A 60,948-nucleotide genomic window follows, 5' to 3' on the forward strand; every position below is an offset into this window, starting at 1 on the left:
TAGGTAGGTACATTGTTATTAACATAATTAGGGTACTCCTAAGGCTTAGGAAGAGCCACACTGAAGGGGACAAATAGCCACAGGTGGCTTGCGAGCCGCAGTTTGCCAACCATGGGGTTAGTGCAGGGTGGGCAATCTTTTTGACTCAAGGGCCACAATGGGTTCTTAAACTGGACCGGAGGCCGGAACAAAAGCATGGATGGAGTGTTTGTGTGAACTAATATAAATTCAAAGTAAACATCATTACATAAAAGGGTACGGTCTTTTTTTTTTTTTAGTTTTATTCATTTCAAACGGGCCGGATCCGGCGCGCGGGCCATAGTTTGCCGATGGCTGGGTTAGTGGATGCTGTGGAGCTCAGTCCCTGTTCCAGGTGTAGCTGCTTTAGACCCGAGAGTCAGGGCCCACAGGGGGACTCCCTGTGCCCTTGGCTGGTGGCCGGGGTGGCCCAGAAGGAGTGAGAGGAGTACCTTGTTGTTGGGAAGGAGCAGAAGCCTGGACCAGCCCTGGTTCTCAGCCGGCCCCTCCCCACAGCTCCGCTGCCCCGCCCTACCAGCTGCAGGAGGTGATGGTTCCCATTGTAGGGAACAGGATCTGTAACCAGCGCTACCAGAACTCTTCCACCAACACTGGCCAGATCATCAGGGATGACATGCTGTGCGCTGGGAGTGAGGGCCAGGACTCCTGCCAGGTGAGCCCCCCCTGCCCCGTCCTCTGTCCTCCGTGCCCTCCTGGCCCCGGGAATCGGGACTCAGAAGCTCCATGCAGTGGCCCGTGTGGAGATGTTCACTGAGTCCTGCCTCTCCCCACAGGGTGACTCCGGGGCCCCCTGGTGTGCAGCTGGGAAGGCACCTGGGTCCAGGTAGGGATCGTGAGCTGGGGATACAGCTGTGGTCATCGCGACTTCCCTGGGGTGTATGCCCGGGTGATGAGCTTCATTTCTTGGATCCGGAAGTATGTCCCCCTGCCCCCTGGATCCTAGATGAGCCCAGGCAGGCAGGGTTCCCATGATGGGGAGACCCTCAATCTTCCTTGTTGGCACCCCTGTTCTTTCCCAAATCCAGCCTCATCCTCCCACCTCCTCACCCTTCGTCTCACCCTCCACTGTGTCAAGAGCCTCCTGTCCTGACTTTAGGGTGGTAGACACAGGAGATGCTCCGCAGGCTGGTGTCTCTCACAGTAGGGGGGCCAGGAAAGGGGCCTGGGCCCATGGCCTCCTGCTCACCCTCTGATTCCCATTAAACTAGTACGAGCCAGCTCCAACCCGTTGCTGAGATGGTGGCATGGACTCATCCTGACGGTGACGGAGGGCGCAGTGGGAGCCTCCCTGCGAGTGCCCGGGTCCCAGGTCTCTGCGTTCGGGTGTGATGGGGTTTCCAGGGCTCAGTTCCCTGTGATGGCATTTCTGGGAGCTCATGCGGGTTATGCTTGTCCCAGTGTCCCTCCCTCCACCCCTCCACTTCCTCTTCCTGTCTTCCTCCCCCACCTCCTTCCCCTGCTTCTTATTTTCCTTTGCTGCTCTTCTATGTTCTTCTCTCTCTCTTACTTCATACGTGTTACTTCCATCCTCCCCTCCCTCCCTTAATTATCCTTGATCGCATGTGCCCAGCCTGGACAAGGTCTCCGGGGCAAGGAGTCACTGAGTGGGTTCCTGGGCCCCTGGATCCCACAGGGAGGTGAGGACAGACATAACCACAGCACCGCAGTGAGTGTGGGACACGGTGTGGAGGTGAGTGCTGAACACAGAGCTGGGGTGACACTGTCGTGCTCCAGCCTGGACCTGCCAGGAGGGTTTGACGGGTCTGAGCTGCCAGGCCCAGCTCATGAAGCACAAGTAAGGGTGGGCATTAGGGGGAAGGGGGGCACTGGGCAGAGGGACAGAGGAGGTGGGGACAGAGGTGGTGGGGACAGAGGAGGTGGGGACAGAGTTGGTGGGGACTGACGCATGAGCTGGGAAGGGAATTGAGGGGGTGGAAGGCCAGTCTCAGAGTGAACTTGAATGTCAGCTTGTTTGGTTTTCACCATCAGCATATCAGAAACAGGAATCTTAAAAAACCCATAAAACATGAAAGAGCATCTTGGTAGATGGTTTAAGAGCCTCCAACTTCAGAGGCTTGTTCGGAACTTTAAAAAACGGCTTGGAAAAACTAAAACGTTGTATTGGTATAGAAGTATCAAGAATGTTTTAGAATCAAGGAGAAATTTTGAACCATCAGTGGAACATGCCCTGTGAAAATTCAGCAGAATAAACACAAATAACTTCTACACCTAAACCCATTTAAGTGAAACTGCACAATGTCCACATGAAAAGCCCGCAGAGACAAGTGAGAGTTTAACCTAAAGGAAATGACGTCAGAAGCAGGGGATTTCTGATGAGCAACAGGAGGTGGAAGGAGACCCTGGAGCAATTCCTTGGAAGTGGTGAGGAAACATCACCATCAACATACAATTTTACTCCCACACTTGAGGCCTCCTGCAGCAAAAGATTCCTGCAATAGGCTTTCTCTTCCCCTGGCTGTCGGCACCGGTTTTCCTCCAGGACCCAGGCCTTTGCTCCAGTGGGAGCTGCCTTCAAGCCTTCGCTGCTCCGGCTGGAACCTGCTTCAGTCTTCGCTCTGCCACTTCATGTCTACGTATGCAAATTAACCGCCATCTTTGTTGGCTGTTAGTTTGCATATCGCTCTGATTAGCAGGTGGTGGGTGTAGCAAAGGAACGGTCAATTTGCATCTTTCTCTATTATTAGATAGGATAAACTGTCACACAATATTGAGGGAAAAATAGTGACATTACAAAACAGAAGACATGGTCAGTGTCTTATCACCCGCAGGCACTCATTAACAGAACTACTTAAGGATTTATTCCGGGAAGAAGAAATGCTAACTCGGAGGAATGGTGTGGGACACAGGAAACAGGCACTAATGGGAAACACACCGCATGCCATTCTCAGACGCCCCTGAGCGGCCACCAGCACTGACGGGCTCCTCCACAGTCAGAGGAAATCTGAGGGAAGGAACGGACAGGCAGTGCCACCCTCATCAGGGAGGAGAAAATGAAAAAGTGCAACAAAACCACATGTTTGCAAAGATGTTGAGAAATGAGCAGCTCATATGTGGAATCTAAAACAGAACAAAGCAAAGGAACAAAGAAAACAGAAACTGACCCAGAGGTACAGAGAACAAGTGGGTGGTGCCCAAGGGGAGAGGGATAAGGGGTGGAGATAAAATTAAAAAGGAAAAAAGCGCAAAGCTGACATGATCTCTATAGTTATGATGAGGTGTGGATCTGCAAATAATTTTAAAAGAAGAGGGGGCCCTGGCTGGTTTGGCTCAGTGGTTGAGGTGTCGGACCGCAGAGCGAAGAGGCCTGGGTTTGATTCCCAGTCAAGGGCATGTGCTTGGGTTGCAGGTTTGATCCCCAGCCCCGAGTTGGGGTGCCTGCAGGAGGTAACCAATATATATGCCTCTCACACTGATGCTTTTCTCTCTCCTCTCTCTCCACTTCCCTTCCACTCTCTCCAAAAATCAATCGAAAAAATTATCCTCCGGTGCGGATTAACAAAAAGGATAAGAAGAGGGGATGCTGAGATAAGGTGCATGTGGGCATTCAGGCCGGCAACTGTGTGTGGGAGGGAGGGGGGCAGTGCCCTGCACTCCTGCTCTGAACAGGAGTCCTTTGGGCCTCAGGCCGCCATTGGGGGTCCCAGGGTGCTGGGTGTGAGAGACAGGAATGGATGCACAGGGTGAGGGTCGGGCTGCGTGGGCATCTGGGTCAGGATCAAAGCCAGGGCTGTGATGAGGATGTCTGAGCCCTGATAGGGGAAGGCTGAGGGCAGGTGGGTAAAGGGCACAGCTTCTGTTACCTAACAGTCCATTTTGCAACACTGCAGTGGAGGCTGGGCCAGCGAGGGTGGGGTGGGGGTGCTGAGGGGGCAGCAATGTGCCAGCGTCCACAGGTCCTCACGGGTCACAATGGAGGTATTGGATCCGGGGCAGGGATGGCTCCTGGAGGCCCTCATTCATGGCACGGGCTGTCCCATTCGGGCCCCACCAACCACGGGACACCTGTGACCACACTGACAATGACACTGACCTCACTCACTCTGCCCGACGGCTCAGAGGGACACAGGCCAGAGCGCAGCTCTGTGTCCACAGGACGGCCTTGCTCCTCACCGAGGGCAGCGCTTTTGACTGGCTTCCAGGCAGCGCCCACTCCGCAGTGCCCGCCGGGGCTCTGACGAAGGCCCCCGAGTTCTGTGTGCTGCTCCTTGGCACCTCTCCTGGTGGCTGTCCTCCCACAGCCAGGCCCTCTGTCCTAGACCTGGGGTGCCAGCCTGTGACACCCAGAATGTCGGGGCTCCATCTCCACCCTCCCCTCCTGCCTCCTGCTTGCTCTCCACTCTCCACTCTCCCTCCCCCGGGAGACCCAGGCCCCCTGGTCCCCACCGTGTTCTAATGGGTGGGCATCTTGACTGGCACCATCTGGGCTCCCTAGGCTTTGCCTGCTGGGCTCCTACTGCACAGGCCCCGCAGCTGGAGGTGCAGCCGCCTCTCTGTGGTTTCCCAAGGAGCAGCGTCCAGCAGAGCGAAGAGGCCTGGGTTTGATTCCCCGTCAAGGGCCTGTGCTTGGGGCCAGGCAGCCGCGTCCAGCTCCAAGGCCCCTCCCAGAGTGGCCTCCTCAGGTCACACCCGGCTCCAGCTGCTGTGGGCTGGGCACCCAGAAGCCACAGTCAGAGGCTGGGCAGCCTCCAGACAGGAATCAGGGGTCAGGAGCAGGAGGCCCCTGGGTCAGGGAGGGCCAGGCCTGCGTAACTTCCTGTCATCCACTCCAGGTGCGGACAGCTGGGAGGGGCATGGCCCTGGTGAGCTGGCCCCCAGCTGGCCCAGCAGCAGGGCTGGCCCCTCCTTCCTGAAGGGTCCCGAGGGAGGCTTGTCAGCATCTGCCAGGTGCCCGCTCTGAGGAAGTCACCGCTGAGGGCACATTGCATCCATGGCCAGGAAAGCGCGTCAGCTGCTGCCTTGTTTCTGTCCCTCCTGGCGGCCAAGCCTGGTTCCCACGGGGAAGGGATATGGTGAGGGGCACAGACTGAGGCGACCCGCAACGTGTCTCCGTGTGCCCGAGAAGAACGGAGGAGTGGGTTCCAGGAATGAGGGAGCAACAAGGGCACACCTGGAGGAGGGGCGCCAAGGAGAGGAGAGGTCATGGGGGGGTCATGGTCTCAGTGAAGGTGCTGTGCAGCCAGCGGGTGCAGGGGACCTCAGAAGAATGGATACCCAGGTCACTGCACTAGCAGTGGCACCCGTGTCCTAGCAGGGGCACTAGCTCCACCACCTCCAACCCCAGCACCCACCCCGCCCCTGGAGGACAGCAGGAGAGGAAGAAAAAGTACCAAGCAGAAGCCAGCCTTTGTGGCCTCCCCCCACTAGAGGGCGAGGGTGAGCCCCCAGAGAAGCCTGGGGGAGAGCGTGGGTCCCTCCTGCAGAGTCCTCAGCATCTCCCAGCACCTGTCACTGTCCAGGTGCCCACATACCATAGGCCGCCTGCAGGTGCAGCTCGGGGCCTACACCCCGGTGCCCACAGAGGGGTCCCCTGGCTCAGCGCTGAGCCCAGCCCTGAAGCTGCACTTTTGTCCCCCAGCTCCTCTCTAGCCATTTCCCCCAGAGCACCAGACGTCCTGGGAGCCCTTTGATAGCAGGGCCAAGACTCAGGTTCATCCCTGAACCCCAGGAACGTCGGGGAGGGGCTGGGAGCAGAGCGGGAACTTAGTTTTCACCCTCAAATGTCAACAAAAAAACTGCCTAAGAGAGGGCACCCGGCTGACAGGAAGCAGCCACCAAGGGACAGGGGGTGGCAGAGAGCAGAGGGTGGGCTCCTTGCAGCGTCCTGGCCCAGAGCCCCCACCAGAGGGCGGCAGAGAGCAGAGGCTGGGCTCCTGGCAGCGTCTTGGCCCAGAGCTCCCACCAGGGGGCGGCAGAGAGCAGAGGCTGGGCTCCTGGCAGCGTCTTGGCCCAGAGCTCCCACCAGGGGGCGGCAGAGAGCAGAGGCTGGGCTCCTGCTGGGTCCCCACCCAAAGCACACTGACCTTCCCCCAGTCCCTGCTCCATGTTTCCTCCTTAAATTTGATCAACTGTTGTACAAATTGTCAGTTATAAAAAGTCACAGGGATGTACAGTATAGCATAGGAAATATAATAATGTTGTAATAACTATGTATAGTGTCAGATGGGTACCAAACTTATGGGGGCGAGGTGGATGATCCCTTAAGTTATAGGTTATATGAATGTCTAATAACTATGCTGAAGACCTGAGACTAATATAATGTTGTATGTCCGCTGTGATTGAAGTATTTTAAATTATTATTTAAAAATAATAAATTTGATCAGATATTTAATAAAATCTGGAATTTCAAAAATTCTATTACTGTTAGAAATGAAATAAACAGAAAAAGTATGGAAAATAGAAACAATGTGCTATTTTGTGGTCCAGGTAGAGGCTGGGGCTGCCGGCTCCGCCATCCCAGGCAGCTCTGTGTCTGGCCTAGGAGACTGAAGAGAAACAGCCTCCGCTCCAGGGACAAACCCCCACCCACTCAGGCTCCAGCCTCCCGGCCCAGGTGTCCCCCATCAGAGACTGGCTGCTGTGGGGCCCTGAGCAAGGCTTTGACCTCTCTGAGCCTGGGTGTTTCTGACTCAGAGTGAGGGATGATGTCTGGCCCTTGTGCTGTGGGAGGTTGGGTGGGCAGCACAGGTCCAGCCTGGCCAGGGCTGGAGGGAGGGAGACCCGGCTGCCATGAAGGGAGAACGTCACGGCGGCCTCCAGGTTCGGCAGGGTGATGCGCACGCCCCCCCACAGCAGACAGGCTCTGCTTGAACTTGGAGCGGCAGGTGCTGGCCGTGATCATAGCCTCGGCTGCCTGACCTGGACCCTGTGTTTGGAAGCCCTGCCCCCATGAGGCGATGTCCTGCTGGGAGAATAGACAGATGATATGCTTTTGGAGCAGGTGAGTCTGGAGAAGTGCATCGGGATAATGGGGTACAGTGGGTGAATTTTGCTTCTCCGCTAACATTTGGAAACAGGAGGTAAGAACCTGCCACGGATGTTCCTACAACTGCCGGGGTCTGGAGCCCAGGGCCCAGGTGCCCATGGACCAAATGGCCCCGATGGTCCCCTCTACCTACAAAACCTGGGCCAAACCTCACATGGGCCAACGGCTGGGGGTTGAGAAAGGATAGGAGCCAGGGATGCTGGACACACAGGACCCCAGGCACACACAGACCCAAAAAGACCTCGTGTTCAGGGTGTCTGGTTGGCGACCCCAATCCTGCCTCTTGCTGCTTTTCTTTATGCTTTCCCAGCGGCACACATTGCTTCGGAGTCACGCAGTGGGTTTCCTTCTTGACTTGTGTCTGTGGAGTCTGCTGATGTTGGTGAGACCCACCCTGACGCTGGGGACTGCTGCTGGCACGCCCCCTTGTGGCTCCGTAGCCGTCATTCCCGTACATCTTCCAGCACTGATGCTGGCGGAGCTTGCGCTTGCCACCAAGAATGAGGGAGAATGAGCAACTGTGCCCAGATGCAATGGCGCCTGTGTCCTGGGGGCCCAGGCCGCAGCTTTCCCAGACCCTTGTCCATCCCACACTCAGCCCACATGGGATCCTGAGTCATGCCCGTGTCAGGCCGCTGGCCACACATCTGCTGACTCCTGGGCCAGGGACGCCCTGGAGACCAGCCACACAAAACTCTGGCGACTGCAGCAGGAAAGGGTTTTCAGGAAAGGGTGCTGGGTGCAGCTCCAACCCCCCAGGAAATGGGTCCATGTGGAGCCCTGCAGGTAGCTCAGCTGGTTAGAGCTGCGTCCCAATACACTAAGGGTGAGGGTTCAATTCCAGTCAGGGCACACGCAAGGATCAGCCAATGAGAGCGTCAGTAAGTGGAACAACAAATCCATTTTCTCTCTCTTCCCCCCCCCCCCCCACCCCCTTCCTCTCTTTCTCTAAAATTAAAAAATAAAAAATACTTTTTCAATAAATAGATCCATGTAGAGCCTGGCTCCCTTTCCCCGGCACAGAGAGTTGGCACAGTGTCCGTGCAGAAACATGCCCACCGTCTTTGCAGATGGAATGGAGTCAAGGTCATTCTGGATCAGGGTGAGTCCTGAAAGCCATGGCTGGTGTCCTGAGAAGAAAAGAAAGCGAGGAGACGGCCATGGGGGACAGAGGCAGAAACCGGAGCGATGGTCTACAGGCCAAAGGATGCCAAGAATTACCCGCCAGACGCCGGGAGAAGCACGAAACAGATCCTCCCTCAAAGCTTCTGGAAAGAACTCACCTGTTGGCACCTTGATTTCAGATTTCTGGCCTCCAGAACCGTGAAAAATTAATTCCTGTTCTTTCAAACCCCCCAGTCTGTGGTCCTTTGTTAGGCAGCCCGGGAATACACCCTCCTGGCCACGGAGAAAGCAGGAGTGAAAGCTGTGTCAGATAGAGGCCAGGGGGCCCCCTGGCGACAGGCAGGGCACAGCAAAGGGCTGGTGCTGAGGGGCGATGGCTGGAGGCACCCAGGAGGCCGGGCAAGGAGAGGATGTGAGGGGGTCGGGGCTGCCCCCTGTTGTCTCTGCAGGTCGCCTCCGCCAGGGGCAACAGGACGTCCTGGGAGACTGTGAGCATTTCTCAGGACTGAGGGCTGTCACAGCGCACACTTAAAGCTGGTGCACGTGTCCAGGTACGTGCACCCAGTGAGCCCGCCTTCGTGAAAAGAGGAGGGAGAGCAGGCACCCCCCCCCACACCCCCCCAGGCTGCTGTGAGCGTGGCTGGCAGGGTTCTCGGGATCACCCTGCCAGAAAGGAAAACTTAAACACACAGGCGCCAGCAGAGGTTGGGGGACGTAGAGAAAGGGGACTCCCGTGTGCTGAGGGGGTGGGTTTGCTCATTTCCTGGGGCTCCCGCAACAAACTGCCAAACCTGGTGGATGAAAACACAGGAATGCGTTTATTTTCTCTCTTTTTATAAATTGAGTGGGGGCCACTGCGCTGCCCTCTCTGCCTCCACGCTCACCTTGCCTCTGGGCCTTTCCTAAAGACCCATGTGGCTGCCTTTATGGTCCCCCCTCACCCCCCCACCCCCCAATCCAGGGGAGGCTCCTCCTCCCAACTCCTTAATCACGTCAGGTGCCGGGTTATGTAATTTCCGTTGTTTCCTGAGATGAGGACCCAGACAGGCCTGTGGGGGCCGCTGTTCAGCCCCGACAGCGGGGGGTGGGGGTGGGGGGTACAAGCACATACATCCAGTCTGGAGGCTCATCTGGCCGCGCTCCGTGAAGTTGGGCCCCTGGAAAGATAACCCAGAGGAGATTCTTGCAGAAGAATGGGATCATGGATCATCGAAAGAGGGGAGCAGCCTAGCAAAGAGGAAGCAAACACCACAAGTTTATCCAGCGACGCAGCGAGCCCCCAAAGGCACCACGTTGAGTGAGCGGAGGGATCCCCTGAACTGAATCCCCAACTCAAGGAGGATGAGAGCAGACACCTGGAGTAGGGCCCACGCCAAGAGGTTCGAGTTCAACAGTGGCCTGTCAATCGCGCCCCTAGGAGTCCAGGCAGCCCAGCCCCCACCTGCACAGCGGCCAGGTGTGCGGGCACCTGTTCCACCAGCTGCCTGCCCTGACCACACCCCTCCCCTCAGAGAGCGTGGGCCCGGACGCGCCCCCGTGTGGCCACGAGGGTTAACTGCAGACCGCCGTCTTCAAGCATCTCAGCAGGCAAGGTCAGCGACCAGCGGAGGTCAGCACCCCATGGTGCTGGCCAGGAGCCGGTCCCCAGGGCCCAGCACACCCAGCCCACCTGCCGGCGCGGCTCCCGGCTCAGGCCCCTGTGCCCTCTGAGGGGTCCCCAGTGGCTCAGCGCTGAGCCCAGCCCAGAAGCAGCTCCAGTTTTGTCCCCCCAGCCCCGCTCCAGCCACTTCCCCAAAAGCACCCGCCGTCCTGAGAGCCCTTCAAGGGCAAAGCTGTGTCTTCGGTTCGTCCCTGGACCCCTGGCATGGAGTGAGCACTCGGTTTGTACCCCCAAACGTGAATAAAATACTGCCCAAGTGAGGGAGCCCGGTCCACAACGTGCGGCCAGCAGGGGGCGGCAGAGAGCAGAGGCCAAGAGCACCGAGATGGGGCGGGGGCGGGCAGGCCCGTCACAGCCCAGTGAATTCACAGTAGGGTCCCTGCAGACACTGCGTGGGTTCTGGTGCGTGTCGTGAGCAGCAGCCGTGGCTGCGATGCTGGCATCTTGACTAGGACAAATCGGCACAGCCTCGGGCTCTTGAAAGGTGACTTCTGAACTGGGGAGTTTTTTCCAATCCCCATCAAGAGGGAGGGTCACAGCAGCCTGCTGTCGCCTGGAGGGGACACCAGTGAGCACCCGGAGTCTTGCCCGTGATAAGCCACCCATCCAGCAGGGCCCCCCACGGGTCCTGCGCTCAGATGACATCACGGTCATTAGAACGGAGGAGCCGGTCTCTAGTGAGACACCCGCCTGGTGTGGGCGTGACTCATCGAAGGCGTTTATGGGTGCAGTGCTTGGCGGTGGCTGAGACACCCCTTCCAAGGTAAAGGGCACCCTATATGTTGCACCTCCTGCCACCAACACAGAGGCACGGGCCCCGTTGGCTTGGAGGCAGAGTGTGCACTAGGGAACACGAACTACGCCAATCCAGTTACCAAGTGACACCCACTGGTCACTGCGGGTGCGGCCTGGAGCCCAGACAAGAAGGGTCTGCACAGCACAGGCGGGCGCCGCGGCTGGTGCTCAGGCTGTGCGAGGCCTGACGAGCACGGTCTCCCCAGGGTCCCCAGCCAGCTGGGAGAGCTGGCGCTGGAACGCCGTGTCCATGGCTGGTGGCCCTTGATGGGCACCTTCCGGCTTCCTGCCTGCCCTGCTCCCAGTTCTCACTGCCAGCTGCTTCCCCAGCCTCCCCACCCACCCCTCATCCCGCAGCCCAGCCCTTGTCCTGCCAGGCACCGCAGCCAGTCTGCTGAACTCACTGCCACCAAAGCACATACCCCTTCACAAGCCCTGTGTGGTAGGACCTGCCATCCTGGCTTGCCCAGAACTGAGGGGTTTCCAGGAGGAGAGACTTCAGGGCCTTATTATCCTGTACTAGAGGCCTGGTGCATGAAATTTGTGCACTCAGGGACGGGGGGGGGGCAGGGGAGGGGGGTCCTCAGCACAGCCCTTGCCCTCTCCAAGTCCATACTTCTCACTTCTTACCGCCCACCTGCCACAAAAGTGGGAGAGGATTCCACCACCACCACTGTGCTCGCCAGATATGAGACAGATTTTGACTGAGCAACACTCCCCCTGTGGGAGCCCACTGACCACCAGGGGCAGCTCCTGCCTGGAGCATCTGTCACTGGTGGTCAGTGCATGTCATAGCAACCGGTTGTTCCGTTGTTTGGTCCCTTTGCGTATTATCCTTTTATTATATAGGATAATAAAAACCTATATATGCTAAGTGTTCGGTCATCTGGTCATCCATTCAACCAATCAAAGTATAATATGCTAATGATATGCTAAGGCCACTCAATTGCCTGGGAGGCTCAGGAACAGCAGCCACAGCATCTGCGGGGATGGCAGGGGCCTGGGTGAGACCACCAGGGGCCGGGGTCCCCGTGTGAGGATGGAGAAGCCGGGGTCTGAGCAGGGGCATCCTCACCTGGAGGGACCCTCCTTGGGACCCTCTCTGCACCCCTTCATCCCCTGGCACAGGAAGGGCAGGCAGGGGCCTCCTGGCTGGGCCATAGACAGAGAGATTTGCTCCTCTCTCAGGCCCACCCCAGGGTCAGTCAGTAGGCGGCAAGGAGCTGCTGCTGGGCCCTGGTACTGCCTCCCCCGGACCTGCCACCTGCTGTCCCTGGGCAGCAGCCATGTCTGGCTGCACGGATCTCAGCCACAAAGCACAGCCAGGCCGGCCGTTTGAGCAAAAGGAGCTGCCAAGAGGGTGCAGTTTTGCTGGAAGAAGCCCCAGAGCACTGGGCCCAGACAGGCCCTGACCCTCTCTGCACCCCTTCATCCCATGGCACAGGAAGAGCAGGCAGGAGCCCCCTGGTTGGGCAGTGCAGCCTGCATTACTTGCGGGTACAAGTCAGGGAGAGGCACCTGGGAGGCAGGTGGATGGAGCAAAGCAGGGCCGAGGGTGAGGCTGGAGCACAATGCAGGCTGATGACACCTTGACCAGCCCACAGGGAGACCCAGGCCATGACCCCCACTGGGACACAGTGCCACCCCCTGCCTTTCCATGCACTAGCCAAGAGGGACCTGCCGGGGCAAGGCAGTCAGAGTCACTGCCATGCCTCCCAGACGCTGCCATCAAGTCCTGTCCTGAAGGGGGACCAGGCCTGCCTCTGTGTCTGGCAGCGTCCACCGCCTTCTGCCTCGAGTGCTGAGGAGGCGGTTGCAGGACCCCTGAGGAGTCCCTGCCCAGGAAACTGGGAAGCAGAGGCTCAGGGTACAGCTGACGCCGCCAGGGCCCCTCCACTGTCCACCTGGGTCCCACCATTTGCTACTAACCGTGACTCTGGGACTTGACTGGTTGCACGACCCAGACCCGCATACCTGAGGGGCTGAGCTCTGGGCACATGGATTCTCAGGCCGGGTGGCTGCACGTGTCCACCTGCCATCACATTGACGAGGGGGAGGCAAGAGACATGCAAGGGCCCTCACCTTCCCTGCCCCCCATTGTGACACAGCAGCCCTGCCTCTGCCTGGTGCTCAGTGTCATTGTCCCACCAAGATGGTGGCACGTCTTGCTCCCTGGCCTCCAGACACAAGGAGCTCAAAGAGCCCAGACAGCAGCTGTCACTCACATCTCAGGAATGTTCCTCAGTGCAGGCTGCATGGCCTGCCTTGTCCTGCCCCCTGTGGGGCTTGCCCATCACCAATACTTTTACCACCATCGTGTCTGCTGGGACCTGTGAGGCCAGTGCAGCTGGACCTGCAGCAGAGCCCTGCCCAGCGCTGGGACCACTCAGAGCCGGCGGCCTGTTGTGGGGCCAGCGTCACAGGCTGGAGGGCACTGTGAGGTGGGGAGCACGCTGCTTCCCTGACAGGGGCCGAGGCCCTCACTGGCCTGTTGTCTTGATGGGGCCCCTGGGTGCTGGGCCGTGGGAATCCTAAAGATTTCCTGTGGCCAGGCCCTGCCTCCTCAGGGGTGCTCCCCTCTCAGGAGCACACAGCCTGGCGGCCTGTGGTCTCACCAGTGAGGGAGTCAGTGTGGACCAGCGCGGCCCTCAGAACCTGACCTGCTTTAGGAATCAGTGCAGATGCAACCAGTTCAGATGGGGTCAGAGTGGAGGGGGGCGGCCCTAAATCCAATGATGGTTCCTTGTAGGAAGAGGTGAGGATGCGGAGAGCAGAGAGGGGTGGGGGGACGGGGTGGGGGTCCAGGGGTTCCTCCCCAACCAAGGGTCCCAGCACCACCAGCAGCTGCTGCGGGAGCAAGAGTCTGGGAAGAGGTTTGGCCCCAGAACAACTTGATTGCGTACTCCTGGCCTCCAGCCAGTAAGAGGATGCATTTGTGTTGTTTTAAGCACACTCCCCAGTTGGGGGCTGTCACTGCGACCCCAGGACACCACACAGGGTGAGAGCCTGGAAGTGACTGAGGTGTGACTTCCACCTGGAAGGGCATGGCCCTGCATGGAGTCTCCATTCCAAGTCCTGAAGGTGCCTCTTGTCACCTCAGACAAGGAGAAGAGGCCAAGGAGTGTGGGCCCTCCCCAGGGTCCCCATGGGCACTGACCTGGCCCTGCAGGAGTTTATTTTGGGGAACACAGCCCTGCTGGCTCAGTGTCAGCCACCACTAGGAGCCCAGGGTTCAGTCAGAACAGATTTCAGAGAAAAGAGGCAACATGCCCTGATCCTCAATCTCCACCCAGGCATCTGGCTCCGCCCACATTGTCTTACTGCTGAGCCCAGGAAGCCAGGTGCTCTGGCTGTGATTCCAGACAAGTGAGGTTGGGGGAGGGGGCACAGCCCTGAGCCCAGCCTCTGGAGAGAGAGCCCTGCAGGTACACCCCGTGTCCATGCCTGCAGACACAGCCCCAGGCCCAGGCTGTCTCACTCCAGCCTTCCCTCCAACACCAAGTTCTAGGTCCTTCTCCCTTGGGAGCGCTGGCCTCTAAGTGACTCGGACCCTCACTCTTAACCCTGGAAACACTAAAGGTCTGACTACACATCACCCAGGGAGGAAAGCCCTACAAAGACTCACAATCCGCCAGAGCCCAATGGCAAGGCAGGCACATGGGGGACGCAGCTCCACATCCGGCCACCCTGCAGCTTCCACTCTCCCTAACCGGAGTCCAGGCCTCCCCTAAGGACCGGGTCACAGTGAGAGAGGAGGCTGTTCCACTCTGGCCTCGGGGGGCAGGGCTCCTGGCACTGAAAGGTCTGGAAGGCCGCCACCCCACTGTACAATCAGACTGGGGACCACCCTGTCGCTGCAGGGTATGGAGCCCCCTCACCCACAGTACAGGCTGCCTCGGGCTCCACAGGCCCTCATGGGTCCTGGCCACAACCTGCAGGTGCAGGATCCACCCCAGCCGGGCAACAGCCATGCCCCCCAAATCCTTCTCCAGCAGGAAGTGCAGGTCACTGCCTGGGGCAGAAGAGGCTCCACAGCCCCTTCTCACTCCCTGGATTTGAAACTGAAGCTCCTCTGTCCGCTGGGAGCCCCGCCCACCCCGGGGAGAAAGGGGGGGCTCTGCGGGCCTGAGGGGCGGTGCACCGCGGTGCGTCTCCAGCAGGGGCGCCAGCGCCAGGACAGCGGTCTCGGGGGACTGGAGTCCCCTCTACACCCCCCTCTCTCTGCCGCCTCCAGCCAGCCAGGACCCGGGAGCTGGGGGAGCCAGAGGCGGGGGCGGGATGAGTGGGACTGGCTGGTCCCGGGCCCCTGCAGGTCCGCCCTGCTCGGGAGAAGCTCAGGATGGGAGACTGAGGATCTGGTGGAAATGAGGCTGCACTTCATTTGGTCCCAGGAGTTGATCACATTGGAAAATGGGGGTTCGGCGCGCCCCCGGGTCAGAGGGAGCAGCGGTGACCATGGAAACACAGCACCTCCTGTTGGCAGGCGGCCACGTCCAGGTCATTAAAGCCTCCATGACACACTGACTGCGACTGAAGGAGGAACAGGGGCGGTCTGCACCCTCTGGGGGCGGCCCTCCGGGCTGTGGCCTCCCGCCCCGGGCAGCAGACTCCCCCCACCCCAGCCAAGAGAGCCGCCAGGTCGCCCTCTTCCAGCTGCAGCCATAGCTGCCCCTCCACCTGGTCCCCCTCCCAGAGCCTGGGCTCCCCCAGCAGCCGGACCGCCCACTGGCCGCCTTGGCCGCGCCCACAGGTAAGTGCACTGCGTCCAGAGCAGTTTCCATGCAGTTTAATGAGCTCCAGAGGGTGGGGAGCAGGCAGGAGTCCTGCAAGCCCGCCGACTTCAGAGGACACCCCGCCTCTCCCTTTTGCCTGTCAGGGGAGAGAGGCTGCTGGAGGTGCTGAGGCGGGAGGATCTCAGAGCAGGTGGGATGGGGGCGGGGGGAGGGGTGGAGGAGGCGCTAGGGGAAGTGAAGAGCTGGCACTGGGAGGGAGCAGGGCGGGTCCCCAGACACCCTGTGGGCCTGTCTTCATCTCATGGGCAGCATCCTTGCACGGCCCCGGGCTCAAGGAGAGGAACGAATATGATGGTGGATCCAAGGCAAGAAGGATGTCACTCGGGCATAGACTGTAGGAAAGTTGTCAAGACCGCACTTGTGCCCCCAACTCACCACGCCTACCTGGACCCAGGTACCCCTCAATTTACAGACCAAGGGGCCCCCAGAGTCACCCTGTGGAGAGAAGAGACATGTGGTCAGTACTCATGGCCCCGGCAGGCAGGAGCAGTGGATGGAGGCCACAGTCTGGGGGTCTCACATTGCAGGTGCCCCGGCCTTCGCTCCCGGCACACAGCATGTCGTCCTTGATAACCTTGTCGAGCCTGAGGTATTGCTGCCGACAGATCTCATCCGCCACAATGGGGACCTCCACCTCCTGCAGATTGTAGGGCGGCGGCAGCAGCACTGTGAGAAGAAGCCCAGTGAGCCTGTGGTCCTGAGGGGCGGACAGGCACAGGCCGCGGGTTCTAGAACCACAGGCTGCGCCTCAGTGCCGCCAGGGGGACCCAGGGAGTCACCCAAGACCCCAACTGTCTGGCTTCATTCCAGGCCAATGGGCTGACAATCTCTAGGCTGACACTGTGGGCACCAAGCTCCAAAAAGAAACAGAGAAATGTATTTTTACCCACAAATAATTTTTATTGGGAAAAATCAGAGCAGGTGCTTTCCCCAAGAAATGCAGAGTGAGGGGCCCTACTGTCAAATTTGACTTTGTCCATTTAATAGTGAATCCTTGAGCTCGTCACTGAAGTTCTCTCTCCTCATTCTCCATCCCACTATCGAGACTCGGGGAGAACGGGGACTCCCGGAAGGGGAGACACAGCCTGGTGCAGAGTGAGGGAGAGAAATGCCCATGGCACCCTGGCCAGTGTTTCTGGTGGTGAGAGCACTGGCCTCAAGGGTCCCAGGTGTGATTCTTGGTCAAGGGCAAGTACCTGGGTTGCAGGTTCAATCCCCAGCCCCAGTCGGGAAGGCAGCTAACAGATATGTATCTCACATCAATGTTTCCTATCGCTCTCCCTTCCACTCTCTCTAAAAATCAATAGAAGAAATATCCCTGGGTGATATTTAAAAAAAAAAAAAAAGATGCCCATGGCCATGCCTCACTCTTGCTACTTTGTTCTCTGCTCCTGACAGACTCCTCTCGAGCTGTCTGCCTACTACACCCAAGGGAGACTCCGGAGGGACCCCAGCTCAGACCCCAACTGAGCCTCCTCTGTAAAGCCTGACCGGCCCCCTGCATCGCCCTCAATTTCCTCCTCCCACTCCCACACGTCACCTGGTTCTCACCTTCAGGAGCAATGCGGCCCCAGCCAGCCACCCAGCACCGTGTGCCTGGGGGGAATGAGGAGGAGGCTGGAGAGAGGGGGATCCACCTGACGCGCTTAGATGGTCGCACGGGGGCCTCCAGTTTGAGAAGTGCCACATCCGCCCCACCTACTGCTTTTTTTTCAAGGCTGTACTTGGGGTGGCGGATGATCCTGGCCACCAGCACACTGTCCTTATATGAGCGTCTCACTTGTCCTAGTTGGACCTTAATGTGCTGAGTCACTGGGTTTCTCCTGGGGACAGAAGCCCAAAGGCTTCTGAGAGGCTGTGGCAGGAAGTGTGCCAGCCCCTCAGAGCCCAGAGACCTCCCCTCTGTGGTGGGCAAGGGGAGCGCCAGGAAGCTGAATCCTGGTGGGGGGTCTGCAGCCACTCAGCCCAGCATCTGCCCCCAACACACATCACATGCCTCCCGACATTGCCCACCCCAACCCGGGGTGCTGGCAGAGCAGGGACTTACCCTGGAATGCAGTGGGCAGCGGTCAGCACCCACTGTTGATTGATGAGGGAGCCCCCACAATTGGGACGCCACTTTGAACTTGTTTGATTCAAGACCCACAGGCCCACCTGCCACGGCCACGCCCCATCGGCAGTAGCATGCCCCCGTATGATGCCCACCAGCTCAATCCCTGGGCCGGGATCTGGGGAAGCAGAGGAGGAGCCATCAGGGACCCAGGCACCGCTGCCCGGCACTCAGCATGGCCCCATCCTCAGTCCCTCCCAGAGCCACCTCAGAGGGGGATCGCCACCCATCCCAGGGGCGGCCTCTGAGAGGTCAGTCAGGGGTTAGGAGAAAAGCCAGGCTTGGGGGTCAGGACTCACCTGAGGTCACAGGTAGGGAGCCCCCCAGACAGGGGAGAGTCAGGACCAGCAGCCACAGCATCTGCAGGGGGAGAGGGCAGGGAGGAGAGCCAGTGAGGAGATGTGGGGCGGGGACACAGCCTGGGAAGGGAGAGGATGGGGCTTTGAGCAGCGTCCTCACCATGCCAGGTCTGTCTGCCTTCTGTCCTGGACCCTCTGAGCACCTTTATCCTCCCGCCCAGACTGGCCCAAGGGGAAGCCGCCCTCCTTTGGGGTGGAGCATGGGAGGAGGCGGGGCTTATCTCTTCAGTGGGACCAGTGGTGACCAGCAGACCAGCTATCAGATAAGAAATATGGTGTTTCCTCTCTGAGAAGACACTCAGTTTTGGTGCTGGAACCCCAGCTGGTTTGGTTCAGTGGGTAGAGTGTCAGTCTGTGTACTGAAGTGTCTCAGGTTCAAATCCAGTCAAGGGCACATACCTTGGTTGCAAGTTCCTCAGCCATGGTAAGGGTTCATGCAGGAGGCAAACAATATGTCTCTCTCACATAGGTGTTTCTCTCTGTCTCTCCCTCTCCCTTCCACTCTCTCTAAAAATCAATGCAAAAATATCCTTGGGTGAGGACTAACAAAAAATAAATATAATAAAAATATGGGTGCTGGACACATTTCAGTGGTAAGATGACAGTTTGCACATGAAAAAGAAAGAAATGAGACGCTTTGCATCGTCCTGTGCACTGAAGGGTCTCAGGTTCAATTCCCAGTCAGACCACATACCTAGGTTGAGGGTTCATTCCCGGATCGGGACACGTACAAGAGGCAACCGATGGATGTTTCTCACATCTCTCTCCCTTCCTCTCCCTAAAATCCATAAGCATATCCTCAGTGAGGAACTAAATAAATGATAAATAATCAGATGCTCTGAAACAACACAGAGCAGGGGGCACGGATGGGATGGGATGGGATGGGGGCTGGCATCTGAGCCAAGAGCTGGGGGCGGAGACCGGAAATGAGAGCAGCAGGCCCTGTGCTCCCCTGCCCCCCTCCTTCTTTTGAGCCTCACAGTGTTCCCCAACAAGGCCAGACTCGCTGGACCTGCAGGCAAAGTTTGCCAGTGACACCATGAGAAGGAGGAGGCAGCTTCCCTGGAGCCTTTGGAGGGAGTGGGACCTGCTGACACCTTGATTGTAGACTTCAGGCCTCCAACACTGTGACAGAATAAAGTTTTGTTTAAAGGTCCGGGTCTGTGGCATCTGTCACGGCCGCCCCAGGACACTCAGGCATCTGCTCAGCTGTCCTCATACATCCTATGCATGGTCCAGCTTTTTAAAAATGCACAGCATAGGGCAGTGATGGCGAACCTATGACACACGTGTCAGAGGTAACACGCGAACTCATTTTTTGGTTGATTTTTCTTTGATAAATGGCATTTAAATATATAAAATAAATATCAAAAATATAAATCTTTGTTTTACTATGGTTGAAAATATCAAAAAAATTTTATATGTGACATGGCACTAGAGTTAAGTTAGGGTTTTTCAAAATGCTGACACGCTGAGCTCAAAAGGTTCGCCATCACTGGCATAGGGTGTGAGAGGTGCCAATTTGATGCTAGTTCTCCTCACCTCTCCTCACCTTCTGCACACGCCCACACCACCACAGCACTGGGAGCCAACCCCCCTCTCACACTCTGCTTTCTGAATGGAGGAGCTGTGTCCCCGAAGAACAACCCCAGGCCAAGGCCGGCCACCCGCCAGGAACAGACTTTTCCGCCTTTGACATCTGAGAATCATTCTCCACCAAGCATGGGACAGGACCAGACAGTGGTTTGAGAGGAGAAGGAAGAGGGGTTCCCACACTCCTGAACCACTGCCCGGTCCTCTGTCCCCCGTGAGCCCCGGGAGGAGACCATCAAGGGATGCTTTGCAGCACTTAGAGAGCTCAGGTCTCTAGAAACCCATCATTCCCTCCTGGGGCCAGGGTCCCTGTCATCCTTGCTGAGATGTTGGTGTCTCCGGGGGCACCCAGAATCCTCAGGGGACACTGGGGATCTCGACAGGAAACAACCAGGATCCAACATGGCCGGGGGCCCAGTGATGGGGGGAGTGAGCACCCAGGAGGGAAGGGGCTGGGCTCCCAGACCCAGCAAGTCCTACAGGCCCAGGGGCAAGACCTCTGGGTGATAAGGGGGGGGGCTTCCTCCCTCCCTTCCTCTGGTCTGGATGGAGCCCCCACCTTTATCCACCTCAACAGTGGCTGTGGGTTTGGGGCTGGTTTCAGCCCAGATGACAGGAAGTCAAGTCACAGAGGTGTCAGCGAGAGACCACAGGCCCCAACGCCCAGCCTGATGATGGACCCAGGCTTCCCGACCCCGGCACCAGGCTGGGCGATAACCAGCTGGGCCAGACCTGGGACAAAGACAGCATTTGGGCATTAGGAGCAGATCTGCCCGAAACAGAAACAAAAGGTTTGAGGGTCTTGGGCGGAAATGTCATGACCATCTTTGGCAGATAATACGATCTTCCTCCCAGAAGAGCCAAAAGCCTCAATGAAAAGGTGGTAAGATTAAGTTTCCCAAGGTGTCTAGATGGAAGACAAATGTTTTACACACAAATCAGGAGAGAAAGAAGGAGAAACTCATCTTTAACCTCAGGCACAGCTAATGCGATGCCATATGGTAGAGACTCCATTCACGGCCAGGTCCATACATTCCTGATCTAGAGTCCGTGACAACCACAAAACTTCCTTGAGGAGGACACTCAGGAAATAAAATGTCATTCAATGTTGTTCACAAGAGACGGTGTCATCCAATATCAACTCTTCCAAAATCCCCATAGAATGTGAACTGCAGGCAAGTCTGGAACATTCAAAGGATCCCTAAGTTTGCCAGGAGGAAAATACAGGTGGGGTTGTCCCAGGAAGCCACAGGGCAGAGTGAGGCAAACTAGGCAGTTGGTACCATAAAGCTGTGGGAATCGGAACCGAGTGGCCGTCCAGTGACGCAGGGCGGGGAAATCGCCCGGTCGACCTGCCCATCCTCCTAGACCAGTGGTTCCCAACCTTCCTAATGCCACGACCCTTTAATACAGTTCCTCATCTTGTGGTGACCCCCAACCATAAAATTATTTTCGTTGCTACTTCATAACTGTAATTTTGCTACTGTTATGAAACATAATGTAAATGCAGGATGTATTTAGGCTACCCCTGTGAAAGGGTCGTTTGACCCCCAAAGGGGTCCCAACCCACAGGTTAAGAACCGCTGTCCTAGACCCAGCCTCAGTGACAGCACAGCAGCAGGCAAATGCACGGTACCAGCTCACAGCAAAGAAGGAGGAGACGGCATCGGTGAGGGGCCCTGGGAATCAGATGGGAGGGATGAAGAAGGGGGGCTTGGGGAGAAGTGCAACCCCCTGTTCTGGTGCTTGGGTGAAGCCACCTCACTGTGCAGGACACAGGCAGATGGGGCCACCTTGAACGTGAGGGACCCAGGCAACTCAGGTCTTGGCAGGAGCTGGAGAGGGTCACCCAGCTCAGAGGACGGTGGTGAGAGCCAGGAGGCTGGAAACACGGTCAGGACCCAGGCCGTCCTCTCCCTCCTGCAGTCGGGGTCACCCCAGGAGGAGGGTGAAGGATCATCTCTAGAGAACCTCTGGTCCCAGCCAAACAAGGACTGGCATCTGGGAGGCCCAGGTCTCCGCCCAGTCATCTTAGAACAAAATCAGCTAGTCCACCAGCCAACCAGGCTGACAGATGCGAGTCAGCATTGGAACTGTTAATAAACGCTGTTGTTTCTGTTCCTTAGAAAAGTGTTCTTGCACCCGACTGGTGTGGCTCAGCAGGTGAGTGTCAGCCCAGGAACCAAGAGGTCCCTAATTTGATTTTGATCAAGGCACATACCCACGTTGCTGGTCCAATCCCCAGTAGGGGGCATGTAGGAGGCAGCTGATCAATGATGTCCCTCTCTCTCATTGATGTTTCTATCTCTCTATCCCTCTCCCTTCCTCTCTCTAAGTATACTTGTTTACGGTGGTAAATTTTGACATAAACCATCCCAAAACTTAGTGATTTGCTCTTACATATGAAGAAAACTGTTGGGGCTGACCAGGAAAGCGTTGAATTGGAAATTTAAAAACCAAAGGAAAAACAAATGGGAAAAAAAAGTTATTCAAACCTATTCAACTGGCAATGATGAGAAATAGAAGAAGTTTGAGCAAGTTTTCAGGGAGGTAGGAGAAGACACTGCATTTATGAAACAAGGATTACATACAGTTTTCTTCTCTTATCAGATAATAACCAAGCAGATAATGACCAAGTGCCCTTGGACATTCAAAATATAACAAATTAGTCTTGGCTAGTGGTTCAATGGTTAGAACAGTGGCCCATTCGCCAAAGGGTGACTGGTTCAATTCCCGATGTGGGTTCCATGTGTGGGAGGCAACCAATCAACGTGTCTTTCTCCCACTGCTCTCTCTCTCTCTCTCTCTCTCTGTTCCTCTCTCTCTTCCCCCACCTTCCTTCTCTCTCCTTCCCTTCCACTATCTCCAGAAATGAATGGAAAATATATCCTTGGGTGAAGATTAACAACAAAAATTGTAATAGGACAAAAAACACACCACAATATTGGCCTTCCTGTTCTTTTAACACCCTGAAAAGAAAATAAAAGTGTGCTCAGCTGCCCACCACTGGAGGGTCCATGGGCCAGGCTGCTCCGCCTGCTTCCCCTGCCACCAGAGGCGCATGGCCAGCTGCGCAGACTAGTAAGAGCCAGGTCTCAGCGGGAACAGCTCTCACAGGTGCACCTCAGACCCGCTGCCCAGCGCCTGGGCCCGGGAGGAGCGGCATTAGGAACAGCTCCCCCGGGAGGAGCGGCATTAGGAACAGCTCTCCCGGGAGAAGCGGCAACTGTGAGCCATCAGCCAGGGCGAGTCATTCTGCGCAGCCCCCAGCGTTCCAGGGCCACTCCCTGAACAGATGCTGAGATGGGCGGGGACACCGGCTGGTCTCCACAAGAGCCACAGCAGGTGTCTCAACAGCCTGGAAACTAGAGCCAGGCTCTCAGGTGCCCAAGGAAACGACTCAGTGCCCAGGAGGGTGACCGCCCAGGGCTCCTGTCCCTGGCCCGGCTGGGGACCAGCCCCTTCGGGCTCCAGCAGACGCTCCTCCTGGGGAAGCCAGAGAGAAGGGCTGGAGGGCAGAGTCCAGCCCTGTCTCTGCAGGGTCCCTATCATGTTCTCCAGGTCCCCTCCCCCTCAGCCCCACCTCTGCGGGCCTGGCCCTGACTCGCACCCCTCAGGGACCTAGATCCTGGTCCCAAGTCCTTCCGAGGCCTTGCCGGCTCCACGTGTCCACTTACCATCAAAATAGGGCGAGAGAGTGTGGGACACCCCGGGGTTCACCTGGGCTACACACCTTCCTCCTGTCCATGGCGGCCACAGCTCTACCCGCTCTGGGTTAGCAGAGTCAAGGACCCCTGCTGTTAGAGGGTAAGTGTGCCCCCCAAAACATATGCCTAAGTCCTACCCCCTGGCAATTGTGAATGGGATCTCCTTTGGAAATAGCCTTTGCCATTTAATCAGGGTTGGATGAGGGCATGAAGGAGGGGCCCTCATCCAATATGACTGGTGTCCTTGTGGGAAGAGGACAGAGACAGACAGGAGGGCAGACATGTGGCCATGGAGGCGGAGACTGGAATTAGGCGGTGCAGCCAGGAACACCAGGAATGGCTGCCCCCCAGGAGCTGGGAGGGAGCCTGGATGCATTCTCTCCCTGAGCCTCAGAGAAGGAACCCCCTGGTGGCGGTGATTTCAGACACCTGGTCCCAGAGCTCAGAGTAAATCCCTGTTGTTCTGAGACTCCCAAGTGTCTGGTAATTCCTTAGGCAGCCACAGGACACGAAGACACCTGCCACCTCGGTGCCTCTGCTTCCTGCCGCCGGTCCCTCAGCACCAGCACCAGCACCGGGAGTGCAAAGAGACAGGGCACAGCTATAGTTGCTCAGGGGCCTCTGCTGTCCCCTGGCCGCGTTAGTCCCCTTCTCGGGACCAGGACTGACACCCCTGTGCAGGGAGGGGAGCACCACACCCCCAGGTCGCAGCAGTGACGCAGGCAGGGCTGCTCCTACTTCCAGGGTCACTGCCCCGGACTCCAGGGACAGGGCCTCAGGTGACAGTCACTGGTGGGGAGCGAGGCCCCAGGTGACAGTCACTGGTGGGGAGCGAGGCCCCTGGTGACAGTCACTGGGGGGGAGCGAGGCCCGAGGTGACAGTCACTGGTGGGGAGCGAGGCCCCTGGTGACAGTCACTGGGGGGGAGCGAGGCCCCTGGTGACAGTCACTGGTGGGGAGTGAGGCCCCTGGTGACAGTCACTGGGGGGGAGCGAGGCCCCAGGTGACAGTCACTGGTGGGGAGCGAGGCCCCTGGTGACAGTCACTGGGGGAGTGTACCCTGTGGCCTGCAGGACAGGCTTTTTGCCCAGAGAGAGCCACCTTCACAGCTTCAGCTGTGCTTCCCAGGTCCCGCCTTGAGGGTGTAGTTTTGATGCCTCCGCTTGGGCCCCAGTGTGGGAGCTGCACCCCACAGGCCTAAGCTCCACTGTGGGTGGGGCCCACCAACCAGGTCCCCGGTTGGGAGACGGCAAATGAGCAGCAGGTGGGCCTGGGCCTCCCGCCAGTAGCAAGCTCATGGGGAGGCGGCGCCTCTCACCAACACATCCAGCCAGAAAGGAAAGCCCTGCCCTGGCCGGTTGGGCTCCTTGGTGACAGCGTCAGCCCCGTACTGAAGGGTCTCGGGGTCAGTTCCCAGTCAAGGGTATGCACCTGGGCTATCGTTCCCTCCCCGCCCCCAGTTGGATTGTGTGCAGGAGGCAAGCAGTGGGTGTGTCTCTCTCACATCAATGTTTCTTTCTCTCCCTGCCTCCCTACTTTGCTCTGAAACCAATGGGCAACATCCTCAGTGAGGATTCAAACAAAACCTGGGCTGTAGGTTCATCCCAGACCATGCAGGAGGCAACCAACTGATCTCTCTCTCTCTCTCTCTCTCTCTCTCTCCCTCCCACTCTCTCTAGAAAACCAGTGGAAAAATACCCTCTGCTGAGGATTAACTAAAGAGAGAAAGCAAGGCCCACACAGCTGCTGATAGCGCAGGACCTCTGGCAGTGCGTTCCCCAGGGCCTGTCCCCTGGGCGCCCTCGGACCAGGCGCTCCAGCAGGTTTTCCGGCCCCTTCTCCTGGGGGCGCCGATGCCAGGGCAGGGCTCCCGCCCGTCCAGCCATGGCTCCCACGGTCTGGACACCAGCCCTGGGGCGTCCTCTCCGCTCCCGCAGGAGCCTCTAGGCCAGATCCCAGAGCTCCTTCTACAGTCACTTCCTCTCAGGGCCTGCAGGGCTGGGCTGCCTCCCACCCCCTACAGCCCAGTGCTCAGGAGAAGGGGGCAGGTCTTCTCAGGGAGAAGCCTTTGCATTATAAAGGGGCTCAGAGGGCAGAATAATGGCCCCCAAAGGCATCCAGGTCCTAATCCCCAGGAACTGCCAACATGTCAGGTTTCCTGGCAAAGGGGATAAAGGATGCAGATGGAATGAAATAATAACCGGTGACCTTGAGAGGGGGTCATTCTGATTCTCCAGGTGGGCCACATGCATCACGGGCCTCAGGAATGCCACAGGAAAGGCTGGGACACGTTCCAGAAGCTGGGAAAGGGCGGGAGCTACAGGAGGAACTAGTGACACCTGGATTCAGCCCATGAGAGCCTCCTGACTGCAGGATGGTGAGATGATTCATGTGCCCGGGGTGAGCTGTGACAGCAGCCTCAGGAGACTCATACCGATGGGTGTGCTGGCTCTCGGTAAGGGGGGAGGGGCACTCTGCGGGCTCAGGGGACCTGGGGACTCGAGTTTCCTGGGCAGCAACCGGATGTCACCTTTCCCCGTGGCAGCACCCACTGTGTTCTCCCCAGGCCCTGGCCTTGGCCATCCATCACCGCAGGGAGCATCCCTGTCCCTGAGCTCGGCTCCTGGTGGCGCTCACTCTCTGCCCCACGCCTCCCAGGCCCCTTCTGCTCTGTGTGCGGCCTTCAGTGACCAGCTCCTCACTGACAGCGTGTTGGCATCTTCCTCCAGGGCCTGCACTGAGCTCAGCATCCCCCCAAAGCCCCTGCTCTGTGCCCCCGTTGTCAGCGCTGCTTCCCATGGCCGGCCAGGCCGCAGCGTCCAGCTCCCAGGCCCCATCCCAGAGTGGCCTCCTCAGGTCCCACCTGGCTCCAGCTGCTGCTGAGGGCTGGGCTCCCAGAAGCCACAGTCAGAGGCTCGGCAGCCTCAACACAGGAATCAGAGGTCAGGGACTCACCATCTGGAACTGAGTTCTAGGGAGAAAGGAAACCTGAACTTGGCGGGTGGCAGAGAGCAGCAGGGAGGAGAGGTGCCCACAGTGTCCCTAGTTGGGGGCAGGGAGGGCTGGACACTAACCAACAACAGGGCACATGTGTGTTTTTCTGTGGGTGCCTTCTCCCAAGTCCTGACTGTCCCCGGGCACCCGTGATGGAGCGGCCATCACCTCTATAGCGTCTCCCTCCTGGACCAGTGACATGAAAGCAAAGGGCAGAGAGCAGGAGGGAGGTGGCAGCAAATGACAGATGTCAATCATTTCTGATGGGCAGAGGCAGATGGAGGAGGGGGAGGACACACAAATGCCTGCTGAAGGGCCTGTTCCCATAGAGGGCCCCTCTCACCCACAGAGATGCTCAGGATATAGCAGCCAACTGACCCAAAAGGAAACTGAGCAGGAAACGTACAAAGGACAATGTGCCCTGGAAACATGTTCAGTGAAATAAGCAGGCGCAGAGCCACACAGTGTGCGCTTCTGTCTATGTGAACTTGTAACCGGACAACCCGTGGGTCCGGGTTGCCTGTCACCACCTGAGCCAATTCAGCAGAGACGGGGTGGAATCATGTAGGAGCGTTTATTCCAGTCCTGCCGGCAGGAGGGGAGAGCAGCAGGTCACCCACAGAAATCTGCTCTGCGCCCCACCATCAGCCACTGCTTATAATCGGGTAGAAGGACAGAGATGACGGGGAAAGTAGGAAGGACAGGCATGGGAACATGGGCACGGGGTCATCATTACAGGTTACAGGTCATGCAGGCTGGGGTTTTAGGGGTCACAGAGGGTGGACGCCTCCGGGCACCCGGGACCAGATTACAGGTGATAGGGGCTGGGGGTTGTGAGAGCAGGTGCCTCCGGGACTAGATGATCTCAGTCACGAGGTGGTAAGTCTCTCCATTAGTGACAGGCAGTTCTGCGGACAGGAGGACGGACTGCATTCCCATGCGAGCTGCCCCGGCCCAGGGCGCACACTCCCAGCCAGGTGAGAATGTGCTTTCTCTAATCAGAACAGAACCGTCATGATTAACAGAGCACGAGTAACATTTCTTATAATTACAGTGAATAAAGCGTTTTTCTTTGACAAACATTGGAACAAAAACAATTGTTGACATTTTCATGAGATTCACACAACCTTGAGATTAGATATTATAACCTCAGTTGTTAGAATTTACTGATCGCAGACACTCCTTACTCTGACGTCATTAACATTTAAGAGGACTTATTTTTCTTCTCAAGCAACCGCACATCTAAACTTTATAGAGAAGTTTGTTCTTTTGGCTCATGACCAAGAACCTTTGTCCAGAAGGCAACTTGATCTTGAAAGTGTTAAAGAGAATAAAACAGGGCAGAGAAAACTTATGTGCTTAGCAGTATTCTTGCAGAAAGTTTGCAGCCTTGAGCCTGGCATAGCCTAGATAAACACTAGACCTCTGGTGATGGGAGGAACCAAGGACCGGACCCTTATGTCAGCAGAAGTGTTTGCAGCCAGCGGAAGGTAACAAAACCCTGCCTCCACCTTCAGTCACCGCTGATTGCTTTTTCAGCCTCAGCCCACCTGCACCCAGGTGCCTGAAATAAAGTTCTTTTGATACATGATGGCCTCGCATCATAGGTGAGTGACACCGGCCACTCCAAACCTTTCAGGTCTTATTCATCTTAAATCAGGTGCTCAAACGGAGACACTGGGGAGGGGAGAGGGGATACTAACTTGTGCAAGTCTAGCACTTTCTCAGTTTTTGTGTCAACAAAATATATTTCACTCGCCCTGGCTGGTAGTAGTCACTGGAAATGCCATCTTACAGATTCCTCTGCTCAGTGGCCATGGGCCGTGTCTAGAAGGCCTGTGGGATGTCAGCGCGGGACCTGCGTTGATCGTGGGCAAAGCTGCCTCGCCGCACTCAGACTAGTTCTAACATTGTGAGCAGATGGTCTGGGTGTTCCGTGTAGAGCGCCATGTTGCTCCTGATGGTCTCCTCTCCTCCTCCCTGGTCGTCACACCTTTTGTGTATTTCTGATGGCTGTGTGCTGCCTGGGGTCACCTGCCCTGTCTGGGCCTCCCTGTCCCTCATCCCTCATTCAGGGGTGGGGCTGCCAGTGTGCCCCAGGTAAGCAGGACGTTTGCTGTGGCTTCTGGGAAAGACACTTTTATCAAATTAGGAAGTCACCTTTGGCCCAAGATTGCTAAGAGTTTTATCACAAACTATGGTTGAATTTATCAACAAAAAAAAATGTATTTTTCCATATCTATTGAGATTATCACATGGTTTTTATCATCTATTTCTGCACCGTTAATGCGGTAAATTGCACTAATTGGTGTTCAACCACGGTGGTTTCGACCTTCCTGGGTTATTTGGTAATTATGTTACACATTGGGAGTTGGTTTGATAATGTTATACTTTGGGTTTTTTCAATCTATGTTCATAATGGAAATTGTCCTGAAATTGTCCTTTATTCCATGGGCCTAGTTTTTTTCCCCAGAAAGTGTGCCCGGGAGCGGCCTCTCTTGCTGTCCCTGGAAGATCGCTGGGCCTTGAAGTCTGAGTGTGATTCTCCAGGATGCCAGGCTGTGGGTAACTCCCCGGGTTGTTCTTTATATGTTAGTTCTGGGTGGATGTTCCCCTCCCAGACGCCGGCCTTTCATGATTATAAATCTGGTCCCATTTCCCTTTCTCCTAAAGTCAGTTCCCAGGAGTGATACTCGCCTAAAATGGTCCATTTCACCTGATGGCAAGTTTGTTTAATGTGGTTGTTCATACGAACCTCTTCCGAGTTTTAAAAATCTCTGCCCTGCCCATGTGTCTGGTCTCCTCTTTATTACTAATATTATTTGTGCATCATGTTTCCTGCCTGATGGATCTTGCCACAGGTTTGCCTATTTCATTAGATTTAAGGAACTCACTTTTGGCTTTGCAACCCTGTAATTTCTTTATTATCTAGTCCATGTGCTTCTTTTATTTGTTTTAAATTACCCCTGACTTTCTCCTGTTGGTTAGCCTATCTTTTATTCTATTCCTTATGCTCTCTTTCAGTTTCCTCTGACATAATTTTTCTCACTTCTTGACTTAAACATGATATTCTCTGTTCTATTTGTACTAAATCCAGAAAGGACTGGTCATTTCCCTCCAGGTACAAGTCACCAAGTCCCTGTGAATATTAGTAGCTGGGAATTTCTCGATTGTGAATTGTATATACTTTTTAATTTTCATTCTGACATTTCTTTTGAATTGTATTTTTTAAGTTTCCGACATAGGAGGGCTTGTGCCCATTTTTGATATAAGTATGAGAAAGCTTAAAATAACAATGTAGCCTGTTGTCCTCCAATACAAGGCATGTGAGAGAGGGACTCAGCACGGGTTAATGGAGGCTGCTGCTCCAGCCCTCTCCAAAGAGGAATACAGCCCAGTCTCTCCCAGTGTGGGTCCCGCCCACTCTGGGCCGCTGTCGCTCTTCTGGAGCCCAGGTTGAGTAGCTGCCAATGAGATGTTTGTGCACTGGCCCTTTAAAAGGGCGTCTGGGTGCCTGGCAGTCCCCTGTCTCACTCTGGCAAGTGCAGTCCCCACGGATGGTCACAGCCAGATGTTGTGAAGCTCCTCTTCCAGGCACTGGTGCTCCAGGCTGGGGGCTCAGGATGGGGTGGAGACCCCTCCCTTCTCAGAGGGGACCTTTGCAGCTGAGGTGTCCCTCCTAACTCTCAATGCAGCCCTTCCTGTGTCTCCGCCCTCCCTGCCGTCTCCTGTGGCTCCTTCCATGTGTCCGTAATGAGGAGCCCTCTTTTCAGCCCGTCTTCCGTTGGATATTCAGGCTGAGTGTCTGTAATTTAGTTGTGATTCCGATTTGGTCCTGGGAGGAGGTGAGTGTACCTTTTACCGACTCTGTCTCCACCTTGAATCCCTGTTTTCCGTTCTTTGGGGCACAGACTAGGCGTGGAAGTTCTGGGCCATGTGCTAATTCTACATTTGGTTACTAGAGGGGGGATTTCCTGTTGAGCCTACATGTGTGCAGAGCTGGGGCTTCATGATCAGAGTCATGGACACTGAGGACACAGGTGTTTGCTCTGCAGGCGACAGGCCCTCCCGCGGCTCTGCCTGGGTCCTCCCCTCGCCCCGTGGGGGTGGGTGGACCTGGATTGTCCTCCTGAGGATGAGCCAGTCTGGGAGCGAGAGGCAGGTCCCTCAATCAGAAGGAAAACCCAACCCATCAACGCAGAAGTGTTTCCTTCCTGTTGTGATGCATTTCTCTGGGATGAGCCCTGATCCCTTCCTTTTCAAGGAGAACAATCCTGGGATAACACTCCCAGGCCTGTGGAGCCCAGACTGTGGCTGATGAAATCCTGCGTCCTAGAACTGAATGGGTGTAGTGGATGCTGGGAGCTCAGTCCCAGGGCAGGTGTAGCTGCTCTAGACCCGAGAGTCAGGGCCCACAGAGGGACTCCCTGTGCCATTGGCTGATGGCCGGGGTGGCCCAGAAGGCGTGAGAGGAGTACCTTGTTGTTGGGAAGGAGCAGAAGCCTGGACCAGCCCTGGTTCTCAGCCGGCCCCTCCCCACAGCTCCGCTGCCCCCGCCCTACCAGCTGCAGGAGGTGATGGTTCCCATGGTGGGGAACAGGGTCTGTAACCAGCGCTACCAGAACTCTTCCACCAACACTGGCCAGATCATCAGGGATGACATGCTGTGCGCTGGGAGTGAGGGCCAGGACTCCTGCCAGGTGAGCCCCCCCTGCCCCGTCCTCTGTCCTCCGTGCCCTCCTGGCCCCGGGAATCGGGACTCAGAAGCTCCATGCAGTGGCCCGTGTGGAGATGATCACTGAGTCCTGCCTCTCCCCACAGGGTGACTCCGGGGGCCCCCTGGTGTGCAGCTGGGAAGGCACCTGGGTCCAGGTAGGGATCGTGAGCTGGGGATACAGCTGTGGTCATCGCGACTTCCCTGGGGTGTACGCCCGGGTGATGAGCTACATTTCTTGGATCCGGAAGTATGTCCCTCCGCCCCCTGGATCCTAGATGAGGCCAGGCAGGGGTCCCATGATGGGGAGACCCTCAATCTTCCTTGTTGATTCCCCTGTTCTTTCCCAAATCCAGCCTCATCCTCCCACCTCCTCACCCTTCATCTCACCCTCCACTGTGTCAAGAGCCTCCTGTCCTGACTTTGGGGTGGCAGACACAGGAGATGCTCCGCAGGCTGGTGTCTCTCACAGTAGGGGGGCCAGGAAAGGGGCCTGGGCCCATGGCCTCCTGCTCACCCCCTGATTCCTATTAAACTTGGAAAAGCCACTCCAAGCCGTGGCTGAGACGGTGGCATGGACTCATCATGACGGTGACGGAGGGCACAGTGGGGGCCTCCCTGAGAGTCCCCGGGTCCCAGGTCTCCGTGTTCGGGTGTGAGGGGATTTCCAGGGCTCAGTTCCCTGTGATGGCATTTCTGGGAGCTCATGTGGGTTATGCTTGTCCCAGTGTCCCGCCCTCCACCCCTCCACTTCCTCTTCCTGTCTTCCTCCCAGACCTCCTTCCACTGCTTCTTATTTTCTTTTCTGCTCTTCTATTTCTTCTCTCTCTCTTACTTCATACGTGTTACTTCCATCCTCCCCTCCCTCCCTTAATTATCCTTGATCACATGTGCCCAGCATGGACAAGGTCTCGGGGTCAAGGAGTCACTGAGTGGGTTCCTGGGCCCCTGGATCCCACAGGGAGGTGAGGACAGACATAAAAACAGCACCGCAGTGAGTGTGGGACACGGTGTGGAGGTGAGTGCGGAAGACAGAGCTGGGGTGACACAGGGCATGTCCAGCCTGGACCTGCCCGGAGAGTTTGAGGGGGCCCAGCTCATGAAGCACGAGCAACAGTGGTCATTAGGGGGGAGGGGCTCCAGGCAGAGGGACAGAGGTGGTGGGGACAGAGGTGGTGGGGCCAGAGGTGGTGGGGACAGAGGTGGTGGGGACAGTGGTGGTGGGGATCGAGGTGGTGGGGACAGAGGTGGTGGGGACAGAGGTGGTGGGGACAGAGGTGGTGGGGACAGCGGAGGTGGGGACAGAAGTGGTGGGGACAGAGGTGGTGGGGACAGAGGTGGTGGGGGCAGAGGTGGTGGGGACAGAGGAGTTGGGGACAGAGGTGGTGGGGACAGAGGTGGTGGGGACAGAGGAGGTGGGGACAGAGGAGCTGGGGACAGAGGAGGTGGGGACAGAGGTGGTGGGGGCAGAGGTGGTGGGGACAGAGGAGGTGGGGACAGAGGAGGTGGGGACAGAGGTGGTGGGGGCAGAGGTGGTGGGGACAGAGGAGGTGGGGACAGAGGAGGTGGGGACAGAGGAGGTGGGGGCAGAGGTGGTGGGGACAGAGGTGGTGGGGACAGAGGAGGTGGGGACAGAGGTGGTGGGGACAGAGGAGGTGGGGACAGAGGTGGTGGGGACAGAGGAGGTGGAAACACAGGAGGTGGAGGCAGAGGAGGTGGGGGCAGAGGTGGTGGGGACAGAGGTGGTGGGGACAGAGGAGGTGGGGACAGAGGAGGTGGGGACAGAGGTGGTGGGGGCAGAGGTGGTGGGGACAGAGGAGGTGGGGACAGAGGAGGTGGGGACAGAGGAGGTGGGGGCAGAGGTGGTGGGGACAGAGGTGGTGGGGACAGAGGAGGTGGGGACAGAGGTGGTGGGGACAGCGGAGGTGGGGACAGAAGTGGTGGGGACAGAGGTGGTGGGGACAGAGGTGGTGGGGGCAGAGGTGGTGGGGACAGAGGAGTTGGGGACAGAGGTGGTGGGGACAGAGGTGGTGGGGACAGAGGAGGTGGGGACAGAGGAGCTGGGGACAGAGGAGGTGGGGACAGAGGTGGTGGGGGCAGAGGTGGTGGGGACAGAGGAGGTGGGGACAGAGGAGGTGGGGACAGAGGTGGTGGGGGCAGAGGTGGTGGGGACAGAGGAGGTGGGGACAGAGGAGGTGGGGACAGAGGAGGTGGGGGCAGAGGTGGTGGGGACAGAGGTGGTGGGGACAGAGGAGGTGGGGACAGAGGTGGTGGGGACAGAGGAGGTGGGGACAGAGGTGGTGGGGACAGAGGAGGTGGAAACACAGGAGGTGGAGGCAGAGGAGGTGGGGGCAGAGGTGGTGGGGACAGAGGTGGTGGGGACAGAGGAGGTGGGGACAGATGAGGTGGAGACAGAGGTGGTGGGGACAGAGGAGGTGGGGACAGATGAGGTGGAGACAGAGGTGGTGGGGAGAGAGGTGGTGGGGACAGATGAGGTGGGGACAGATGAGGTGGGGACAGAGGTGGTGGGGACAGATGAGGTGGGGACAGAGGTGGTGGGGACATAGGTGGTGGGGACAGAGGAGGTGGAGACAGAGGAGGTGGGGACAGATGAGGTGGAGACAGAGGTGGTGGGGACAGATGAGGTGGGGACAAAGGTGGTGGGGACAGAGGAGGTGGAGACAGAGGAGGTGGGGACAGAGGTGGTGGGGACAGATGAGGTGGGGACAGAGGTGGTGGGGACAGAGGAGGTGGAGACAGAGGAGGTGGGGACAGAGGTGGTGGGGACAGAGGTGGTGGGGACAGAGGAGGTGGAGACAGAAGAGGTGGGGTCAGAGGAGGTGGAGACAGAGGAGGTGGGGACAGAGGTGGTGGGGACAGAGGAGGTGGAGACAGAGGAGGTGGGGACAGAGGAGGTGGGGACAGATGAGGTGGAGACAGAGGTGGTGGGGACAGAGGTGGTGGGGACAGAGGAGGTGGAGACAGAGGAGGTGGGGACAGAGGTGGTGGGGACAGAGGTGGTGGGGACAGAGGAGGTGGGGACAGAGGTGGTGGGGACAGAGGAGGTGGGGGCAGAGGTGGTGGGGACAGAGGTGGTGGGGACAGAGGTGGTGGGGACAGATGAGGTGGGGACAGAGGTGGTGGGGACAGAGGTGGTGGGGACAGAGGAGGTGGAGACAGACGAGGTGGGGACAGATGAGGTGGAGACAGAGGTGGTGGGGACAGAGGTGGTGGGGACAGAGGTGGTGGGGACAGAGGAGGTGGAGACAGAGGAGGTGGGGACAGAGGTGGTGGGGACAGAGGTGGTGGGGACAGAGGAGGTGGGGACAGAGGTGGTGGGGACAGAGGAGGTTGGGGCAGAGGTGGTGGGGACAGAGGTGGTGGAGACAGAGGAGGTGGGGACAGATGAGGTGGAGACAGAGGTGGTGGGGACAGAGGTGGTGAGGACAGAGGAGGTGGAGACAGAGGAGGTGGGGACAGATGAGGTGGAGACAGAGGTGGTGGGGACAGAGGTGGTGGGGACAGATGAGGTGGGGACAGAGGTGGTGGGGACAGAGGTGGTGGGGACAGAGGAGGTGGAGACAGAGGAGGTGGGGACAGAGGTGGTGGGGACAGAGGAGGTGGAGACAGAGGAGGTGGGGACAGATGAGGTGGAGACAGAGGGGGTGGGGACAGAGGTGGTGGGGACAGATGAGGTGGGGACAGAGGTGGTGGGGACAGAGGTGGTGGGGACAGATGAGGTGGGGACAGAGGTGGTGGGGACAGATGAGGTGGGGACAGAGGTGGTGGGGACAGAGGTGGTGGGGACAGATGAGGTGGGGACAGAGGTGGTGGGGACAGAGGTGGTGGGGACAGATGAGGTGGGGACAGAGGTGGTGGGGACAGAGGTGGTGGGGACAGAGGAGGTGGAGACAGAGGAGGTGGGGACAGATGAGGTGGAGACAGAGGGGGTGGGGACAGAGGTGGTGGGGACAGATGAGGTGGGGACAGAGGTGGTGGGGACAGATGAGGTGGAGACAGAGGTGGTGGGGACAGAGGTGGTGGGGACAGAGGAGGTGGAGACAGAGGAGGTGGGGACAGAGGTGGTGGGGACAGAGGTGGTGGGGACAGAGGTGGTGGGGATCGAGGTGGTGGGGACAGAGGAGGTGGGGACAGATGAGGTGGAGAAAGAGGAGGTGGGGGCAGAGGAGGTGGGGACAGAGGAGGTGGGGACAGAGGTGGTGGGGACAGATGAGGTGGAGACAGAGGAGGTGGGGACAGAGGTGGTGGGGACAGAGGTGGTGGGGATCGAGGTGGTGGGGACAGAGGAGGTGGGGACAGATGAGGTGGAGACAGAGGAGGTGGGGACAGAGGTGGTGGGGACAGAGGTGGTGGGGATCGAGGTGGTGGGGACAGAGCTGGTGGGGACAGAGGTGGTGGGGACAGAGGTGGTGGGGGCAGAGGTGGTGGGTACAGAGGAGGTGGGGACAGAGGAGGTGGGGACTGAGGTGGTGGGGACAAAGGTGTTGGGGACAGACGCATGAGCTTGGAAGGTATTTGAGGGGGCGGAGGGCCATTCTCAGAGTGAGCTTGAATGTCGGCTTGTTTGGTTTTCACCATTAGCATCTCAGAAACAGAGGAATCTTTAAAAATACCATAAAATATGAAAGAGCATCTTGGTAGATGGTTTGAGAGCCTCATTAGACTCTCAACTTCAGCGGCTCATTAGACATTCAGAACCTCTTATTAGCAACTAAAAAAAAACTGTCTTGAAAAACTAAAACATCATGTTGGTACATAAATATCTGAGAAATTTCTAGAATCAAAGAAAAATTGTGAACCTCCAGTGGAAAGTACCCTGTGAAAATTCAGCAGAATAAACACAAATTCTACACCTAAATCCATTTTGGTAAAACTGCAAATTGTCATCATTAGAATTTGAGAGACAAATGATAGTTTAGCATAAAAAGAAATGACTATCAGACGCAGGGGATTGCTGATCAGCAACAGGAGGTGGAAGGAGAACCTGGAGCAGTTCCTTGGAAGTGGTGAGGAAACATCACCATCAACACAAAATTTTATTCCCAGATAAACTGTCACACAGTATTGAGGGGGGAAAAAGAGTGATGTTACAAAACAGGAGACACACAGAGTGTCTTACCACCCGCAGGCACTCATTAACAGAGCTACTTAAGGATTTATTCCAGGAAGAAGAAATGCTAATTCGGAGGAATGGTGTGGGACACAGGAAACAAGCACTAATGGGAAACACACCGCATGCCATTCTCAGACGCCCCTGAGCGGCCACCAGCACTGACGGGCTCCTCCACAATCAGAGGAAATCTGAGGGAAGGAACGGACAGGCAGTGCCACCCTCATCAGGGAGGAGGAAATGAAAAAGTGCAACAAAACCACATGTTTGCAAAGATGTTGAGAAATGAGCAGCTCATATGTGGAATCTAAAACAGAACAAAACAAATGAACAAAGAAAACAGAAACAGACCCAGAGGTACAGAGAACAAGTCGGTGGTGGCCCAAGGGGAGAGGGTTGAAGGGTGGGGATAAAATTAATAAGGAAAATAACAAAGCTGTCATGATGTCTGTATTTATGACGCGGTGTGTATCTGCAAATAAATTTAAAAAGAAGAGGGGGCCCTGGCTGGTTTGGCTCAGTGGTTGAGGTGTCGGACCGCAGAGCGAAGAGGCCTGGGTTTGATGCCCAGTCAGGGGCATGTGCTTGGGTTGCAGGTTTGATGTCCAGCCCCGGGTTGGGGTGCCTGCAGGAGGCAACCAATTGATATGCCTCTCACATTGATGCTTTTCTCTCTCCTCTCTCTCCCCTTCCCTTCCACTCTCTCTAAAAATCAATGGAAAAAATACCCTCGGGTGAGGATTAACAAAAAAGATAAGAAGAGGGGATGCTGAGATAAAGTGCACGTGGGCATTCAGGCCAGCAGCTGTGTGTGGGAGGGAGGGGGGCAGTGCCCTGCAATGCTGCTCTGAGCAGGAGTCCTTCGGGCCTTAGGCCGCCTTTGGGGGTCCCAGGGTGCCGGTCTGAGTGACAGGAATGGACGCACAGAGTGAGGGTGGGGCTGCGTGGGCATCAGGGTCAGGATCAAAGCCGGGCTGTGATGAGGATGTCTGAGCCCTGATAGGGGAGGGCTGAGGGCAGGTGGGCAAAGGGCACAGCTTCTGTTACCTAACAGCCCCATTTTGCAACACTGCAGTGGAGGCTGGACCAGCGAGGGCGGGTGGGGGTGCTGAGGGGGCAGCAATGTGCCAGCATCCACGGGTCCTCACGTGTCACAATGGAGGTGTTGGACCCGGGGCAGGGATGGCTCCTGGAGGCCCTCATTCATGGCACTGGCTGTCTCATTCAGGCCCCACCAACCACGGGACACCTGTGACCACACTGACAATGACACTGACCTCACTCACTCTGCCCGACGGCTCAGAGGGACACAGGCCACAGCGCAGCTCTGTGTCCACAGGATGGCCTTGCTCCTCACTGAGGGCAGCGCCTGTGACCGGCTTCCACCTCTGCAGTGCCCGCCGGGGCTCTGACGGAGGCCCCCGAGTTCTGTGTGCTGCTCCCTGGCACCTCTCCTGGTGGCTGTCCTCCCACAGCCAGGCCCTCTGTCCTAGACCTGGGTGCCAGCCTGTGACACTCAGGCTGTGGGGGCTCCACCTGCATCATCCCCTCCTGCCTCCTGCTTGCTCTCCACTGTCCACTCTCCCTCCCCCAGGAGACCCCGACCCCTTGGTCCCTACTGTGTTCTAATGGGCGGGCATCTTGACTGGCATCACCTGGGCTCCCTAGGCTTTGCCTGCTGGGCTCCTACTGCACAGGCCCCGCAGCTGGAGGTGCAGCCGCCTCCCTGTGCGACTTTCCCAGCGTCCTGGTTGGTAGTTGGATTGCTCTCCCTGAGGAGATCAGTTTTGCCAGAAGCAGTGCCAGGTGCAGTGGCCGGGCTGCCTCCCCTTGTCCAGGGCGGGCTGGGGAAGAAGCGGGAAGCCCAGGGTCCCACAGGAACACTGCCACCCAGGACTGAGTTTTCAGTCCCAGGCTGGTCTCCCGGCCCCGGAGCCTCCTAGGGCCTCCCTCCACGTGTGCCCATGCATCATCTTCTGCGTGTGTGTGTGTGTTTGTGTGTGTGTGTGTGTGTGGTTGTTCAGTTGCATGGATTGGGAAGGTCTGAATACTTGCAGTTACATGGTCACATATGACTTTGATAGACGTTGAACAGGAGCAGATCACAGCTGAACACCATGCAACAAGGCCACTTGCCAAGTTCCCTGTCTGAATTTATGAGGGGCGTGCTGTGAACCATCTTTTGTTACTGACGCTGGACATTTTATCTCTCTGCCTTTGTTTACATCCTCGGTAAATACTGAGCCTGAACTTCTGTTCTCAGAGGTCTCTTACAGTTGCCTTGTATTGGAAGACAACAGGTACTTTGTTATTTTAAGCTTTCTCACACTTATATCAAAAATGGGCAGAAGCCCTCCTATATCTGGAAATTTAAAAAATATACTTCCAAAGAAATGTCAGAATGAAATTAAAAAGCATACAACTCACTATGGTGAAAATACCACCTCCTCATATTCAAAGGGACATGATTTTTATCTGGAGTGAAATGGTCAGAGAATGAACAGAGAATGTTATGTTTAAGTCAAGAAGTGAGAAAAATTATGTCAGAGGAAACCGAAAGAGAGCATAAGGAATAGAATAAAAGACAGGCTAACCAACGGGAGAAAGTCAGGGGTAATTTAAAACAAATAAGAGAAGCACCTGGACTAGATAATAAAGAAATTACAGGGTTGCAAAGCCCAAAGTGAGTTCCTTAAATCTAATGAAATAGGCAAACCTGTGGCAAGATCCATCAGGCAGGAAACATGATGCACAAATAATATCCTATCTAATAAAAGAGAAAAATGGTAATTAGCGTACATCCACTACTCTTCCCATTGGCTAATCAGCGAGATATGCAAATTAACTGCCAGCCAAGATGGCGGCCGGCAGCCAGGCAGCTTGAAGCTAACACGAGGCTTGCTTGCTTCAGTGACGGAGGAAACCAACGTTCCCTGCCTGCCTTGCTGGCCTCTGAGCTTGCAGTTTGAAACATTGTTACAAATATAGAAGCTAAACAAAACCCCAGAAACCTGCTTTCAGCCCTCCGGGATCTCAGCTTGAGTTGATACAGTGTTTAGATTATAGAACCCAAACAAACCAGATACCTGCTTTCAGCAGCAGAGGCCTCAGAGCTGGAGCCAGAGCCAAAGCTGGCCCAGAAAAAAAAGAAAAAGAGAAAAAGGAGCAGTTGGGAGCTTCAGTCACCCGCCAGCCTGAAAACAGCCCTCAGCCCCTCACCCAGACTGGCCAGGCACCCCAGTGGGGACCCCCACACTGAAGGGTGTGTGACCAGCTGCAAACAGCCATTATCCCCTCACCCAGGCTGGCCAGGCACCCCAGTGGGGACCCCCACCCTGAAGGGTGTGTGACCAGCTGCAAACAGCCATTATCCCCTCACCCAGGCTGGCCAGGCACCCCAGTGGGGACCCCCAACCTGATCCAGGACACCCTTCAGGGCAAACCAGCTGGCCCCCACCCGTGCACCAGGCCTCTATCCTTTATAGTAAAAGGGTAATATGCCTCCCAGCACTGGGATCAGCAGAACTGAGAGACCTCCCGGCACCGGGATCAGTGTGACAGGGGGCAACGCCCAAACACCCTGATCGCCCTGCAGCTCTGTGTATGACAGGGGGCGGGGCCACAACCTCCCTATCTGCCCTGCTCTGTTCGTGACAGGGGAAGGCACCCCAACCCCCTGATCAGCCCTGCTCTGTGCCTGATAGGGGGGAGCTCCCCAACCCCCTGATCGCCCTGCGGCTCTGTGTGTGACAGGGTGTGGCGCCCCAACCCCCTGATCGGCCCTGCTCTGTGTATGACAGGGTGCGGTGCCCCAAACCGCCCCCCCCCCCACGGTCCCTGCTCTGTGTGTGACGGGGTAGAGCCATAACCTCCCCATCGGCCCTGCCCTGAGTGTGAGAGTGGCAGCGCCCCAACCCCCTGATCGGCCCTGCTCTGTGGGTGATAGAGGGCAGCGCCCCAATCCCCTGATCCGCCCTGCTCTGTGCGTGACAGGGGGGAGCTCCCCAACCCCCTGATCGACCCTGCCCTGTACGTGAGAGGAGGCGGCGCCCCAACTCCCTAATCAGCTCTGCTCTGAGCCTGACCAGGGGCTGCACCTAGGGATTGGGCCTGCCCTCTGCCACCCGGGAGCAGGCCTAAGCCATCAGGTCGTTATCTCCCGAACGGTCCCAGACTGTCAGAGGGCACAGGCCGGGCTGAGGGACCCCCGTCCCCCATCGAGTGCACAAATTTTTGTGCACCGGGCCTCTAGTTAGTAATAAAGAGGTGACCAGACACATGGGCAGGGCAGAGATTTTTAAAACTCAGAAGAGGTTATTATGAACAACCACATTAAACAAATTTGCCATCAGGTGAAATGGACCATTTTAAGCGAATATCACTCCTGAGAACTGACTTCAGGAGAAAGGGAAGCGGGACCAGATTTATAATCATGAAAGGCCGGCGTCTGGGAGGGGAACATCCACCCAGAACTAAAATACAAAGTACAACACGGGGAGTTACCCACAGCATGGCTTCCTGGAGAATTACACTAAGACTTCAAGGCCCAGCGATCTTCCAGGGACAGAAAGAGAGGCCGCTCCCGGGCACACTCTCTGGAGAACAAAACTAGGCCCATAGAATAAAGGACAATTTCAGGCCAATTTCCATTATGAACATAGATTGAAAAAACCCAAAGTAAAACATTATCAACCCAACTCCCAGTGTGTAACATAATTACCAGATAACCCAGGAAGGTCGCAACCACCGCGGTTGAACCCCAATTAGCGCAATTTACCACATTAACGGTGCAGAAATAGATGGTAAAAACCATCTGATAACCTTAATAGATATGGAAAAATACATTTTTTTTGACTGATAAATTCAACCACAGTTTGTGATAAAACTCTTAGCAAACTTGGGCCAAAGGTGACTTCCTAAATGTTGTAAGGGTGACTTTTCCCAGAGCCACAGCAAATGTCCTGCTTCTGGTGAAGGGGCAGAAGGGGGAGGTGGGACGCTCTGGAAGCCCCGCCCCTGAGTGAAGGATGATGGACAGGGAGGCCCAGACAGGGCAGGTGACTCCAGGCAGCACACAGCCATCAGAAATACACAAAAGGTGTGAGGACCAGGGAGGAGGAGAGGAGACCTCCAGGAGCAACACGGCGCTCTACACGGAAAACCAAAGCCATCAGCTCACAATGTTAGAACTAGTCTGAGTGCGGCGAGGCAGCTTTGCCCACGATCAACGCAGGTCCCGCGCTGAAATCCCACAGGCCTTCTAGACACGGCCCATGGCCACTGAGCAGAGGAATCAGGAAGATGGCATTTCCAGTGACTACTACAAACCACCTGGGAAGAAATCTAACAAAACATGTGCAAGATTTCAGAGAGGACATTGTCCAGCTGAGCTAAAGGACTTAAGGTCCAAATAACATGGACAGATATGTGCTGACCGTGGGTGGGAGACGCAGCATCCTCAAGCTGTAAGCTCTTATCAATGTACAGCCCTTCCCCCAGTCACACTCACAGGACTTCTCAGGGCACATGACAGGTTAACTTTCAGGTTTTGATGACGGGTTTGTGGAAGTAAAAGTTATCATTAAACTCTTTTGCTTTGATTGAAAAGAGAACTAACCTTCGGTTACACGACACAATTGGATTTGACAAGAAAATCCCTCAGTGAAATTTCTTGATTTTGTTAATCCTCACCAAGGATATTTTTTCAGCTTTTTTATTTTTAGGTGTCTTTTTCTTTTTATTGTCTAAAGGTTTACATGTCTCCTTTTTCCCCGATTGACCCCTCCCTGCCCCCCTGTCCCCAGCTGTTCCCACCCTGGGCAAGCACTCACTGCCCCAGTGTCTGTGTCCATTGCTTATGCTAATATGCATGCGTACAAGTCCTATGGTTGCTCTCTAACCGCCACCCCCCCCCCCCCCGCCATTTGTCTCTGGATGTATTTTTGTTCATCAGTTTCTGTATTTTTTCCCCATTGTTTTTTAGAGAGAGTGGAAGGGAGGGGGAGAGACATAGAGAAACATGGAGGTGAGAGCGACACATTGATTGGTTGCCTCCCACACAGGGAACCTGCACTGGGAATCCAACCGGTGACCGTTAGGTGAGTGGGCCACTGTTCTGACTATTGTTCTAACCACTGGCTCGGATTAATTTGTTATATTTTCAATGTCCAAAGGCACTTGGTTATTATCTGCTATAAGAAGAAAACAGTATGTAATCCTTGTTTCATAAATGCAGTGTCTTCTCCTACCTCCCTGAAAACTTACTCAAACTTCTTCTATTTCTCATCATTGCCAGTTGAATAGGTTTGAATAACTTTTTTTTCATTTGTTTTTACTTTGGTTTCTAACTTTCCAACTCAATGCTTTCCTGGTCAGCCCCAACAGTTTTCTTCATATGTAAGAGCAAATCACTAAGTTTTGGGCTGGTTTCTCTATAAATTACCACCATACACAAGTATACTTAGAGAGAGGAAGGGAGAGAGATAGAGAGATAGAAACATCAATGAGAGAGAGAGGGACATCATTGATCAGCTGCCTTCTGCACGCCCCCTACTGGGGATTGGACCAGCAACGTGGGTAGGTGCCTTGATCAAAATCAAATTAGGGACCTTTTGGTTCCTGGGCTGACACTCACCTGCTGAGCCACACCAGTTGGGTGCAAGAACACTTTTCTAAGGAACAGAAATAACTGCGTTTATTAACAGTTCCAATGCTGACTCGCATCTGTCAGCCTGGTTGGCTGGTGGACTAGCTGATTCTGTTCTAAGATGACTGGGCGGAGACCTGGGCCTCCCAGATGCCAGTCCTCTGTTTGGCTGGGACCAGAGGTTCTCTAGAGATGATCCTTCACCCTCCTCCTGGGGTGACCCCGACTGCAGGAGGGAGAGGACGGCCTGGGTCCTGACCGTGTTTCCAGCCTCCTGGCTCTCACCACCTTCCTCTGAGCTGGGTGACCCTCTTCAGCTCCTGCCAAGACCTGAGTTGCCTGGGTCCCTCACGTTCAAGGTGGCCCCATCTGCCTGTGTCCTGCACAGGGAGGTGGCTTCACCCAAGCACCAGAACAGGGGGTTGCACTTCTCCCCAAGCCCCCCTTCTTCATCCCCCCCATCTGATTCCCAGGGCCCCTCACCGATGCCGTCTCCTCCTTCTTTGCTGTGAGCTGGTACCGTGCATTTGTCTGCTGCTGTGCTGTCACTGAGGCTGGGTCTAGGACAGTGATGGCGAACCTATGACACGTGTGTCAGAGGTGACACGCGAACTCATTGTTGGGTTGATTTTTCTGTGTTAAATGGCATTTAAATATATAAAATAAATATCAAAAATATAAGTCTTTGTTTTACTATGGTTGCAAATATCAATCAGTTTCTACATGTGACACGGCACAGAGTTAAGTTAGGGTTTTTCAAAATGCTGACACGCTGAGCTCAAAAGGTTCGCCATCACTGGTCTAGGCGGATGGGCAGGTCGGCCGGGCCCTTCCCCCGCCCTGTGACATTGGACGGCCACTCAGTTCCCGTTCCCTCAGTTTTATGGTACCAACTGCCTAGTTTGCCTCACTCTCCCCTGTGGCTTCCTGGGACACCCCCACCTGTATTTTCCTCCTGGCAAACTTGGGGGTCACTTTGAATGTTCCAGACTTGCCTGCAGTTCACATTCTATTGGGAGTTTGGAAGAGTTGATATTGGATAACACCGTCTCTTGTTAACAACATTAAATGACATTTTATATCATGTGAGTGTCCTCTTTAAGGAAGTTTTGTGGTTGTCACGGACTCTAGATCAGGAATGTATGGACCTGGCCGTGAACAGGGTCTCTACCATATGGCATCGCATTAGCTATGCCTGAGGTTAAAGATGAGTTTCTCCTTCTTTCTCTCCTGATTTGTGTGTAAAATGTTTGTCTTCCATCTAGAAACCTTGGGAAACTTAATCTTCAAACCTTTTCATTGAGGCTTTTGGCTCTTCTGGGAGGAAGATTGTATTATCTGCTAATGATAGTCATGACATTTCCCACCCCCCCCCGCCCCCCGACCCTCAAAACTCTTGTTTCAGTTTCGGGCAGATCTGCTCCTAATGCTCAAATGCCGTCTTTTCCCAGGTCTGGCCCAGCTGGTTATCGCCCAGCCTGGTGCCGGCGGACGGGAAGCCTGGGTCCAGCATCAGGCTGGGCGTTGGGGCCTGTGGCCTCTCGCTGACACCGCTGTGACTTGCCTTCCTGTCATCTGGGCTCAGAACCAGCCCCAAACCCACATCCACTGTTGAGGTGGGTGAAGGTGGGGGCTCCGTCCAGACCAGAGGCAGGGATGGAGGAAGCCCTCCCTTATCACCCAGAGGTCTCGCCCCTGGGCCTGTGGGACTTGCTGGGTCTGGGAGCCCAGCCCCTTCCCTCCTGGGTGATCGCTCCCCCCACCATGGGGCCCCCGGCCATGTTGGATCCTGGTTGTTTCCTGTCCAGATCCCCAGTGTCCGCTAAAGATTCTAGGTGTCCCCGGAGACACCAACATCTCAGCAAGGATGACAGGGACTCTGGCCCCAGGAGGGAATGAAGGGTTTCTAGAGACCTGAGCTCTCTAAGTGCTGCAAAGCATCCCTTGATGGTCTCCTCCCGGGGCTCACGGGGGACAGAGGACCGGGCAGTGGTTCAGGAGTGTGGGAACCCCTCTTCCTTCTCCTTTCAAACCACTGCCTGGTCCTGTCCCATGCTTGGTGGAGAATGATTCTCAGAATGTCAAAGGGCAGGAAAGCCTGTCCCTGGCAGGTGGCCGGCCTCTGCCTGGGGTTGGACACAGCTCCTCCATTCAGAAAGCAGGGAGTGTGAGAAGGGGGTTGGCTCCCAGCGCTGTCGGGGTGCTGGCGTGTGCAGGAGGTGAGGAAAGGTGAGGAGAACTAGCATTAAATTGGCACCTCTCACACCCTTTCTTGTGTATTTTGACAAAGCTTGATCATGCATAGGATGTATGAGGACAGCTGAGCAGATGTCTGAGTGTCCTGGGGCGGCCGTTACAGATGCCACAGACCCGGACCTTTAAATAAAACTTGATTCTGTCACAGTGTTGGAGGCTGGAATCGACAATCAAGGTGTCAGCAGGTCCCACTCCCTCTAAAGGCTCCAGGGAGGCTGCCTCCTCCATGTCATGGTGTTGCTGGCTAACTCTGTTTGCAGGTCCAGTGAGTCAGTCCTTTTTGGGGGACACTGTGAGCCTCAAAAGAAGGAGGGGGGCAGGGGCACACTGGGCCTGCTGCTCTCCTCCCCCTGGCCCCGCCCCTGCTCCTGGCTCAGGTGCCAGCCCCCATCCGTGCCTCTTGCTCTGTGTTGTTTCAGAGCATCTGATTTACTTATCATTTATTTAGTTCCTCACCTGAGGATATGCTTATGGATTTTAGGGCGAGGAAGGGAGAGAGATGTGAGAAACATCGGTCGGTTGCCTCCTGTACTTGTACCGATCTGGGAATGAACCCTCATCCTAGGTATGAGGTCTGACTGGGAATCGAACCGGAGACCCTTCAGTGCACAGGATGAGGCAAAGCATCTCGTTTCTTTTTTTTTCATGTGCAAACTGTCATCTTACCACTGAAATATCTCCAGACCAATATTTTTATTATTTTTATTTTTGTTAATCCTCACCCAAGGATATTTTTCCATTGATTTTTAGGGAGAGTGGAAGGGAGAGGGAGAGACAAAAGAATCATTGATGTGAGAGAGACACATTGATTGTTTGCCTCCTGCATGAACCCCAACCAGGGCTGGGGAACCTGCAACCAAGGTATGTGTCCTTGACTGCAATCGCACCTGGGACCGTTCAGTCCACAGGCTGACGCTCTACCCACTGAGCCAAACCAGCTGGGGTTCCAGCACCAATACTGAGTGTCTTCTCAGAGAGGAAACACCGTATTTCTTATCTGATAGCTGGTCTGCTGGTCACCACTGGTCCCACTGAAGAGATAAGTCCCGCCACCTCCCATGCTCCACCCCAAAGGAGGGCGGCTTCCCCTTGGGCCAGTCTGGCAGGAGGATAAAGGGGCTCAGAGAGTCCAGGACAGAAGGCAGACAGACCTGGCATGGTGAGGACACTGCTCAAAGCCCCATCCTCTCCCTTCCCAGGCTGTGTCCCCGCCCCACATCTCCTCACTGGCTCTTTACACTCCCCTCTCCCCCTGCAGATGCTGTGGCTGCTGGTCCTGACTCTCCCCTGCCTGGGGGGCTCCGTACCTGTGACCTCAGGTGGGTCCTGACCCCCAAGCCTGGCTTTTCTCCTAACCCCTGACTGACCTCTCAGAGGCCGCCCCTGGGATGGGTGGCGATCCCCCTCTGAGGGTGGCTCTGGGAGGGACTGAGGATGGGGCCATGCTGAGTGCCGGGCAGCGGTGCCTGGGTCCCTGATGGCTCCTCCTCTGCTTCCCCAGATCCCGGCCCAGGGACTGAGCTGGTGGGCATCATAGGGGGGCATGATGCTGCCAATGGGGCGTGGCCGTGGCAGGTGGGCCTGTGGGTCAGGAATCAATCAAGTTCTCAGTGGATTTTCTGGTGTGGGGGCTCCCTCATCCATCCCCAGTGGGTGCTGACCGCTGCCCATTGCATTCCAGGGTAAGTCTGACTCTGCCAGCACCCGGTGGCGGGGGTGGAGGGGTGGACAAATCGGGAGGCATGTGATGTGTGGGGGGCAGATGCTGGGCTGAGTGGCTGAAGATCCCCCACCAGGATTCAGCTTCCTGGGGCTCCCCTTGCCCACCACAGAGGGGAGGTCTCTGGGCTCTGAGGGGCTGGCCCACTCCCTGCCACAGCCTCTCAGAAGCCTTTGGCCTTCTGTCCCCAGGAGAAACCCAGAGACTCGGGACTTGAAGGTCCAACTAGGACGACTGAGACCCTCATACAGTGACAGTGTGCCGGTGGCCAGGATCATCCGCCACCCCAAGTACAGGCTTGAAAAGAAAGCAGTAGGTGGGGCGGACGTGGCACTTCTCAAACTGGAGGCCCCCGTGCGACCATCTAACCTCGTCAGGTGGATCCGCCTCCCGCCAGCCTCCTCCAAATTCCCCCCAGGCACACGGTGCTGGGTGACTGGCTGGGGCGACATTGCTCCTGGAGGTGAGAACCAGGTGACATGTGGGAGTGGGAGGAGGAGACTGAGGGCGATGCAGGGGCCGGGCCAGGCTTTACAGAGGAGGCTCAGCTGGGGTCTGAGCTGGGGTCCCTCCGGGGTCTCCCTTGGGTGTAGGAGGCGGACAGCTCGAGAGGAGTCTGTTAAGGAGCAGAGACCAAAGTAGCAAGAGTGAGGCATGGCCATGGGCATCTTTTTAAAAAAATATCACCCTGAAATATTTTTTCCATTGATTTTTAGAGAGAGTAGAAGGGAGGGGGAGTGAGAAACATTGATGTGAGAGACATATCTATTAGTTGTCTTCCCAACTGGGGCTGGGGATTGAACCTGCAACCCAGGTACTTGCCCTTGACCAACAATCACACCTGGGACCCTTGAGGCCAGTGCTCTCACCACTGGAAACACTGGCCAGGGTGCCATGGGCATTTGTCTCCCTCACTCTGCACCAGGCCCTGTGTCTCCCCTTCCGGGCGTCCCCGTTCTCCCCGAGTCTCCATAGTGGGATGGAGAATGAGGAGAGAGAACTTCAGTGACGAGCTCAAGGATTCACTATAAATGGACAAAGTCAAATTTGTTAGTAGGGCCCCTCACTCTGCATTTCTTGGGGAAAGCACTTGCTCTGATATTTCCCAATAGAAATTATTTGTGGATAAAAATATATTTCCCTGTTTCTTTTTGGAGCTTGGTGCCCACAGTGTCAGCCTAGAGATTATCAGCCCATTGGCCTCGAGTGAACGCAGACAGTTGGGGACTTGGGTGACTCCCTTGGTCCCCCTGGCGGCACTGAGGCTCAGCCGGTGGTTCTAGAACCCGCGGCCTGTGCCTGTCCGCCCCTCAGGACCACAGGCTCACTGGGCTTCTTCTCACAGAGCCGCTGCCGCCGCCCTACAATCTGCAGGAGGTGGAGGTCCCCATTGTGGCGGATGAGATCTGTCGGCAGCAATATGGCAATGTTATCCAGGACGACATGCTGTGTGCCGGGAGTGAAGGCCGGGGCGCCTGCTCTGTGAGACCCCCAGACTGTGTCCTCCGTTCGTTGCTCCTCGCCGCAGGGGCCCTGAGTACTGACCACCTGTCTCCTCTTCCCACAGGGTGACTCTGGGGGCCCCTTGGTCTGTAAATGGAGGGGTACCTGGCTCCAGGTAGGCGTGGTGAGTTTCGGGCCCAAGTACTGTGTTCCCAACGTTCCTACCGTCTATGCACGAGTGACATCCTTTTTGCCTTGGATCCGCGGTCATATTCGTTCCTCTCCTTGAGCCCGGGGCCGGGCATGGATGCTGCCCATGAGATGAAGAGAGGCCCTCCAGGGTGCCTGGGGACCCGCCCTGCTCCCTCCCAGTGCCAGCTCTTCATTGCCCCTAGCGCCTCCTCCACCCCTCCCCAACCCCCCCCCCCCCCACCTGCTCTGAGATCCTCCCGCCTCAGCACCTCCATCAGCCTCTCTCCCCTGACAGGCAAAAGGGAGAGGCGGGATGTGCTCTGAAGTCCGCGGGCTCTGCAGGTTTCCTGCCTCCTTCCCACCCTCTGGAGCTCATTAAACTGCATGGAAACTGCTCTGGACTCAGTGCACTTACCTGTGGGCGCGGCCAAGGCGGCCAGTGGGCGGTCCGGCTGCTGGGGGAGCCCAGGCTCTGGGAGGGGGACCAGGTGGAGGGGCAGCTATGGCTGCAGCTGGAAGAGGGCGACCTGGCGGCTCTCTTGGCTGGGGTGAGGGGGGAGTCTGCTGCCCGGGGCTGGAGGCCACAGCCCGGAGGGCCGCCCCCAGAGGGTGCAGACCGCCCCTGTTCCTCCTTCAGTCGCAGTCAGTGTGTCATGGAGGCTTTAATGACCTGGACATGGCCGCATGCAAACAGGAGGTGCTGTGTTTCCATGGTCACCGCTGCTCCCTCTGACCCGGGGGCGCGCCGAACCCCCATTTTCCAATGTGATCAACTCCTGGGACCAAATGAAGTGCAGCCTCATTTCCACCAGATCCTCAGTCTCCCATCCTGAGCTTCTCCGGAGCAGGGCAGACCTGCAGGGGCCCGGGACCAGACAGCCTAAGTGACTGCCTGTCCACGGGGCCCGGTGTACTGGCGGCTGCCAGGTGGTCCACACACATCCAGGTCCCCTGTGCCCGCCAGGAGGGTGTGGGCTGCTTTCCTTGCCATTGGGCTCAGGGGGACTGTGAGTCTTTGCAGGGCTTTCCTCCCTGGGTGAGGGTGCAGTCAGACCTTTAGTGTTTCCAGGGTTAAGAATGGGGGTCTGAGTCACTCAGAGGCCAGCGCTCCCAGAGGAGGGAGAAGGACCTAGAACTTGGTGTTGGAAGGAAGGCTGGAGTGAGACACACCTGGGCCTGCGGCTGTGTCTGCTGGCATGGCCACGGGGTGGCCCCGCAGGGCTCTCTCTCCAGAGGATGAGAAGATGGAATCAGGGCTGCTGTTTCCCCCCCCCCCACCAACACACACACTTGCCTGGAATCACCACCCCAGCACCTGTCTTCCTGGGCTCAGCAGTAAGGGAAGGTGGCAAGCCAGATGCCTAGGTTGGAGATGGACAGGAGGGCGTGTTGCCGCAGGTCTCTGAAATCTGTTCTGACTGAGCCCTGGGCCTGCAGAGGTGGGGGACACTGAGCCAGCAGGGCTTTGTCCCCCAAAAGAGACCCCTGCAGGCCAGGTCAGTGCCCATGGGGACCCTGGGAGGGCCCACAGGCGTTGGCCTCTTCCCCTTGTCTGAGGTGACAAGCAGAACCTTGAGGGCTTGGAATGGAGACTCCATGCAGGGCCATGCCCTTCCGAGGACATCACACCTCAGTCACTACCAGGCTCTCCCCCTGTGTGGTGTCCTGGGGTCCCAGTGACAGCCTACGACTGGGGAGTGTGTGCTTAAAACAACACAAATGCATCCTCTTAGCGGCTGGAGGCCAGGAGCTCGCACTCAAGTTGTTCTGGGGCCACACCTAATCCCAGGCTCCTTCCTCCTGCAGCTACTGGTGGTGCTGGGACCCTTGGTTGGGGAGGAACCCCTGGACCCCCACCCCGTCCTCCCCACCCCTCTCTGCTCTCCGCATCCTCACCTCTTCCTACAAGGAACCGTCATTGGATTTAGGGCCTCCCCCCTCCACTCTGACCCCATCTGAACTGGTTGCATCTGCACTTATTCCTAAAGCAGGTCAGGTTCTGAGGGCCGCGCTGGTCCACACTGCCCCCCTCACTGGTGAGACCACAGGCCGCCAGGCTGTGTGCTCCTGAGAGGGGAGCGCCCCTGAGGAGGCAGGGCCTGGCCACAGGAAATCTTTAGGATTCCCACGGCCCAGCACCCAGGGGCCCCATCAAAACAACAGGCCAGTGAGGGCCTCGGCCCCTGTCAGGGAAGCAGCGTGCTCCCCACCTCACAGTGCCCTCCAGCCCGTGACGCTGGCCCCACAACAGGCCGCCGGCTCTGAGTGGTCCCAGCGCTGGGCAGGGCTCTGCTGCAGGTCCAGCTGCACTGGCGTCACAGGTCCCAGCAGACACGATGGTGGTAAAAGTATTGGTGATGGGCAAGCCCCGCGAGGGGCAGGACAAGGCAGGCCATGCAGCCTGCACTGAGGACTGTTCCTGAGATGTGAGTGACAGCTGCTGTCTGGGTACATTGAGCTCCTTGTGTCTGGAGGCCAGGGAGCAAGATGTGCCACCATCTTGGTAGGACAATGACACTGAGCACCAGGCAGAGGCAGGGCTGCGGTGTCACAATGGGGGGCAGGGAAGGTGAGGACCCTTGCGTGTCCCTTGCCACCCCCTCGTCAATGGGATGGCAGGTGGACATGTGCAGCCACCCGGCCTGAGAAGTCCCTGGGACCAGAGCTCAGCCCCTCAGGGATGGGGGTCTGGGTCGTGCTACCAGGCAAGTCCCAGAGTCACGGTTAGTAGCAAAGGGTGGGACCCAGGTGGACAGTGGAGGGGCCCTGGCGGCGTCAGCTGTACCCTGAGCCTCTGCTTCCCAGTTTCCTGGGCAGGGACTCCTCGGTGGTCCTGCGGCCCCTCCTCAGCACACGAGGCAGAAGGCGGTGGACGCTGCTGGACACAGATGCAGGCCAGGTCCCCCTTCAGGGCAGGAACTGATGGGAGGTCTGGCAGTTCCTCTGGCTTCCTCGCCCCGGCAGGTCCCTCTTGGCTAGCGCAGGGAGAGGCAGGGCTGGCACTGAGTCCCAGTGTCGCCGTGGCCTGGGTCTCCCTGTGGGCTGGTCAAGGTGTCATCAGCCTGCATTGTGCTCCAGCCTCGCCCTCTGCCCAGCTTTGCTCTGTCCACCTGCCTCCCAGGTGCCTCTCCCTGACTTGTACCCGAATGAAAGCTGGTCTCGGTGCAGCTTCTGGAGAGCACCCTGCAGGGGGCAGTGTGCATGGCCTCAGCTGGTGGCGGTGAGGGTGGCCACAGGCCACATGCCAGGCAGATGGCATGCTCTAGTCAGATGGTGACGAGCTCCACGCTGCCTCACAGGGTCCAGTGGATTCAGGGGCTGCCCTATGCCTCATGGGGCCCAGCAGCAGCTCTGGGGCTCTGCCTCCCTGGGCCCGCCTGCCTGGGCCCAACGCTCTGGGGCTCCTTCCAGCAAAACGGCACCCTCTTGGCAGCTCTCCTTGCTCAGACCGCCGGCCTGGCTGTGCTTTGTGCCTGAGATCCGTGCAGCCAGAGATGGCTGCTGCCCAGTGACAGCGGGTGGCAGGTCTGGAGCAGGTAGAGTCAGGGCCCAGCAGCAGCTCCTCGCCGCCTGCTGACTGACCCTGGGGCGGGCCTGAGAGAGGAGCAGCTCTCTCTGCCCATGGCCCTGCCAGAGGGCCCCTGCCTGACCTTCCTGTGCCCGGGGATGAAGGGGTGCAGAGAGGGTCCCAGGGAGGGTCCCTCCAGGTGAGGATGTCGCTGCTCAGACCCCGGCTTCTACATCCCCACATGGGGAGCCCAATCCCTTGGTGGTCTCACCCAGGCCCCTGCCATCCCCGCAGATGCTGTGGTTGCTGTTCCTGAGCCTCCCAGGCCTGGGGGGCTCCGTGCCCTCGTTCCCAGGTGAGTCCTGACTCCCTGTCCCCATCTTCTGCTCAGGCTGCCCAGGCCCCTCAGCGTCAATCAGGGTGGGCCTCCTTGGTTCGTCCTGGCAGAGACTGAGTGCGAGGGGCCTGCTGGGTCCCTGATGGCGTCCCCTGTGTTCCCAGGTCCCCGCTCAGGGAGGCAGCAGGGTGGCCCCGTGGGGGCACACAATGCCCCCGCTGGGCGATGGCCTTGGCAGGTCAGCGTCCGACGGTACAATAAGGAGCTGGAGCTGTGGCAGCACATCTGTGGGGGCTCCCTCATCCACCACCAGTGGGTGCTGACCGCAGCCCACTGCACCCAGCGGTGAGCCACCCAGCCCGAGGCCCCCTGGCAGGGGTGGGGGTGGGAAACTCACAGAGGGCTGATGGGAGGGGGGCTGTGGGCAGGGCCCGGGGTCTCAGGGAAAGACACAGTTAGTGCAGCCCCAGCCCTGCTGCTGTGCCCAGACTGGCACCGCCCCAGAGGCTCCTCTGAGAGGCTCCTGGTCCCTCTCCCCAGGCAGGACTGGGAGGCCTATGGCCTCAGGGTTCAAGTTGGGCAGCTGATACTCTATGACCATGACACACTGACAAATGTGACTAAGATCGTCCGCCACCCCAAGTTCAACCAGAGCCTGTCTGCAGAGGGGGGCGCGGACGTGGCCCTGCTGAAACTGGAGGCCCCTGTGACGCTCTCTGAGCGCATCGGCCTGGTCCCCCTCCCTCCTGCCTCGCTGAGGGTCCCTGAGAGGAAGATGTGCTGGGTGACCGGCTGGGGCTACAGCAGCCTCGGAGGTAAGGCTCAGGGAGCCGGCTGGGCGTGTGGACACAGGGCAGCCCGCTGGGTGTGGGGCTGTGGCTTTGCTGACAACACTTTATTCTCTGCAATTTGGGGGAATCCTCCACTTTTTCTTGTGGCAACATGTGCATAACGTTATACCTGACATTGGTCAGCGCGCGGTTCAGTGGCGTCAGCACATTCACCGTGTTGTGCAGCCTCAGCACCACCGTCTCCAGAAATTCTCATCCTCGCACACGGAGCCTGGTCTCCATGACACGGTCACTCCCCTCCCCAGGCCCTGCCAACCCCGGAGCTCCTTTCCTCCTCTATGCATTTACCTGTTCTGGACGTTTCATGTCAATGTGAGTCATGCAACGTGTGGCTTCCGCGTGTTTGCCTTCTTTCACGTAGCATGACGCTGTCAGGCCCAGCTGTGCTGTAACCCTGTCAGAACTGCATTGCTTTCTGTGGCCGAGGAACCTCCCACTGGGTGGAGGGAGCATTTTGTCGTCCTTCCTGAACGACAGACCGTCTCCACCTTTTGGCTGTTGTGAGTCACGCTGCTGTGACCTGTGCGTCAGGCACCGCCAGGGAACCTGTTCTCAAGTCGTTAAAACATTTTCAATGACAGTTTCTATTCAATGTTATTTTGTATTAGTTTGAGGCGTACAGCATGGTGGTTTGACAATCATATACTTTACAAAGTGTCGTTCCCCCCGATATTTCCATACCCACCGGGCACCATCCACAGCTATGACAATATTATTGAGTATGTTCCCTAATGTGTACTTCACATCCCTGTGACTGTTTTACAGCTACCAATCTGTATTTTTTAATCCTTCCTTTTTCTCCTCCGGTAACCACCAGTCTGTTCCCTGATCTATGAGCCTGTTTCTCTTTTGTGTGTTTGTTTGTTTTATTCTTTAGTTTCCACATATGGGTGAAATCATATGGTATTTGTCTTTCTGTGACTGGTTATTTAACTTAGCATAATGGTAAGGTTTCTTTTTGTATGGCTGAGTAATATTCCATTGTACATACAGGATGTGGCAAAAGTAAGTTTATAGTTGTTCATACGGAAAATAATACAATAATAAATAAATAGTAATACAAGAAGAAACTCTGTATTTTGCCTACTCATAACCGTAAGCCTACTTTTGCTCCACCTCCTTTGTACCACCATGTTTTTATCACTTGTCTGTTGATGGGCACTCGGGCTGCTTCCACATCTTGGCTATTGTACATACGCTGCAATGAACATCGGGGTGCATATATTCTTTCCAATTATGTTTTGGGTTTCTTCAGATGTCCATCCAGAAGTGGAATGGTTGGGTCGTAAGGCAGTTCCATTTTTAGTTTTTTGAGGAGCCTCCACACTGTCTCCCACAGGGCTGCACCAGTCTGCATTGCCACCAGCAGCGCGTGAGGGCTCCCCCTTCTCCACATCTTCACCAAAACTTGTTGCTTGTTGATGTATTGATGACAGCCATTCTGACAGGTGGGAGGTGATATCTCATTGTGGTTTTAATTTGCATTTCTTTAATGATTAGTGACATTGGGCATCTTTTCATATGTCTGTTGGCTTTCTGTATGCCCTTCTTTTGCTGTTTATATCTTATTTTCTACAATTTATTGTGATGACTTTGGTTAACAAGATTATAGAGGTTTTCAGTGTGCAGTTCTATGGTACATCATCTGTATCTTGCATTGTGTGCCCATCACCCAAAGTCACATCTTCTGTCACCTATATTGACCCCTTTACCCTTTCCTCCCCCTGCCTTTCCTCTGGTGACCACCACACTGTTATCTGTATCTATGAGTTTTGGTTTGTTTCTTTTTCTTGTTTGTTCATTTGCTGCTTTCAGTTTTATATTCCACGTGTGAGTGAAATCGTATGGTTTTTAACTTTTTCTGGCTGACTAATTTAATTTGCATGATATTCTCAAGATCCATCCATGTTTTCCTAAATGGCTGTATGTCATGTTTTCTGATGGCTGAGGAGTATTCCACTGTAAACTTGTATCACACCTTTATCCAATCATCTAGCAAAGAACACTTCCGCTGTTTCCATCTTGGCCACTGTAAACAATGCTGCAGTGAACGTAGTGGCATATATATATATATATATATATATATATATATATATATATATATTTTAAATATATTTTTATTGAATTCAGAGAGGAAGGGAGAGGGATAAAGAGATAGAAACATGAACGATCACAGAGGATCATTGATAGGCTGCCTCTTGCATGCCCCTTATGGGATCATGTCTGCAATTCAGGCATGTGCCCTTGACTGGAATTGAACTCGGAACCCTTCATTCCCTAGGCTGACACTCTAGCTGCTGAGCCAGACCAGCTAGGACAAAAGAGAGCCTTGCTGGGTAAAGTAGTCTTGGTTGTAGATTCTTGCTCTATATCACTTTAAATATTTCATGTCAATCTCTTCTGCCTGAAATATTTCTGTTGAGAAATTGGTCTTATGGGACCTCACTTGTCAGTAACTGTCTTTCTCTTACTGATTTTAAGGTTCTCTCTTCGTCTTTAGCCTCTGCCATTTTAATTATTATGTGTCTTGGTGTGGGCTCTTTGGGTTCATCTTGTTTGGGACTCTCTGTTCTTCCTGGGCTTGTATGTTTTTTTCTTCACCAGGTTGGGGAAGTTTTAAATCATTATTTCTTCAAATAGGTTCTCACTCCTTGCTCTCTCTCTTCTTCTGGTACCCCTATGGTGCAAACGTTATGCTTTCTGTTGTTCCAGAGCAGCGGTTGCCAAGCTTTTGGCCCTCACAGACCACCAGTGGTCCATGGACCACCAGTTGGTGACCGCTGTCCCAGAGGTCCCTTAAACTATCCTAATTTAAAAAATCTTTTTTTCTTTTCGCTACTCTGATTAGGTAATTTCTGCTACCTTGTCATTTAAACTGCTGACTTGATTTTGTGCTTTATCTAACCTGCTATTGATTCCTTCTAGTGTAGTCATTTCAGATCTCATATTTTTCATTTCTGACTGTTTTCTCTTATGGTTTCTAGTCCTTTCTTTATGCTTACTTTCTCTTAATTACAGTCCTCACTGAGCTCATCCACCCTTCCCCTACGTTCCTTGAGCATCCTTAGGACCATTGTTTTGAATTCTGTATCTGGTACATTGCTTGTCCCCATTTCATTTAGTTCTTTTTCTACGGTTTTCTCCTGTTCTTTCTTTTGTGGCATGCTTCTTTGTCTCCTCATTTTGGCCACCTCTCTGTATTTGTTTCTCTGTGTCAGGTAGATCTGCTATGTCCCCCAGTCCTGGTAGGGTGGTATTTTGGAGTACATGTCCTGTGGAGCTCAGTGGAGCAGTCTCCCTGACTCCCTAAGCTGGGTGCCCCAGGAATGTCCCTGGTGTGGGTTCGGGGAACCCTGCTGTTGTAGGGGTTGAGTCCTGATTGTTGTTGGCCTGTGGTAGGTAGGGTTGGTCCTCAAGCTGACTGACTGAGTATTGACCACGATCACACTGTATGAGCTGCTGTGAGTAGGCTGACCCCATGAAGCAGAATTTGCCCCGGCAGGGTCTGGTGCCTACAGAGATCTCCCTTTGAGTGTGCCGTTTGCAGAGCTAATTGGTTGAACTCTGCTGTGGGCTGGTTCTGAGGCCTCCAGGGAGGCACTGTGGTGCACGTCAATGTCAGACACTGCCTGTGACCTATCCTGAGCTGCCTGTTAGACGCTACAACGTGATCCACAGTTGGTGGCTCCCTCTGCTAGGCCTGGGTGCACATGGGAGGGGCCAAGCTGCATACTGAGATGATTCCCAGCAATACCAAACCTGCGTCAGGGCACAAAAGGCCCAAAGCACCCCAAAATCTGCCTCTGCCTGCCAGTTGCCATTAGGCCCAGCCACTGATAGAGCCTCCAGCTAAGCTAGGTGCGCAGAAGTGTCCCTTGTGTGTTGAGGTGAGCCCTGCTGTGGTAGTTGAGTTGCATGAGGTAGATTCTCAATGAGTCATTGGGTTGGAGCGAGTGGTGTTCATCAGGTTGATACAGATTCAAACTCAGCGCCAGTGCTGGGTCTGAAATCACTCAATAAAAGTCTCAGGGCACACCAAGGCCAGCCACCACCACCCACCACCCACCTGAGGTCTTCAAATCTTTGCAGCGGGGTAGGGTCCCTGGGAGTCGTCAGGGTGAGGCCAGTCGAGTTCATCAGGATCACACCGATTAGGATTTGGCAGTGAGGAGGGAGGGCTGTGCACAGTGGAGCTAGTCGGGTGCCTGGAGAAATGGCCCTCGCCTCAGAGACACATAGCTCAGTCTCTCCCTGTGTGTCTCCAACAGCCCTGGAGTCTGCTCAGACCTCCTCCAGAGCTTCTGAGAAAGACTGTGTGGGCCCAGGCTTGTTGCAGCTGTCAGGCGCCCCTGCAGGGCATGAACTTGGTCGGGTGAGCCAACTGGCAGCCTGTAGTGGGCGGGGGTAGAGGGCGAGGCATGTTCATTCCCCCAGGCTGATGCCCTATGGAGGGGATGTTCAACTCAGGAAAGATGGCATCTGTGGGCTTGTGGGAGAGGACTCAGCCCTGGACAATGGAGGCTGCCCCTCCAACCCTCTCCCCAAAGTCATACAACCAATCTCTCCCTGTATGACTCCTGTCCAATCTGGGCGGTTGTTGCTCCTCTGGAGACCAGTTTGAGTACCTGCCAATGAGATGTTTGTGCACTGGCCCTTTAAAAGGGCGTCTGGGTGCCTGGCAGTCCCCTGTCTCACTCTGACAAGTGCAGTCCCCACGGATGGTCACAGCCAGATGTTGTGAAGCTCCTCTTCCAGGCACTGGTGCTCCAGGCTGGGAGCTCAGGATGGCGTGGAGACCCCTCCCTTCTCAGGGGACCTTTGCAGCTGAGGTGTCCCTCCTAACTCTCAATGCCGCCCTTCCTGTGTCTCCACCCTCCCTGCCGTCTCCATGTGGCTTCTTCCATGTGTCCTTAATGAGGAGACCTCTTTTCAGCCCGTCTTCAGTTGGATATTCAGGTTGATTGTCTGTAATTTAGTTGTGATTCCGATTTGGTCCCGGGAGGAGGTGAGTGTACCTTCCACCTACTCTGTCTCCACCTTGGATCCCTGTTTTCCGTTCTTTGGGGCACAGACTAGGAGTGGGAGTTCTGGGCCATGTGCTAATTCTACATTTGGTTACTAGAGGGGGGATTTCCTGTTGAGCCTAAATGTGTGCAGAGCTGGGGTTTCACGATCAGATTCATGGACCCTGAGGACACAGGTGTTTGCTCTGCAGGCAACAGGCCCTCCCGCGGCTCTGCCTGGGTCCTCCCCTCGCCCCGTGGGGGTGGGTGGACCTGGATCGTCCTCCTGAGGATGAGCCAGTCTGGGAGAGAGCGGCAGGTCCCTCAATCAGAAGGAAAACCCAACCCATCAGCGCAGAAGTGTTTCCTTCCTGCTGTGATGCATTTCTCTGGGATGAGCCCTGATCCCTTCCTTTTCAAGGAGAACAATCCTGGGATAACACTCTCAGGCCTGTGGAGCCCAGACTGTGGCTGATGAAGTGCTGCGTCCTAGACCTGAATGGGTGTAGTGGATGCTGGGAGCTCAGTCCCAGGGCCAGGTGTAGCTGCTCTAGACCGGAGAGTCAGGGCCCAGAAGGACTGGAAATAGTACGTTGTTGTTCAGAAGTAGCAGAAGCCTGGACCAGCCCTGGTTCTCAACCAGCCCCTCCCCACAGCTCCACGGGTCTGGCCCTACCAGCTGCAGGAGGTGATGGTTCCCATGGTGGGGAACAGGGTCTGTAACCAGCGCTACCAGAACTCTTCCACTGACACTGGCCAGATCATCAGGGATGACATGCTGTGCGCTGGGAGTGAGGGGCAGGACTCCTGCCAGGTGAGCCCCCCCTGCCCCGTCCTCTGTCCTCCGTGCCCTCCTGGCCCCGGGAATCGGGACACAGAAGCTCCATGCAGTGGCCCGTGTGGAGATGTTCACTGAGTCCTGCCTCTCCCCACAGGGTGACTCCGGGGGCCCCCTGGTGTGCAGCTGGGAAGGCACCTGGGTCCAGGTAGGGATCGTGAGCTGGGGATACAGCTGTGGTCATCGCGACTTCCCTGGGGTGTATGCCCGGGTGATGAGCTTCATTTCTTGGATCCGGAAGTGTGTCCCTCTGCCCCCTGGATCCTAGATGAGGCCAGGCAGGGTTCCCATGATGGGGAGACCCTCAATCTTCCTTGTTGGCACCCCTGTTCTTTCCCAATTCCAGCCTCATCCTCCAACCTCATCCTTCATCTCACCCTCCACTGTGTCAAGAGCCTCCCGCCCTCTGGGTCCCCTCCTGTCCTGACTTTGGGGTGGCAGACACAGGAGATGCTCCCCAGGCTGGTGTCTCTCACAGTAGGGGGGCCAGGACAGGGGGCCTGGGCCCATGGCCTCCTGCTCACCCTCTGATTCCCATTAAACTTGGAAAAGCCACTCCAAGCCGTGGCTGAGACGGTGGCATGGACTCATAATGGCGGTGACAGAGGGCGCAGTGGGGGCATTTCTGAGAGTCCCCGGGGCCCAGGTCTCTGCGTTCGGGTGTGAGGGGGTTTCCAGGGCTCAGTTCCCTGTGATGGCATTTCTGGGAGCTCATGCGGGTTATGCTTGTCCCAGTGTTCCGCCCTCCACCCCTCCACTTCCTCTTCCTGTCTTCCTCCCTCCCTCCTTCCACTGCTTCTTATTTTCTTTTCTGCTCTTCTATGTTCTTCTCTCTCTCTTACTTCATACGTGTTACTTCCCTCCTCCCCTCCCTCCCTCCCTTAATTATCCTTGATCACATGTGCCCAGCATGGACAAGGTGTCGGGGGCAAGGAGTCACTGAGTGGGTTCCTGGGCCCCTGAAACCCACAGGGAGGTGAGGACAGACATAACCACAGCACCGCAGTGAGTGTGGGACACGGGGTGGAGGTGAGTGCGGAACACAGAGCTGGGGGACACAGGGCGTGTCCAGCCTGGACCTGCAGGGAGGGTTTGATGGGGCAGACCTGCCAGGCCCCGCTCATGAAGCATGAGCAACGGTGGGCATTAGGGGAAGGGGCTCGGGGCAGAGGGACAGAGGTGGTGGGGACAGAGGCTTGAGCTTGGAAGGGTTTGGGGGGTGGAGGACCATTCACAAAAAGAGCTTGAATGTTGGCTTGGTTGGTTTTCAACATCAGCATGTCAGTAACAGAGGAATCATGAAAAACCCCATAAAACATGAAAGCGCTTCTTGTTAGATGGTTTGAGAGCCTCCAACTTCAGAGGCTTATTAAAGATTGAGATCCCCTCTTTAGGAACTTAAAAACCTGTCTGGAAAAACGAAAATGTAGTATTTGTACATAAATATCTGAGAACTTTCTAGAATCAAAGAAAAATTGTGAATCTTCAGTGGAAAGTACCCTGTGAAATTCAGCAGAATAAACACAAATAAATTTTACACCTAAAGCCATTTTAGTGAAACTGCACAATGTCCACATGAAAAGCCCACAGAGACAAGTGAGAGTTTAACCTAAAGGAAATGACGTCAGACACAGGGGATCGCTGATCAGCAACAGGAGGAGGAAGGAGACCCTGGAGCAGTTCCTTGGAAGTGGTGAGGAAACATCACCATCAACATAAAATTTTTCCCCCAGATAAACTGTCACACAATATTGAGGAAAAAATAGTGACATTAGGAAACAGAAGACACACAGAGTGTCTTATCACCCGCAGGCCCTCATTAACAGAACTACTTCAGGATTTATTCCGGGAAGAAGAAATGCTCACTCGGAGGAATGGTGTGGGACACAGGAAACAGGCACTAATGGGAAACACACCGCATGCCATTCTCAGACGCCCCTGAGCGGCCACCAGCACTGACGGGCTCCTCCACAGTCAGAGGAAATCTGAGGGAAGGAACGGACAGGCAGTGCCACCCTCATCAGGGAGGAGGAAATGAAAAAGTGCAACAAAACCACATGTTTGCAAAGATGTTGAGAAATGAGCAGCTCATATGTGGAATCTAAAACAGAACAAAGCAAAGGAACAAAGA

The 60,948-nt window shown here is 56.1% G+C and overlaps 4 protein-coding genes across 5 annotated transcripts; 3 read left to right on the forward strand and 1 right to left on the reverse strand.

Annotated features, from left to right (window-relative positions):
- Positions 1-15,392: 15,392 nt before the first annotated feature.
- On the reverse strand, positions 15,393-17,885 carry LOC308517443 (mastin-like; the record flags this gene model as incomplete). The annotated part of the gene is made up of 5 exons (XM_081088588.1): positions 15,393-15,850; positions 15,936-16,081; positions 16,967-17,238; positions 17,463-17,643; positions 17,825-17,885. 5 exons carry the CDS (start codon positions 17,883-17,885, stop codon positions 15,686-15,688), a joined length of 825 nt encoding a protein of 274 aa, XP_080944714.1. The 3' UTR covers positions 15,393-15,685.
- A 10,753-nt stretch (positions 17,886-28,638) lies between these two features.
- On the forward strand, positions 28,639-36,509 carry LOC308517446 (mastin-like). Its single transcript, XM_081088592.1, has 5 exons — positions 28,639-28,739; positions 30,721-30,878; positions 31,000-31,050; positions 31,791-31,910; positions 35,495-36,509. The coding sequence occupies exons 1-5, from the start codon at positions 28,730-28,732 to the stop codon at positions 35,552-35,554; spliced, it is 399 nt and encodes a 132-aa protein (XP_080944718.1). The 5' UTR covers positions 28,639-28,729; the 3' UTR covers positions 35,555-36,509.
- Positions 36,284-48,675, forward strand: LOC308517444 (mastin-like). Of its 2 annotated transcripts, XM_081088589.1 has the most exons (8): positions 36,284-36,380; positions 44,121-44,285; positions 45,930-46,084; positions 46,184-46,244; positions 46,427-46,607; positions 46,837-47,108; positions 47,991-48,127; positions 48,213-48,675. In XM_081088589.1, the coding sequence occupies exons 3-8, from the start codon at positions 46,082-46,084 to the stop codon at positions 48,375-48,377; spliced, it is 819 nt and encodes a 272-aa protein (XP_080944715.1). In that variant the 5' UTR covers positions 36,284-36,380; positions 44,121-44,285; positions 45,930-46,081; the 3' UTR covers positions 48,378-48,675. The 2 variants fall into 2 exon arrangements, with proteins under 2 accessions (XP_080944715.1, XP_080944716.1); XM_081088590.1 differs by lacking the exons at positions 36,284-36,380; positions 45,930-46,084 and having other exon boundaries at positions 44,241-44,285.
- A 1,941-nt stretch (positions 48,676-50,616) lies between these two features.
- LOC308518574 (mastin-like) lies at positions 50,617-59,085 on the forward strand (the record flags this gene model as incomplete). The annotated part of the gene is made up of 6 exons (XM_081090294.1): positions 50,617-50,667; positions 52,083-52,143; positions 52,290-52,470; positions 52,666-52,940; positions 58,636-58,793; positions 58,915-59,085. 6 exons carry the CDS (start codon positions 50,617-50,619, stop codon positions 59,083-59,085), a joined length of 897 nt encoding a protein of 298 aa, XP_080946420.1.
- Positions 59,086-60,948: the final 1,863 nt, after the last annotated feature.

This window comes from Myotis nattereri (assembly GCF_964212035.1).
Source record: "Myotis nattereri genome assembly, chromosome: 4".
Lineage (NCBI taxonomy): Eukaryota > Metazoa > Chordata > Mammalia > Chiroptera > Vespertilionidae > Myotis > Myotis nattereri.

Coding starts and splice junctions, on each gene's coding strand:
- LOC308517446 (XM_081088592.1), top strand. Junction 31,051..31,790: donor GGGAAGGCACCTGGGTCCAG/GTAGGGATCGTG, acceptor ACATGTGCCCAG/CATGGACAAGGTCTCGGGGT. Junction 31,911..35,494: donor GTGTGGGACACGGTGTGGAG/GTGAGTGCGGAA, acceptor TTTCACCATTAG/CATCTCAGAAACAGAGGAAT.
- LOC308517444 (XM_081088589.1), top strand. Junction 46,245..46,426: donor CTCCGTACCTGTGACCTCAG/GTGGGTCCTGAC, acceptor CTGCTTCCCCAG/ATCCCGGCCCAGGGACTGAG. Junction 46,608..46,836: donor GCTGCCCATTGCATTCCAGG/GTAAGTCTGACT, acceptor TTCTGTCCCCAG/GAGAAACCCAGAGACTCGGG.